Below are 72,089 nucleotides of genomic sequence, written 5' to 3'. Positions count from 1 at the left end.
GTTAGGCAATTTTAAATCGATTTGCGAAAAGTTTTTGATACGTTCATTAATTTCTCAAACAGTAAAATTCCAGATTAACAAATAATGGTTCAAATGAAAGCCATTATTGGGGGCTAATTGTTGTATCACTTTGAAAGGCCTGACACTAATATAAACATTTGTTTCGGTGACCCAAGTTCATGGTCATTTCTGCTCACGCCCTTTTTACAGATGGCCGGGAATTTCATATTTCGGTTTCAGCGATTGCCCGAAAAAAGGTGGTATGTTTTTGAAAAGCGTTTCCGCTTGGAATGTAGATAGTTATTGTTGCTATTACTCTTCGCGATTTTCTTTTATGCACTCTTTAGCCGACAATTTTCAATGCATTTCACACACTAGAAATGTCGCTTGCATAAATACCGATATTTTTAACAGTATCGTTTTTGTTAACCAAAATACCATCCACATTAATTAGTTCCCAAGACTCTGATGAAGCCATAGATACCAAATCGGGTTGCAGGTGATGAACAGATTTTAAACTAGAATCAAAAGAACCAGCGTAGGCCCTCTCAAAATGTACTTTTTTAATATATCGCGTTGTGATAAAAAGGACTGCTTTTTCCTTCTTTTTTATAACAAGGAAAAGTTTTACTTACCCCAAACTTCTCACGTAGTGTTGTCTCAATGTCCGTTGCTGGTTGGTGTTATTCCGATTAAGCGATTTTCATGATTTAGGCCTACTTAGCCTACATTTGACCAAATATTTGCCCACACAATGTACGAATATATTCCAAAAATGGCGCTGCATTCGGTGTCACATTAACGACAAGGTTATACTAAGATGTGTGAGACTTTCTGACACTATATTCACGGTTTTTCTACTAGCTATTCAAACCTATGACAAATTTGGCTGTCACATCGGGGTGAAAAATGGCATAGGTAACCTCAAACTTGCCCCTCGATAAAGGTTGGCAATTGAAGCAGGCGTTAGTTTAGCGAACTTTGCCTGTTTAATGCGAGTGCAAGCGAAGCCCGGACTGTGAAGGTTTCCGCATACCGTATATGGGTTTAGGTTAGGCCTATATCATCACCTCTAGGCCCTATGATTTAATTTTCGAAAAGAAAGCCTAATCCCGGAGCTTAATCAATTGAGAAGGGAATGGATTTTGTCTTAATAATATCAAAATTAATACTTGTCGTCCATAACAAGAAGGAATGCCTCACGGTTTTTTGATATGCAGCTATAGTATTTTAATTGATTACACTGAACATGAAGCTATATCCCTAGCTTCATGTACTGAACATATGCAGACCCGGCCTTCTACACGTACCACATTAGATTGTGTTTACAAGAAATGATAAGCGCCGCCTCCATAAAGTTTCCTATGCCTTTGATGATAAAATATTATCTACAACCACCACCTGTGTGATTGAAGGTGTTTCTTTTATCTATTGACCTCAAAGAAAGAGTTGAAATTATCATATTGCCGTCCCTGACCTGTTTCCACACATTATTAATGAGTCGCTAAGGGACCGTGCCTATTGTTATGTTTCAGTGAATACGTATGACCACTACACAGTTCAATGGCCTTATGGCGGGCGTTTTAAAAGGACCGTCCCTGAGCACAACATGATGCGTGCATGGGAATATTTCCGGGCAAGGAACAATAGAGACAAATTGCCTGGCAATGACGTCACATGTAATCACAGTCTAGAGTGTGGTCATTTATAGTACGATCAGTACGAAAAGTCCAATTGATGCGATTTTTAATGTATTTTCTAAAATTAAAAGAACCCCTTTTTAGCGGGAATTTTTGTAAGTTACACAGCTAAAGTTGTGAAAGGGTTGAAAGACTACAATATTACGGCATAAACAAGAATATGTTTGTTTGGTCTTTATTAAGGGTAGAGGTATTGTTAGTCGAAGCAGGCAAAAATTATCTAAATAAATGTATTATTGGAAAAAAACACAAAAAACTGCATTCTACAAATTATATACTTTGAAAACTTTTATTGTTGTTAAGTTTTACAAAAGTGTTGTTGTTTCAGCCCTCTTTACAACACCACTCAAGAACCACAGAACCTACAAAAGTATTATCTGTGATATTTGAATTCTTCTATACGCTCGCTATGAAATGTTCCAGGCCCGTATTTTTTTTTTTTGGGGGGTGCTGATTTTGAAAAAGTGGACCTTTTTGTTTTAAAATTTTGACCTTTTTGGACTGGGGGCGGATTTGGACATTTTTGGACCAAACAGGGATTTAAAAAAACTTCTATTTTTTTGCTAGCTACGCTCGCAAATGGGACTTTTTGGGTCAAAAGGGGGGACTTTTTGTACCTTTGGCATTGGGGGGGGGGGGGGGGCGTCGCAACCCCTGGCTCCGGGCCTAAAATGTTCTATACAATTTTTGCCAAAGCTCACTACCATTCGCAAGATGCTGTGAACTACCAAATCGCAACAGTTTATCATGAATAGTTGCTAACCTTAATGTATTATATAGCAAACTATATTTAATTGCTGTCGCTAAAGGAAGCTGTAGAAAGTTGATTCTCTTTATAAATCCGTTTTGGGGTCATTAAGCCTATCACATGCACATAATATATCGTTTAGCTCTTTTGGGTGACATCCAACAACCTACACATGTAGGCCCTATGTACACCCTTGTTATTCAGTTTGTGGTCTAGTCACATTTGCGTGTGCTCGGAGAAATACTTGCTCTGCATGCCAGAGGCTTCTTGTTACAACTTCTAGGTTTTCATAAGGACATTCATCAGGTTAGCCTGTGAGAAATGTTATGTGTGAGATATGACAAGGATCACCACATGTCATTATGTTATTTGTTTACGAATTCTTCGTATTTGGTCAGATGTTAGGTCAATGTAGTGAAAACTCGGTATTTTTATGTCTCATGGTGGGCAATTCTTCCCAAGAATATGCAGATTAGATCCGCATTTCGTTTAAGTCACTCTTTTGGTGTATTTTAGTTGAAACCAAAGTAAAATTGCATTCATGCAGTGTGTAAACCAAAACACCATTTTTTCAGTAAGTTGCAATTTGTCACTAATTGGATGACAAACAACGGCTTGTGGACTCTTTAATATAAAAGTTCGTAAACAAAATAACATAGGCTATGTCATTATATTGAACCAGGGCATTTCTCACACATGATAGTTCATGTTTACTGTTCAACAGGGGCTAACCCCGGGGGGCTAACCTGGAAAAAAGTCGCTATGGCCCCTTAAAGTAACCATAATAATATTGTTTTTGTTTAATTTACAGTAATTAGATTTATCATTCACTGAGCATCATGAATCTCTTGGTCTGGAGTGTAGCCTTCCTTTCTATCCTGTCAGCTGGTAAGTAATACAAGATGTAATTACGTTGTCTCCGCCTTCAACAGAGTTTTCATTTTCACCTCATTTCATGAGCTGTCTGAGGTTTTTTTTTTTATTACTGAGGTGGCCATGCACATATATAACAGATTGTCTTATTATCATGATTATCTATTTTGTTATTGCTGTGCGTTTCATGCCAATTATATGACCGAATAATTTGGCTATTTGATTTTTCCCTAACAATCATGAGTTAGCCTTAAAAGTAGTATAGAGGGTTGAGTAGCCGGTGTTTCGTCCATATATTTGATGTCTAAACTTTGGTTTTGATGATCGGTGCTTGGGCGCTGTCTTTTGCCTCTGTCACAAATAGACGGACCGGTCAACGTATACATCGCCGTATCCGGTGGCGAAATCACCAGTCCGGCATAAGATTTGGGGTGGTGGCCTCACATGAACGTATTTGTAACGAATATAGCCGTTTCGTCCGATTTCTGTTCGTTTCGCTATCCCAGTTCGCTATTCGTTGTGGCCGGTAACTGCAGGCGTCCTATGTCTGTCCAATACGTATTCGTTCAACGTCCAGCAAATGACCCGGGGCAAAAGACCGGCGAATCCGTCCCATATTAGCCAGTAATGCATCCGTCGGCAAACCAGCTTATTTTTGTTAGTTTGGGTACATGCTGAACTCGAATCTGTTGTCTGCCAAGCAATATTTTAAGACCATGGCCCTCAAAAAGACCAAAGGATCCCATAGGGGGCAAAATTTATTTTTTTATTCCAAGAACGCTTTCAAATTATTCGTCTGGCCCCACGGATCCCAGAAATGTAATGTTTGTGCGTGTAAGACCTATGCGATAAGACGTTAGTCCTATATGGGGCACAAAAGGTCACAGATCGAGTTGATTGTTGTGTATGGGTCAAAAGTCAAAGTTGCTCAAATTTAAGTAAAAGTTGAGGCAAATTGTTCTCCAAGCTAAGAGGTTTCAGAAAAAGAATAGTTTGCACTATCTGCGATGTCTAGTTAGCATATTACATAGCAAAGAGGGACTTTTGCACACTGACAACCATTTACCAAAACAAAATATACAAAACATCGTTCCAGTCCCAAACTCTCGGCGCATGCAGGCTTCAAACCCCAACACTCAACCATCTACTGCTTGTAAAGAAAAACGCAAATGGACCCAAATATGTGGTGGGATCAAGCAAAATCAGTCTGAAGTCGGGCACATTCAATTTTCAACTTTTTTATGATTGTATGAAGCATTTTCAAAGCTACATTTTGCAGATAACCCCATTGAAATTGAACATTTAGTTCCAAAATATTCGACTTCCGACTGATTTTTCTCATGATCAGTCATGTCTACGTCTGTCATGAAATATACAACAACTACCTATTGCATGTTTGAAACGTTTCTTGAGCTCGATATGTTTATTAGGGTGCACACCAGTAAATAGTCCCCATTGACTTTCTGTACAAACACGGTCCGGGAAAACATCATTTTCTTGACTTCAGAGCGACTCAATTCTTCAGAATTTACACTTTCTGCAAGTTGTAGGTCAGATAAAGACATCCAGTGAAGAGTAATATACGGAGTCCAGTGACTTTTTCCAGAAAAATGCCGACTAGATATATAGCCCATACAAATAGCTTAGTGTTTCTGAAATGTAACACATTTTGAAAGTTTAGCCAAATCGTCATAAAAAGTCGGATCCTGCTCATGTTTCACAGACAATCTATATATTTCCCAGGCCTATAAATAAGGATTAAATAGGAATCAGGACCTATATAATAGTTGGGTTTTAAGCCTTTTCTAATGTATTACATTAAGTCATATGGCACTTTCTCACTTTTCGAAACACTGATTTCTCAGGGTGTAGGAGACTTGTATTTACTGGTTTGCACTCTGTAGGCCAACATACCATAGGCATGATAGGAGCTGAAATCATTTATTAGGGCTGTACCAAAGCCATATTCTTGATAGAAAGCGACCTCTCATACTCTTATAGTTTTTTTATCGCTTTCTGTTCCTCTTTCATTGCATTTTGTCTCTTCAGCAGGATTAGTAGAAGCACAGATACAGATGTGTTACTACTGTGGGTATGTCACTGGTGTAGAGGACACCTGTACAGATGAAAACTTGAATTCAACTTCTGCACTCGATGATGCAATCGAATGTACAAATGGTGGCAAATGCTTTGTAAGTATCCGTTATTTGGGCACGTTCACACACCGACATCGCCTGGCTAATAATTACTTTGTCAGCAGAGATACTAAAATAAATACCCGGGATCGATACACGTGGATTTGCTATGCACGAGTTTGATATGAGAAGAAAATCTTTGGATACCGGTGTAGAAAATGATGAATATCTCCCGTAAATGATTTCGTATAAAGAAACCAGATGTGGTTCCTTGCACATGAATATATATTTTGAACAGATATGATAGTCGTTAGCTTGCGCTTTGAGACAGTAGCTTGTGTCTTGAGTCAAAAACTGACAATAATTCCGCAATAATTCTGATTTATATGTGCCGAATTATATAGCGCAGTGTATAGGCCAATCGTGAAGGTTGTCTAAAAGAATATGACCTATGGCATACCATGCTTGACTGACACACAGCGAGGTCAGTCACCGAGGCAATTGTCAGTAGCCTTAGTCAGATGTCCTTTGGCCTATAAACTATTAAACAGGTCGATATGTATAATGGCCATGTGTGGCGGTGGATTCAATCTACCATGGCGATTTCTGCCATGAAGATATCGGGGCGATGTCACTGTGGTTCATGTATATGGATTCGAGGGAGAGGGGTCGCAGTGCATTCGCTTCTGGTACATGGGCGGGAGGGGAGGCAACAGTGAGCTGTTTTACACGACAAGCAATTTGAGACAATTTTGTTGAAATCGAAGCATTTTTAATTTTGGCCCCTGTGTGCCCCCCCTAAAAAAAAAAAAAAGACCACCCCATGATTTGACCTTTTTGCTTATAACTCAATAACGGTATGTCGCAGGTAGTTTAAACTTTTTCTGAATCCTTGAAATGGGAGGAATAATATGGTGTGCCTTTTAACAATTATTCGAGCAACTTTGAAATTTGAATACTGTGTTGACCTTTGACCTTGAATATGGCCGGAGTGCCAGGAATTATTTTGGCAACATCTTAAATGTGTTATAGGATCATAAAAGGAAGCTAAAACCAAGTGTGGTTGAGTCCTGCGGAGATGTACATTAAACCCTGGTATATCCGGAACTAAATGGTCAAGGTTTTGAACCGTGAAAAGAGAGAAATCAGAAAACACATTCCAGCGCTCAACCGTGATCAAGGACTTGAGCTCTCTCTAGTCTTAATTATATAATGCCCTGATCCGATCAATAGAAAAGACACCAACGGTCGACAGCAGTAGTAGTAGTTTAAAAGGTCAGGGCAAGTAGGCCTATATGGGTAACGGGTGTTGGGTAATTAGAGATAGTCACAAGAACCACCCAACCCGAGAACCGCGAAATCTAGTTTAAGATCACCATTATTCACCATGAAATATTCTTCTATAGGTATAAAAAAAGAGTATAATAGGCTTCATTTTGTAGTGGTAACCGATTTTGATAACGCATAGTTGACAGTAATATTTTGATGTAAATATTAACGACGTAACTTAATATTTGGATTTTTTTCTTGATGTATTGCTTTGTCGACAACTTGCCGACGTCGGATCTTAAGATTTGACGATTGTCGACAATGAAAATTCTACTCGACAACAGCCCTAGCAGCAACGCAAATTAACTTCCTCATTTCAGGTTCTCCATTTACGAACGATGCCAGCAAAAGACAGATGTTACAAAACAAATTTGGTATATAAACTCAGTGGCGTACCGTGGCCGCCCCAACCCCGGGGGGCTGAAGAAAATTCAATTTTGCCGCCCCTTCCTCAACAGCCCGAAAAGGTAGACCCAATTTTTTTCTCGGTCGTTTGAAAAAGTGAAGAGCAAAAAAAAAAAAAAAAAAAAGGGGTTTCAGGCGCAATCGCCCTAAAAGCACCACATTTTTCAAAATTTCCGCCCTTTTTAATTTACTATTTCTTTTTGCCGCCCCTTCGTTTTTGCCGCCCCTGTTTTTGCCGCCCCTTCTTCTTCCGCCGCCCCTTCATTTTGGCCGCCCCTGCTTTTACCCCGGGGCTGGCGCCCCTAAAGCCCCCCCCAAAAAAATACGCGCATGAAACTGATACAGCAAGCAATGGCGTAGATTTCTTTCTTTCTTTTTTTGCAATGGTGGGGGTTGGAACAAAATTCTTCAAGTAGGCCTAAAGTCATGATAGTGAATCCAGCTCCTTTTGGTGACGGAATATATTTATGGAAAATATTTCCATGTTCGAAAGATAAAATGGTGAAATATATAGTTGCTCAAGTAGAACAAATTTTGTGTTATGAGCGCAAAAGGTACTTTTTAGGCTACAGTGCCCAAATATGAGGTTAATAATGGTCAAAAACCATACACATAAAACTTTGATCAGCTCGTAATCGGCAGCTCTTATTATAAAATAACATCGCAGATTGATATCAAAATATTTGATTTTGAGAATTGTCTTGTGACATCTCGCCAGAAGCATCATCTTTCTTATACTTCGTCTACTCCTTTTTAACACACAAAATATAGATCAGATAGATCAACGAATATAACTCTTAACATGGTTCTACTTTTCGGCGAAGTGGTAAAAGCCTAACATATCCCGCCTATTACGAGCTGATCAAACTTTCGGCCTATGCCTACAGACTAGACGCCAACATGGGGGGGGATGGACCACCCCCTTCACCCATTATCAAAATATGGGGGGATTCAATGCCTATGACAGCAAGTGAAAAAGTGAGCAAAGTTGAATTAGTATTGCACTATAACTATAGTGCTCAAGGATCAACCTATAGTGCTCCAGGTGCAACCTATAGTGTTCCAGGATCAACCTATAGTGCTCCAGGATCTACCTATAGTGCTTCAAGAGCAACCTATAGTGCTCCAGAAACACTGTAATAGTTCTAGTACTCCTGGATCTTATTAGGCATGTATTACTCCTGGAACATAAAAATAGTAGGCTTATACTGTGTGTTAGGCTTACATGATACACTTTGACTGACTGGTGAAATCGTTTGTCATTATTGCTTTGTCAGATGCAAATTTAGCTTCGCATCAGTGTTACGGGTGTAATTACGTAGATGGTGTAACAGAAGATGTTTGCTCACCAGGATACTTTGACCCGAATGCAACTAGCATACATGTAGCCAAGACATCATGCGATGGTGAATGCTATGTGAGTACATAATTACCCCAGGGGGGGGGTATTTGAAAAAAAGTACTTTCTTGCAGTTGTTTACCTCTGATCATAATTGTTTTATAGAAGACAATAATTGAATCCAAACGGTTACATTTCAGCACGTCATATCAAAGCTGGGCACCCCATTCCTTTTTAAAGGATTTTCTTTTGAGATACATATTGTTGAAACTATCATTCTTTCTTGCAGTTGTTTACCTCTGATAAGGCGACCAGCAGGGGATGCGCTACTCAGCCACCTTCAGGAGTGACCGTTACTTGTGGTCAAGATGGTGTCCAGTGCTGCAAAGGTGACCTGTGCAACGGTGCAGACTTTGGTAGCAGTGGTGCTGCAATCATGATAGGAATACCTACTATGATAACTGCGTTGTTTCTGACCATAGTATTACTCTACTGAATTGTAATGCCTCATGTTTTGTTTCATTCTCAATTATCTTGAAAACGATGGTATTTTTTTTCCCTTTTTACGTATGAGGACTTCGATATTATAACGGTTTAAATATTGACAAAATTGCCAGCATCCGATACCATGTTCATAGTAGGCCTATTGTATTTTGAAATCTCTTGGCAGATGGGCTAGGCTTTAAATTACGACGGGAGTTCATAACAACAATTGTAAGTTTTTAGCGGGTTCGCCGCGCCGTCGGATAAGTTTAGAGCTGTCTAAACTTGTCCGACGGTAAACCCGCCAAAATTTACTCATTCTCTGGATGGCAGACTTATATAATATGGAGATAAGTCAGATTTAATACATTGTGCTTTTCCATTTGAACTCTAGTCCTAAGGAAAATCATGAAAATTGTGGCATCCCAACCAAAATCAGGTTTTAATAATTCCAAAATAATTTGATCCAAAAACAGTGGAAAAGTATGGAAGATTTTTACAATGTTTACATGTGAAGACAAAGTGTGTCAAATCCAACCGTATCTCAAATTGTGTCCGCAAAAATTAAATATTGTTTTGTTTAAGAGCTACTGCCTGTTTTTATTTTTTTTTGAAGATCGCTTATAAATCAGTAAATATAGGCCTATTGAAATAAAGGGACCTACCACCATTTAGCTGAAATATTAATCTTTCTTAGCATGTAAATTATTTCCGTCGACAACGAATGAAACACTTGCCTTGCCTTGAGTAAAACTAATTAAAAACAAAACATTATCAAAGAAATTTTTAGGGAGTAATTTTCCATACCACAATAGCTCTAAGCCATTGTGTGTGTCCAAGGCCATACTATTTTTGTATACACGATACAGTAGAATGGCTGCTCCTTTTACCATTTGTCTTCCCATGTTAATCCAGATAACAAAATGTTAATTTAAAGTCTTATTGCAAATGAATTTTTATTTTTAGGATTTAGCTTTGAGCAATGGTGACACATACCATGTTTACAGAAAAAAATGAAAATTCTATTCCAGACATCGTCAAAATGTCAAACTTTGTATTTTTTGTATTACATTTAAGTAATTAACTGCAGTTTCTTTATTCAACATCATAACAGGTTCATACTTGACAAATTTATGGTGAATGCATAGACTTTCATTAAATATTGAAAAAAAACCAAAATTACTCATACCTAATTTGCATAATAATATCATGAATACATAATTAGCTGTAATTAGCTAATTTGCATAATTAATTACTTTTTGTGTATTTTTTTATCAATTGAAATAACTTTGTATACATGGGCAATTCCAAGCGTTGCGGAATGATGCAAACTGCCTTTGTACGAATTTCTTTTTGATGCAGCAGCCAAATATGTATTAACAGCATAAGGTGAATAGCATAATGTTGAAGTATTTTTGGTTAGTGAATGATTAAGGTAGGAGAAACTTTTCCAAACCACCCTAATTTCCTAATTTGCATATGCAAAGTTCGCGTTGCGGAATGATGCGCACAGGACCAGTATTTTTGCACTAAAACATTTTAGACAAACTCTGTGAGTTTAGTAATCTGAGATATTAAATTTGCCACTTAATCTAAAGCTTAGGATGTAAACTGACAATTGTCAGTATTGATTTAAAAAAATTTGGGCATCGTCTCTTTATGCCAAATTTTCCGACACTAGGTCACGCTATGGAATGATGCTGTGTGTAAAATCCCATAGAAAATGAAAAGCAGTCCATGTTTGAAAATAAAAATAAATAGATCAATAAATTTGAGTAAATTGTGTTTTATATACTTGGCTACTTATGTTAGCTGACAAATATCAATATTTATCAAAAAGATATTCATCACCGATTTTTTTAAATCAGATAACTTGTGTTGCATGGTCACATTTTGAAACTAAAATTATGTCAACATTTTGCTAGTCTAAAATTCTTGGAAGTGAAATTTAGCACTGGGTGTTAGCCATATGATGTAACATAACAACTATCACCATCTATCAAGAAATAATCATCACTGTTTTTATTTTATCGTAAATTTAAAGAAAAATCCTTGCAATCCATGAATCCTTATGGCGTTATGGAATGATGCAGGGGTTTTGTGGAGTTATGTCACTTACAATGGTTCAGGCAATGCTGAAACATCAATTACTGTAAAGATAATTCTGTGCAATGCATTTCAGAAAGTTCTAACCCAAAATTGTGAATATTTTTTTCCAAACGGGCACATTATGAATTATGCATCATTCCGCAACGTTGCGGAATGATGCAACTTTAATTGGTCGTTACTGCCGCAAACTAGACTTTTTGAAAATTATTTTTGGGTCATTGGATAGGGATGAATAAATTTGCTTTGCATTCTAGTTTCAATGAAAATCAACCTTATTTTAAAATTGCAGTGGTAATAAATGATACTTTTATGCTATGGAATGATGCTTTTAATCGTAAAATTGGTACTCAAACAATGCTGACGGTTACACGTTATAAAATTTGAAAATTTCTGGTGTTTATATTTTGAGCTACTTATAAACTTTATATTCACATGCATAATTTGTTTCCAAAATTTTACAGTACAGAGCAGTTGCTGTGTTTTTAGTTTTGCTGCTTTTACCAGTCAAGAATATGCAAATTTATGCAAATTAGGATGTTTTTCTAACAATGGACACCATTTCCTCCTAAAAAGTATGTTTTCAGAAAATATAGCTTTTTAGCTACAATATGAGACCAAAATCACATACTTGACTTGATTTTTAAATTTTGACAATTTGGGCGAGGTTGCTTGGAATTGACCACATATGTGTGCAAAAAAACCGCACCCTGATATCATGTACGGTTTTCTATTGGCATCAATTTTGCATATTAATTAGCTGAACTTAGTCATTTTTTCACCTTTAATTTGTCTGCAGATTGGCTGAATGATAGATTTTTAAATTTTGTTTTCTTTAACGAAGTACGGAAAGATAGGCATTTAACCTGTGATAACTTTTCAAGCAAGGGTCCAAATAAACACTTTGTTACATTGGGCCACATTTTGTGACACTTTGTTACATTGGGCCACATTTTGTGATACTTTGTAACATTGGGCCACATTTTATGATACTTTGTAATATTGGGCCACATTTTGTGATACTTTGTTACATTGGGCCACATTTTATGACACTTTGTAATATTGGGCCACATTTTGTGACACTTTGTAACATTGGGCCACATTTTGTGACACTTTGTTACATTGGGCCACATTTTGTGATACTTTGTAACATTAGGCCACATTTTATGATACTTTGTTACATTGGGCCACATTTTATGACACTTTGTTACATTGGGCCACATTTTATGATACTTTGTTACATTGGGCCACATTTTGTGGTACTTTGTTACATTGGGCCACATTTTATAATACTTTGTTACATTGGGCCACATTTTGTAACACTTTGTAATATTGGGCCACACTTTGTGACACTTTGTTACATTGGGACACATTTTATGATACTTTGTTACATCTTGTGACACTTTGCTACATTGGGCCACATTTTGTGATACTTTGTAATATTGGGCCACATTTTATGACACTTTTGTTACATTGGGCCACATTTTATGATACTTTGTTACATTGGGCCACATTTTGTGATACTTTGTTACATTGGGCCACATTTTGTGATACTTTGTAATATTGGGCCACATTTTATGATACTTTGTTACATTGGGCCACATTTTGTGATACTTTGTAATATTGGGCCACATTTTATGATACTTTGTTACATTGGGCCACATTTTATGACACTTTGTTACATTGGGCCACATTTTATGACACTTTGTTACATTGGGACACATTTTATGACACTTTGTAATATTGGGCCACATTTTATGATACTTTGTTACATTGGGCCACATTTTGTGATACTTTGTAATAATGGGCCACATTTTATGATACTTTGTTACATTGGGCCACATTTTATGACACTTTGTAATATTGGGCCACATTTTATGACACTTTGTAATATTGGGCCACATTTTGTGACACTTTGTAATATTGGACCACATTTTGTGATACTTTGTAATATTGTGCCACATGTGACTTTGTTATATTGGGCCATATTTTATGACACTTTGTTACATTGGGCCACATTTTATGACACTTTGTTACATTGGGCCACATTTTATGATACTTTGTTACATTGGGCCACATTTTATGATGCTTTGTTACATTTAGCCACATTTTATGACACTTTGTAATATTGGGCCACATTTTATGATACTTTGTTACATTGGGCCACATTTTATGATACTTTGTAATATTGGGCCACATTTTATGATACTTTGTTACATTGGGCCACATTTTGTGACACTTTGTAACATTGGGCCACATTTTGTGACACTTTGTTACATTGGGCCACATTTTATGATACTTTGTTACATTGGGCCACATTTTGTGACACTTTGTTACATTGGGCCACATTTTATGATACTTTGTAATATTGGGCCACATTTTGTGACACTTTGTAATAATATTGTGCCACATGTGACTTTGTAATATTGGGCCACATTTTATGATACTTTGTTACATTGGGCCACATCTTGTGACACTTTGTAAAATTGGGCCACATTTTGTGACACTTTGTAACATTGGGCCACATCTTGTGACACTTTTTAAAATTGTGCACTTTGTAATTATTTGGATACATTTTGTGACAATTTGTATAAGCCCAATCGCCATTGTAACTTCTGGTTTGAGAGCACTTATGGGACACTTTGACCTGACATATCAGGGAAATAGCTCTAATTTATTTATTATAGAGGCATTGCATGTGACGTATCATCCCGTAAATATGGCAGACTACTCAAATGCATTCAACAAAAGCATGATTGCAATCTACCGTGACAGTTCGTCTCACACACATAACCCTGCACTACGATCAAATAGGTTGATGACAACATTTGATTGAATGGACTGTACTCCGCCATAACTACGGTGAAGGACACCGGTTCAAATTCTTTGTTTGGAGCCAATCAATAATTTCATGCAGGGCCTCTATTGTAATGTTATCATTAACAATATTCTAAATAACTAATCTATATCATATTCATATTTTTTAAACAATTTTATTCTAGTAAAACGTTTTAAAGGTGCACATAAAAATAACAGATGTGGAAATAGGAGTATAAACTGACCAGTAGATACCAGTTGTAGTCCTACTAATTCATGGCATATGGGATGGCCTAGGGGGAAATTAGCCCATATTTGCAAGACTATCATTGCCTTCAAGGTGAAAGAAACCTACTCGTGCAGTCAAGATTAATAGGTAAATTTTCACGGGAAAATTTTCTGACCAATGCGTATCAATGTGAGTGTAACCTCGAGCCTGATCCCCGACCCCCGGCGATGACCTCACTATTCAAGTCTTAGTTATTTTGAATTGGAGTAGTATTTTTGACCGCAATTTTGATAGTAATTAGTGCATAGCAAAATTATTAAATATTATGCAATCTTAATTTCTTCACAATATCATCAAAACGTAATTTCAAAAATATTTATCTACGGAAAAAAATATTTATCTATGGAAACTCTTGCCATAACATTATTAACTTGCGACAAGTAACTTATTTTGCATCCAAGGAGGAATTCTTCCTATTCAATTTCAAATACATTGGTAAACCACCCGCTGTGCATGGGGTCACATTCCATAATGCTAATATGTCTGCGCCCATGGGTGTCACATGTCCAGAAAATTTTCCAGTGAAAATTTACCTATTAATCTTGACTGTCATGTTACCCTCTGGCCATGGTCTGGCCTGCTGTCAGATCTTTCCCAGGGAAACTGATATTCCAATATTTATATTCTGTATGCAAAAAAAACAATTTTCCCGATAGGTCAGAGGGCAAAGTGTCCCAAAACTGCTAAAAAAATGCAAAAACTGTCCCACAATGCATTACAAAATTTCAATGCCGATTTGGCTTAATATTGGGCCACATTTTGTGACACTCTGTAAAATTGTGCCACATTTTGTGACACTTGGTGAATTTGGGCCAAATTTTGCAAACGGACAATTTGCAAATGCATCACCATAATAACCTGAAACTGCCAGAAATTTCAAGATGAATTGAACATGGTGAGCAAATGGAATTAAAGTCAACAATGTATATCGGTCAAATTTTAATTTTGTTATTCTTTTCCAAAAATGATTACATAATATTAAGTAACAACTGTCAAGAGAGTTTTCTGATCATTTTAAATCGAAACAATGTGGTAAAATGAAAGAAAATCACTTCGCTGTAGAACCTTGAGGGAATTGGTGAATAAAATAACATTTTACTGTAATTAAAGCACTCCAGGCTTAGTGTTTTTAGTACATCCTTGGGCATTACAACCACACAAAAAGTAGAAATTCAAGAAAAAATTCAGATGTCGCTGTGGAGCAAATCACACATTATGGCTTTAAAAAAGTAGTGTAATCTTTACAAGTCATTTTGTAAGAAATTCTATTACTCTGTCAATGAATATGTTAATATTAATTAGCTTTGAGCTACATGTTTATTACTCAGTATCTTACAAATATTCATATCTTTTAAATTCTAAATTTGTTCCAAAATACATTATGCTTACAGAGTGGACCAAAAGATTAATGATGTCCAACCAACACCGTAGTTTTGCTCCGGAAAGATAATAAAAAGGTGTGATTACGTTCCTAAAGAGGATACAATTTTGATGTAAAAAATGCTGAATTTTTAACATTTCAGCTTTTGTTTTCAGCTGGGAGGAAGAAATAAGACTTCAAAATTTTTTAACAAAACTAGTTTTGTTAATAGAACATCATCTGTATTTTGGTTTGATCCCATACTAAATTTACTCAGGTGTTTAATCTCTACCGTTATTACAGGTTGGTCAATCATATTGGTTATTTTTATTATGTTATCCTTTTTTCTCCAATTTCCAGCAAAGCGTGAACATTGCAAATTTTACAACTCGTGAATAATTTAAGTCCGTATTTTTTTCATGACCAAGATATAAAATTTCAGATCAACCAAGTTCAGGAAATGCATAAGCACACCCCATTTTTCTCACAACTTACAAATCTGGAAAGCTTGAATGGCTTGTGCCATCTAGCAATGCTTATTATTGTTCTTTTTACAAGATATTTGGCCTCTAAGTCCAACACTGAATTCCTTTTGTTGACTTCCTTCCTGAATTCCTTTTTGTTTTTGTTGACTGTTATCCGTAATTTCCAGACCCAGACCAAAATGTATATGTGCAGCAACTTTCCCAACTCATACTTTTACTCATACCCTTGACTTGTCAACTTTTGAAAATGTTTATAATTATGGGAATTTGAAATTCAATATTAAACTTAGAGGCCAAATATCTTGTAAAGAGAACAATTAAGCATTAATTAATTAATAAATTAATTATGACACCATCACCAATGTCAAATGAAATATTTTTTGTTATTTGTGATTAGTATGACATATCTTTCACAAACACTATCATTTAGTGGATGGATAAATTTCACTAATAATTATAAGTTTTCAATTCACCAATGACTATTGATTCACAGGGAAAACTGTTTTTGAACATAAGGCTAATGAAGTTGATTGTGAGTGTCTCCTGTACATGTCACCTTATTTATGACCCGTCAGAAAGTTTATTTGCAGAAATAATAATTTTATTGAAAACTTGAATATTTCTGTTGTTTTTTTAGTTTTGATAGTCTCTTGTGTAAACAAATACCTTTAGCATAGAGGTCAATATACTAAATACGCTATAGTATACGGCATATTGATCCGTCGTTTTCACGCCTTCGATGGCTTACTAGTGTAATACAAAGCCTGATATGTGTTACATAATGAATGGTCAAAAACTAATGAATCACCACATCACTTAATAAAAATGTGACAGTAAACTCACAATCAGCATTCATTAGCCTGAAAACAGTTTTTGAAATAGAGTAATTTTATTCATTTCTGTATAATTGTCACTCACTTGTAAGTAACTTTGTGGCTTTTCAGTAATTGCACTGTTGCTCCTTGTTAAAAACATTTCAAGATTAATTTGATCCCCAACCAGTATGAATGTTTAAGTAACATTTTATTAACATTTGGTGCAATTCTGTAAGTCGCAACCACTAACAAATCATTTACCACATTTATCTGTACAATAAAATAGCTTCATTGAAATGTTTAGTCTAGTGTCATTTTGTTTGTGTACTCCCAAGGTACTTGCCATTTTTCTAAAAATGGCATTATAAATAATGTAACTTCATTACGATAACAAAATTGCATTGCATTGCTTTATACAAGTCAAAACCTCTTTCTGCTTTTGACCTTTGAATTGAACCCTATTGGCCCTACTGCTTTTCTTACAGTGCTCCCGATTGGTAAATTACATGATATAATCATTGAGTAACCAATCAAAATAAAGCTTTTAGGACTCTTATCCAATTTTAAGCTTAATCCCCTTCAGCCCTACTGACTAGTCTTACCACATCTCTGATTGGCTCAATACATGATATACAGTAAGCCAAAAAAATAAGGTACCAGTTGTGTTCACCACTGTATATCCTAAATAAAAACAATTATGTCAAAATTAAAACAAGTAGCCACTACCTGGACTCTTTAGCTGATTTAAGACCTTACTCGCCGACATTGGTTGAGAATTAAAGAAACGGTGATCTAAAATCTAATGAAGAAACAAAATCAAAAGTTGCACTTTTGTGTTCTAATCAATGAAAGCACGACGCTAGTTTTCACGTGTTAATCAATGGAAGCACGGCGCTAGTTCTCTTGTTCGCAAGCGCTTTGTGTACAAATCAATTGAGCATGCGATGGAGCAAACTGCAACTTTTAAATTGGCATCTTCCTTGGGTTTTTGGATTGCCATGTTTTTATTTCTAGAACAATTTCAACATATGAGGTCTTAAATTCGAGGTAAAGGATGCAGCTATTGGCTGTTGGTTCCAATTATGATATACCTGTCTTTGTTTAGGATATACAGGGGGTGAACATAACTGGTACCTTAATTTTTTGGCTTACTGTAGTGCTCTTTCTAAGCAAAATTGTATCAAAATGGTTCTTAGAGGTGGTAGAATCTTTTGGGTGGTAGAATCAAGTTACGAACTATGGTAACACAAACTCTAATTATGCATGTTATGACAGGCTTCAGTTTCTTTTCTCCCTTTTTAATTCACGAAAGACTTTTTCCAAGTTTAGAGAATAAGACTTGTATATAGGCATTTTAAAATAAAATCTGTTTTGAGCATAAATTTTTTAGGTCCGATGACATCACATTACATAGAATCATAACATTTATAGATTTCTATTATATCACTTTTGTTTTTGCAATAATTCTTGGTAACACAGGGTTCTGCAAACTTGACATAAACTTGTTGCAAACAGTTACCTACTTCAGTAGCAGTATGTTTGTTTGTTTTTTCACACAATAAATTTGCTTTCCGCATATAAGTCCATTTTGTGATAACAGAGTTTCATCTTTTCCAGTTGTGTAATGTAATAGTTGATTGGTAAATATGTGAGCTGTTGCCAGATTTACTTATTTGGGTAAGCTTCAACGATGCTTGCGTGTCCCTGTTAAGAGAAAGAGAAAGAAGAACGTGTTACTATAATTTTGAATCCAATTTGAAGTGTGAGAAAACATTGGATCCAAAAGAGGATAATAGGCGCAAGCAACCTAAAGACAAAATGTTTTAGGTATAATTCCATTTGTTTCACAATTCTTATACATTTTTGACGATTTTTCCGCCCTTTTTTCTTTAATAATTCTTTCTGCCACCACTTTGTTTTTGCCACCCGATGCAATTTTTTACAATGTAAACATATGCTAATATTATAAGAACATCACCAAAATAAGGTTTTCGCTAAAAAATTGCTACGCACATTTTTCAAAGTAAATCGAACCCTGTGCCTTTACCACCCAATATAGGCACATGCAATACATATGTGCCGTCTTGTTATTCCACTTAAAATAATGCTATCTCCCGTGTTTATAACGGAGGATAGAGACACGGCTGGGTCTCAAAACAACACTTTTATTTTCTAATTTATGCATAATATCATGCCTGCAAAATATATATATTTCCCACAGTGAGATGAAATAAGATATTGAAAATCAATCTTATAGTTTCTCAAAAGTCCTCTGTCTCATTTTACTTAGGCTAAAAAAAATTGTTATGTCTCAAAGCCCACATGCACGTTCGTTTTTCTTCACATGTCCATGTCAGCTGAAATGGCAAATTCATTTTTTATTTTTTTTATATATTTCTTTAATAGTTTTTTGCTGTAAAATCAAATCTTGAAAAAATCTTGAAAAAAATAAATAAAAATCTTTAAAAAAACCCTCATTCTGCATTCGTTTTTGAAACTGTCATGGGCTTTGAGACATAGCATTTCTTTTTTAGCCTTACTTATGCAACTGATTCAACAATATATATTTATTATTTGAAGCATATAAAATCTACTTACATGTCCTCCTGCAGCACAAGCAGCAATTAGGGCATACTGTCCGCCTTCTTTCTGCAATCTATTAGCAGCTGTAGTCACCAATCTGACACCTGTTGCACCAAATGGATGACCTAATGATACTGAGCCTCCCCATAAGTTAATCTTCTCCATTGGTGGTGCACCAGGCTGTGAATTAAATATGGAGTGCAGTGTCTATTATTAGGCTTGCATAATTAAAGCATAACCTTTTAAAAACCTGATTATACGGCATATTGTTTATGCGCCAACATACACCTGAAGGGAATCAGCCAAATTTGATGGCTGTCAGGTCAACAGAGCAATTTTGACATAACATTGTATTTAGACATTAAATCCCCCATAGAATTGCACATTAAACAGCCAGATTTGCTACCAATTTATGGAGCGAAGTATTCCACATAGTGCTCTATACATTTTGAACTTCCTGAAGTATATCCAGGCAGTAGCGTAGCTAGGAGCTGCCTCCTTTGAAACACCTTGTTCCCCTTGCCCCCCCCCAAATGGCTGTGATATTTTAGATTTTTATAACTTTTTTGACAAGTTTTATGTACCCCCTCCCCCAAATGTCACTTTCCCTCTTTAATCTTCCTGGGAAAAAAATTGGGCTGCACCGCTGTGTCCAAGACATCAGGCAGTAGATCTATAGTATGTCCACACAAAGGCTGGGTTAAAAGTCAAATTGCATGATTGCCAACTGATGGTAGAACATACTTTTGTGTTAGAGATTATTCAGAGAAAGATGGAGCATGACTTTGGACAGTGTGCAAGAGATAACAAAGGTTAATGGATGGGGTCATGTTCCACCTTAAACTGGACAAACTTCAGCAGTGGATTTTTTCATTATTTTCCTCATACAACAAATGACTTACCTTAGCTTTGAGTCCCATGTAAGTCTTTGCGAAGTAGTCTGAATCCAGAGCCTTCATGTTGGCCAAGATCTGTCCAGCGAATGCTTCGTGGTACTCAAAGACATCAATATCGTTCAGGGTCAGACCAGCTTTGGCCAAGATTTCAGGGGTACCGTAAGCAGGTCTGTTGTACATGAGACAAATGTAAAAAAAAACATCATTATCCTTAAATCAAAATATATCTTTTTTTAAATGGCTCTTGATAGCAAGATGTTGAAGTCTTAAAATAACTGGCAGATTTCCCATCACTAGAAACTCACTTACGGCCTGCCACTTCCATTCTCGCTATTTTAAAATTTATTCTGAATACTATGACACATCTAAGTTAAAACTTTAAAAAACAAAAATACTGAGCAAATGATTCACGGCACCTGGCAAGATTGAAAATGATTCTGCATTTTTATTTACATTTTTAATGTATTTAGGAAGCTGTTTGTTTTTATTAAATCATGAGTTGGGTGAACACACTGTATATACTTTACGATCCAGTGGTTCGAAAATGTGTTAGGTTTAAGGGCAGGTCTTCCATTTAGCCCTGTGTTTGATTCCTGGACAGGACCACTTCTCCTGCTCGCTCTTTGACAAATATGTTATGACAGCAAACTGTTGAATCCTAACTGGAATTTGTCAGGCTTTTGTTTTATTAACATACAAAATTGACAAGATGGTGGATTAAGACAGATATCACTGATAAGATATAGTTCTACTCGTATTATCTGGTATAAATGGAAGATGCTAGTTAAGTTCTAATACATTTAGGGTAGGGGGATAGATCACAAAATCATGAAAATGGAGCTAGTGTCAGTCTCTGCTACAAGGGGGTTATCTACATCCTCTGTGCAAGTTTCATAGTGTAATAAAGTGATAGAGCATTGAAACAACTGCATGGACAAAACCACCTCCTTGCATTGAAACTACATGCCCATAACAACCTTCTTTGCTGTTTATCTCTAAGTGCACTCAGTGTGATTTAACCCCCTTTTAGAACTAGCATCCTCAAATGTAACCTAAAAGCAGATCTTACCCAAGAAGTAGTTGATCCTTAGGGTCCTGTGCCACATATGTGAAGTCCCTGAGGTAAGCCTTGGGTTTGAATCCCATGGCAAGGGCCTTCTCTTCTGTCATTATAAGACATGCTGAAGCACCATCAGTCTGAAATGGAAAAGTAGGAGTAGATTTATGAATGAATACAACCACCCCTAATGCTGGTTTCATACTTTCTGCTGCCTGCCGCTGCACTTGTCTGCAAGCTGAGTGGCACACCGATGAGTGGCAGTGACATGACTCTGAAAGCCACTGTTGCTGCTAAGCACCGCTCCAGAATCGTATTTTGTTCTCCCGAGTTGACTTGAATTCTACTCCCAGTGGTGCTGCCGCTTGGGCAAAGCGGTGGAGTGATCGATATATCGGCTTGCCGCTGATCACCGCTAGTGTTTCTGGTGCGACTGCGCAGTGACTCAAAATCATCTTCAGAGCAGCAAAGGGCAAACGGCAGGAAAGTATGAAACCAGCATTAGGATCAGAAATTCTGCTGCTACCTCTAACGATTACGATAAGGGTGTGATTATAGGATTAGGAAAAAGGTTAGGTTTGGGGTAAGAGTGAGAACTATACTTAGTTTGGCTTATAATTGGCAACCACATTTAACATTGTGGAATGATATAGAATCATACAATGGTGCGCACCTGAGCCAGCATCATCTATACTACTTGCGCTTAACTTTATATTGACAAAAACCAATTAATTACAAGCCACACAAAGATAAGACATCAAAATATATATAAATATATATAAACATTTCCCTATGAAGATCACACAGCTGGATAACACCAAGATTTGTATATGAGGTTCGGATAGGGAGGTTGGAAAATAAAAATAAAAAGCAAATAATTATTACAGATCTCTCTGAGCAGAAAAGATATTTTACCCTTCCCAGAATCCTTTGCAACATGATATATCACCCTATTTCATTAAATGACATGCCCATTACTTGGGTAACATGTTTCTTTTGATTTCATATTGAGAAAAGACTAATTAAACATGGGTAGTCATGAAATAAACAAATTTTGCAAGATCTGGATGTGCTCTGTACACCGAGGTACATTTTGTCACTATCAACCCGTGTTACACTAAACAGCAAATCGGTAAAGGAAATTAAAATAAAAGAAATGCATTATGGGAAGTGTAAGATATCTTCTCTGCTCTTCGACTATTTTTACATTACAATCTTATTATAGTTTTCAGCACAGTACTTCAGCGGTCTGCCAATTTGGCGCAGTTTATAGCGTATATGGATTTAGTTAATTGAATCACATCATCATCACATCGACACCTCATTCGCTGTTCAAGCTGCATAGCAACGTGTGACTTTTACGTGATAATCAGACAGAGCAGATGCATACAGCTGAAGTAATTTGCTAAATCTATAAAAAACAAAGTCATCAAAGAAGGATGCGCTTACCAGAAATGATGCATTAGCAGCAGTAATGGTGCCATGTGGTTTAATAAAAGCTGGTTTGAGAGATGACAATTTCTCCATTGATCCTACCCTTATACCGTTATCTCTTTGTACTACGGTTGTTGTGTTGGGTACATGGTAATCTATTCTGTCTGTAAGCAGTCCTTCCTTAGTCGCTTTCTCAGCCAAGGTGTGTGAACGCAGGGCAAACTCATCCTGTGGGTGGATAAGATGTTCTTGTTACTTCATGGTATTTCATGGCTTCCAGGCCTAGTTAAAAGAATACTACACAACTGCTGTTCATACAATGGTGCACATTCAAAATGTCCTGCTTTTTTCATGTGGGGTTTTCTATCTTATGTGAACACTTATCACCAAAACATTCTTCTTTTGTTTTGTTTTAGTTCTTCTTAACCTGGGACACTCAATCAGTTGAAAACACAAATAATCATCTGTTCTTCCTTGAGGCCTAAGATTCATTGATCACAAATTTAGTATTTAATCCAGTTTACTCACTACAAATCGAGATGGTTTGGCCAAACCGAGACATTTAAGTCCGTATTCATAAAACAAGCCTAACTTTAGACCTGGTCTCACCATGGAGATATAGTCATATGGAGAAGGAACTCTTTGGTATTTACATACCTTATTCTATAATATTATAGAACCTCTTAACTGCAAATACATGTTAGATGGCTGCAGTTCAACTTTTGGACTTTGCTAGGACTAAAGCAAGAAAAAAAGAGTAAAAGTATCTCTCTCTATAAAGCCTAACCTCCATATTTAGACCAGGTCTAATGTTAGACCCAAAATGCTGAAATCACAACAATATATTGTCAATTATTATCTCACCTGTTCCCTTCTGGTGACTCCAAATGCAGCACACAACCTGTCAGCAGAATGACCCATAACTTCATTGGTAGAGAACTCAGATACAGCTGGCAACTGAAATGTAACAATCAATCAAGATACAAGGCCAAATAAAAAAATAAACATGTTTCACGTCCCCTCCCGCTTCCTTTTTTGAGGTTTCTTCAATTTTATTTTTATTTTTTGAAATTTATTTATAACTTTTCAAAAAATATGTCTAGGAAGTAGAGATGCTTTCTATAGCCTTGATAATATACAAGAAACACTTTTATAAGGTTTTGTGATAGTTAAAGGGGGCCTATCTATCAGAACAACAAATAAAAAGAGGCCTCCTCCTTTTTCTAGGCATCATTGTATACGCTGGAACAGCTCTAATTATGGGTATTTACACCGATTTTGCGATAAAAAATAAAAAGCCCCCTCTTCCTCCTTTTTTTTCAAAAACCCGGACGTGAAACATGTTTTTTATTTTACTTGGCCTAAAGCAATCAATCAACAAAAGATTAATGAACCACTGCAAGCTGCACACACAAATGCGTATGTGTTTGCCGGCAAACATGGACATTTTTATGAAACATGGACATTCCTACATTCGGGGACCGTCCCTGTTTACCGCAAAATACGTGTGAAGGTATGTGTGTTAAATAATTTTTATCAACTGTGCACTGTCAACTTACCTCTGGTGCAAGGGCACCAAGGGATAAATATTTCCCTGCAAGTCCAAGCTTAGCTCCTATGGATTTAGCCTGCATGAAACAAAACAAGGACAAGTGATAACATTAGTCCCTATGAGCAATGACCCAAACAAATCATTTCTCAGAATCATGAAACATTAAGAGACTTTTAACTACGACCTGGTGATAGACAACTATTTTGTCCTCAAAACCTCAAAAACAGGAAAATAATTTCCATAAAAAAAGTAAATTTCACTATTTTCTAGACACATCACTTCATTGGTTGATTACCATTTGATTTTTTAACATAAATTATGCAGCTTGATAGTTTTGATCATCCCAACAACACTTATGTTACACAATACATAACAAGACTCAACGCCTTGGTCAGACACCCATGCGCGTTGTATACATGCAGGGAAGAAACTACTCCTTCGTGCAATTTGCTTGTGTTAGTTCATGGAATAGCCGATTATGTTATGGTAGATTTCAATAAAATGAATTAAGAACCAGCAGTACTTATTAAATATTAATATTCCTGAAATGTTATTGAATTATCTACGACTGATATTCAACAAATATTTAAATTTGTGCAATGGTCAAAATAAAATAACTCTGTGAAAGATGTATTGTTCCATTCCATCGTGCACCTTGTGATTATATTTTGACCGTATACTTGTATGCCGAATAGTTGACTGCCGAAATGAAAGCTTGAATCTTGCCAATTCTGACACCCTCTTTACCTTCTGTTGTCTTATCATGAATTTCCTCATCTGCCTGCTGAATCTGATTGGTACATCTGACATTGTCTCCACTCCACCAGCTATCACAGCATCCGCATTACCACTTGCAATCATACCAATAGCTGAATGTGTACAGCAACAGAAATGGTTAGGATTCACACGAATATCCACATGCTTAAAGAATTTAAGAGTCTTTAATACTGAAATGCCAATGCACAAGAATGGGTCCGGACTGGAATACTCAATCTTTACTGGGTTGAGAATCTGTGTATAGCATTGGTAAATCTTTGGTTGCTTGGTCGATCCTTATAATTTATGAAATATTAATTGATATATAATGAGAACAGTGTTGTGGTCCGTGTGCAGTTTGCTCAAGCATATCGATATACCAGTCCCTTTGATGATAAACATTGAGGTCAACTCATCTATGTATAACTTGTCACTAGCAATAAACTAAACTAACTTGCTATACCATTTTTCACCCCGATGTGGCAGTGATGTCAACCCGTTGAGGATGTTTCGCGCGCTCATCTTTGCGGTATCCTCAATTGTCTGCATGCTTACGCTAGCGCTTTTAGCGAACGCTAGCTGCAACCAAGAAAATGTGCACTGATGTCACTGCCACATCAGGGTGCAAAATGGTATAGCAAAGATAAAGATTTGGTAATGATATACCAAAGTCAGAAATTTTTCAGAAAATTGAGTTACTATCATTACTAACTTGCTCAGTACCTACATGTACACGTACTGATTTTGAAGCCACATGTCTCTTGAATACTTGGTTGCAAAGTTATGAACCTTTTATATGTCCATTATCTTGTGTTTTTTATGGGGATTTTTTCTCCTCACTTTTTGCCTATATCTCAGTTTCATTATTGCTGACTTTAGCCCGATTGGATCAGATCTGGTCATATTTTATCATTTATTTTCCTGAGTGGTGTAAACCTTTTGAATCTTAAGATCCATACAAAGTGATGGACGGCTGCACCCAGTTTTAGCCTGTTTTCTAGCCTTTGTCATTCTTACCTGATGTTATTGCTACATTTGATGATATGCATGCCATGGTGACTGTGTGACAGGGAATTTTATTGGACAATCCAGCTCCTAAAGCTGCCTATAAACAACAAAATGAAAACAACAACAAAAGACATTACAACAAATTAAGAATCAACTTCATTAAAGGGTTCATACCACAAAATAGCTTTCCACAGACTTTGTGTACAAATTAGAGTCACGTTTCTGGCCAGATGTTACCCCTCGTTTTCATATCAGAACAGAATGCTGCGTAACTGATCTGAAATTGGCACCACATTGTAAGTCTATAATGATATTATTGAAAAGCCTGTCTCTAGTGTGTTTACACCCGACTGCTAACTCTAATTTGACCTTGTGTGTTCACGTGCATATAATCATAAACATCACTCAAATTTTCGCATTTTATTTTCAAATTTGTAGAGATTACATTCACAAGTTGTAGTATATGAAACCTTTTTATGTAAAGTTAGCACTGCAGGCGAGATAAACTATCCCGGAAACCGCTTCACATGTGAATTTGGTGGTATGAACCCTAAAAGTTATGATTGTAATACAATTGGCTGTGAATCTACAGTATATGACAAGGAAATATGGAGGTCTTATGAATGATGTATGAAATTGTGACCAAAAAAATGGGCTACTTTGTAAACTCTATTGCAAACTTTATTTTGATTTAGTTTAGAATCAATGAGATAACATGGTTCCAAGATTTAAACACCAAACAACTAAGCAAAGATACACACATCCATGCACCCACTCACCCCACATACAGGGGTGGAAGGGGTTGGTAGCTGTTCACCTGTTGAACATCTTGCTACCTTGCCCTCCCCCTCTGCCCTTTGGGATGCTGGCCACCATCATATTTTAGAATTTTTGTGACAATTTTTGACAAGTCACCTTGCCCCCTGTGCCACTTTACATACCTCTCTTGCGACATTGCTAGTTTTGACTTCCATGATGACTGTTCCTACAATAATTGCATCTACCGCATCTGTGACAATTCAAACAAAATGGTGTTTCTCAATATTATTAAGGTTTGCATATTTATTTTATTTTATTTCATTCTTATTTAACCTGGGTTAACCTTTCAATGCACTGGCATTGTTCTCCCAAGGTGCCCATATAAAGACCCCCTTATTTCTATGTGCTGTCCTCAAAGACTCTGGTATATTTTTCCTATTTGCCCCTCAAAAACTCCCTTTTCTAAAACAAAATCCTCACCACCAGACCCCCTTTCCCCCCCAAAGACACTGTTTTCCCCAAATTTCCCTGGTAGACCCCCAATTTTAGGGGTCAGCATTTAGCCTAACTCTAGTGTACATACAATGTTGACCCGAAATTGCGGCCACACATGCATGTCATTATTATTTGAGTGCTTCCCCATTCTTGATGGTTCAACTGACTACTTGTGTGTATCAATTGTATCATTTAATATGACATGCAGCAGCTGGGACTTTGAATTATACAACAGCTGGTACATTAAAAGGACAATCAGTGATTTGCTCATTCAGAAAATCAAAAAATTCAGTTCTTTGAACCTTTGTTAGCAGCATAGATGTGCTAACATAGCATGCTAGTGGTTAAGTCCAAAGCTGTGTATTAAAGACAAAATTTGACACTTTAGGCCAAAAAAAAAAAAAATTCATGGTATTTTGAGAAAAAAGTCTGATTTTCGCCGATTTTTTCTGGAAAAAACTAAACAAATTTGTTTTTGAAATAAAAAAAATTTCCGCATTTGGTCATGTTTTTTGAGGTGGGACCCAATTGTGTCACATCTTGCAATTTGTCAAAAATCAACTCCTTTTTTGTATTTCTGATTATATTTCAAAAAGTTTTCACCCAAACTAGTAAAAGTATACATTTTTAGAAAGAATATATTGTCATGATTGCAAATCTGTAAAGTATGAGTGGATATACAGGGTGTACCAAAAAATATACAGGGTGATTCCATTGAAAATAACTGAAAAAATTAAATTTCTTTACCGCTCCAATATTTCTACAAAGTATATTAAATTGGAAAATGAACTTGATATTTGGAATGTACACAGTTAGTCCTTTCATTAAATGTATAGTTTGCACTATTTTGTTAAGCCCATTGTGTTATACAAAAAAAAAAAAAGTTGTAAATTAATTTTTTAATTTATGTAAAATTTCCTAAGTGCCATTAAATTTGGAAGATATATTCAAAATAGTTTACAGAATTGCTATATCAAATTTAAATATCCAATTCCTATATAGGGTGTTCCAAAAATCAATATTCAGTGAATAATTAGTAACAAAGGTACATGTACAATACATGTACAGTTAGCCTACATCAATAAACTATTTAACAATAACCAGAGATCAATATGGCATCAGATTAAATCCTTTGACTGTAATAATCTCCTTTTAGAAGATTTATTTCATATTTCAAAGATAAAACAATATTGAAATTTATTTCATATGCATGCATGTAAAATTAAAGCCCATTGTGTTGCATGACCCACATTCCACTGCATTAATTAAAAGCTTGTTAAATCCTTAATTACTAAGTTCATTAAGATTAACTAGGCAATTATAGTTATAGAAAATGCATTTTTACTTCCATTGGAATTACACAGAGCTCCTCCGCTTCCGGCTCCTCCACTTCCGGCACCACCCCTGACTAATTAACTTAATTAAGCTGTTGTAATTAATTAATACATTTGTTTAATTGTATTTGTTATTAATTCATTAGATTAATAATTTATCTTCAAAATAAGACCAAAACCATTTGATCATGATGAATTTTAGCAAAAATATAGGAATAAGTAGACAAAATGATTTAGCAAAATGTGACAGCATCACCTTTTTTAGGGTCCCAGTATAAAAAACATGACCATTTGTTTTTTGTCAAATCGTGGGATTTTACAAACACGCGCGCAAGCTTTGAGCCAAACCTTTTTTTTTTTGGCCTTACATGAAATTGCAAAAAAATTGTGGTGGAAATATTAGCTGCATGTATTTGAATGGGGCTCCCAATTTTGCCAATACTGCTGTTTTCCTCATTTTTTTCTCCAAATTTTTCATTGCAAAAATACCTATGACAATTTTATTAACTTATCCTTCAATTTTTATTTATTTATTTTATTTATTCACAATTGTAATTTAATTTACATTTTCACTGGGATCAGTGAATGGGCCCATAAGGGACAATCAATTACTGAACCAAAAGAGATATACCCAAAGAGTGCCAACTCAAAATTGCCCTGTACATAACAGTAACGCTGTGGTAAATCCATCATTTTGGGTTGTCGCTTGTGAATGGTAAATAATGCACCTCCTGTAAATGTTATATCATGTAAGTAAACTCATCTATATGTATTGGTGTGATAATTGTATCATCGCTTGAGCTAAAGTTGTTAGTTATCGTAGTTACCTTTTGGTAAATTTGTTTTTGCCAGCAAGCCCCTGTGAATAGAAAGATAGAAAGAAAATATAAAGACAAAGGTCAAACAATGTGAAAGTAGTTTTTTTTAACATACCCCAAAATGAATGCTACATATTGTATATAGGCTATCTGGTGACTATCATTAGGTTATAGGTGCATGTGTTCCAAAATGTAGGTCAAATAAACTTTCAAGGATGTTAAGTGGGTTACTATATGTTGACTTGCTGCAAAACCACTTACATCCACAAAAGCAGTTTTTGGCTGGATGCTTGGGTAGGATGAGCATCCCGCCAAAAACTGCTTTTGTTGAAAACCCACTTATATCAGTGATTTTTTGAAGTGTTCTCAAAATTGGACAAGTGGATGTAAGGGGTTTTGCAACAAAGCTCTTCATCTGTAATATCATTCTGGTGGTCTAGATTTTAGAATACCTTGACTCTTGTTTCCTCTAATAAGTGCTCACTGCATGCAGCTTCTGCTGTTTCTTCAAATATTCTGCATTGCAGAATATTTGAAGAAACATCTGTCTGTGTCCCCTTACTAATGCTACTGTATGTCTAAATTATGTCAAGTGTCGAAATAAAATTATCATCTTCGAAACCTTCCTGCTTATGATTATTTTGACTTTTATTAAGTGCCCCCTCCCCAAAAGTAACAGGTCCCAGGGTGCTAATCAGGGCAAACATGGTATATGATTATTAGTAATGTAATTTATACAGGAAGCACAAAAAGTAAGGCCTGCACATTTTGATTTACTTACTGGAATGCTCCACGTTGTAGATCATGTGGCATGAGATCTGCATAACTATAATAAAGAGAATAGACAAAATGTTGTAGTATCCTTTTTATGCAAAGTTAGCACTATAGGCGAGATAAACTATCCCGGAAACTGCTTCACATATGAATTTGGTGATATGAACCCTAGAAGTTATGATTGTAATACAATTGGCTGTGCTTGCTTGCTTATTTCGGGTGGTTTTCCCGAACCACGACAGCTCTCCATATCCTCCTGTCCTGCATCGCCGTTCCCAAGTCAGATGCTTCCAGTCCGGTGTCTTGCTTGAGTACATCTACATATGTAAGGGGTGGTCTACTGTTAGATAAAAAGTGTTTTAAAATCCACAATTCTAAGTTTTCTTACAAAGGTGTTCCGACTCCCTCTGCCAATACTGTATTCATGATATTCTTAACACCTTGCTTGGCTATCAATGAATACTCACTCTGTACCAGACTGTAGGAATGGTGTTCTGACTCCCTCTACCAATACTACATTCTTAACACCTTGCTTGGCTATCATTGAATACTCACTCTGTACCAGACTGTAGGAATGGTGTTCTGACTCCCTCTACCAATACTACATTCTTAACACCTTGCTTGGCTATCAATGAATACTCACTCTGTACCAGACTGTAGGAATGGTGTTCTGACTCCCTCTACCAATACTACATTCTTAACACCTTGCTTGGCTAGCAATGAATACTCACTCTGTACCAGACTGTAGGAATGGTGTTCTGACTCCCTCTACCAATACTATATTCTTAACACCTTGATTGGCTATCATTGAATACTCACTCTGTACCAGACTGTAGGAATGGTGTTCTGACTCCCTCTACCAATACTACATTCTTAACACCTTGATTGGCTATCATTGAATACTCACTCTGTACCAGACTGTAGGAATGGTGTTCTGACTCCCTCTACCAATACTACATTCTTAAAGGGACCATTGAAAGAAAATATGATTTGGTATCAAAATAAAGCCCATAAAATATAGAATCAATATCTAAAACAATTGAAGAACTAACTATTTTAGAAATAAAAATACAATGAAAACAACGACTCGATTTACCCCCTTCCGACGCTATATCGCGCGTCATTTATCAAAAGTAGAAAATTGGGCGCTTTCCTGATGACGTCATTGTGGTTACGCGTTTGTGTTGCGTTGACATTTTTGCCGGGATAATTTGACAACAGCGATCGCGATCTAAATATCAGATGCAATAATCATGGTAATACAACCACTTATAATTACTTAAAGGTCAAGTAAAAACAAAATTCCAGTTGATTGTCCACATGAAAAAGAGGAAGTGGAGGGCCTTTTTATTTATCATTTATTATTTTTTTACAATGCAAATGGATCATTTAGGCCTATGTATTATTCTCGGACATTATTACTAAGTTGTGTAATTTGTAGAGGAGAGTGATAGGATCGAGGCTCTTATTATTTGATGGTTCTCTGAGAGGATGATTAAAACAAAGCCTCTAAATTGAAATGCTTATTGGACAGAAGCAAATCTAAACTATTGACAATATTATTAGCTTTTGAAACATTTAAAAAAAGAAGTTTTCCTTATAATAAAGAAAATAGCATTAAACATTTCAGACTAACTCAGTGGCAATGCCATGCTGAAAGGAAGCGGGGGGACGATCAATTGTTTTTTTATCATCATCAAGCATGCAGCTTCCTATTTTACTTGTTCATAATTCAACCCCGGTCAACATGACCATGATTCCGATGACTTGTAGGCCCTACATGGCATATATATAAAGCCATAAAACTAATTATGAGTATGCCTATAGGCCTATAATATAGTGGCGATGTTGAGGGAATATCGCCAAGATTTGTCGCAACACATTAATGGCAGATGATGTGCCGCCTGCGCGAGCACCTCCCATGGGTAATAGTATTATAGGCCTAGGCCTATGTATTTTTTCCGTAGGACCTACTTTAAAAAAATATTCAAGAGATGATTATTTTTTCACAAACCTGACAATTGGTATAAAAAAGCTTTTTCTTCGATAAGTTTAAAGTTAACTTTCAAAAGTGCTTATTTTCATACCCCAAACAATGCAAAGTAGGCCTAGGCCCATTTATTTTGCAAATTTATTCCCCTATCATGCTAATAGGCCTACCACGTGTTATACGGGAGACTTGCCAATATTATTTGAGCCGTTGGCACTGGGGCAGTATAGCTGAACGGCAAATGACGAAATTGGTTCAGAAGAACATGACATGCAAGATGTTCTTGAAATAAATACGAGGAGCGCCTATAAACATAGCCTACATAGGCCTTTAAAAAGCTATATGCTACAAACATCAAATGGGAAATACTATAGGCCTACACTTATTTTAATCCATGGATGGTTTATAGGACGGGGTAGGCCTAGGCTATGCGAAATTGATGTCAGTCATTTCTAAAAACGAAATATCCAGCCAGGCGTGCTGTATTTTACAAGATTTACCCAATCAACATAAACGTTGTAACTGTAGGCCTACCTTTGATAAAACGCTCGGACACTTTGCACTTTCAAGTATCAGTGGGAGTTGAGATTGGATTAGGCCTATAAGCATTTCGATAACGTAAACTAAAGGCTGACAGTAAATGTTGTTCATATGATTGTTTGGAGTGGCCTTTTTATGTTCCTCTCGTGGTTCTTTATCTTCAAATTTGTTTCTCATTTTTCATAGGCTTTTAAAAATAAATAAAAATAAATTTCGGCTTTTATATAATAATGCCTTTTCCCAGATCTCGGAGGGTTCAAAGCGCTGTAATTTCGCTGCCATGGTACTTATCACAATCAGATCAAGCATCATCTAGGCTAGATGCTGCCGAACCTGTCGCAAATCTAGCCGCACTTGGATTGTAACATCCACCAATTATCTTTTCAGCTCCCCAAATTTCATTGGGTGAAGGAAGTTTTTGATAACCAAACAACTAATCACCGATTTTTGAGAAGCAGGAGGAAACTGGAGATCCCGAAGAAAACCTGCGGGATCAAGATAAGCCAAGTTCACATGAGTCTTTGGGCCGCGCGCCAGGGGCATGAAGTCGAACCCGGGACCTCAGTTAGTGGTGCAAGGCGAGGAAACAACCGCGCCAACTCGCTCTCCCGAGCCTGACCTTTGTTTTGAACCTGGTCCCATGTGTCTCTACACGGAGCGACCGTTTAGAAATAAGCAACACACTTTAATCACTCGCAATTCAGCTTCCACACTTGAGTCAGGATCGGCTTTGTTTTAGGCCTGGCGGTTAAGGCCGTATAAAACTAATGTTTTGGTTCTCGTCCCCTCCCTCCACAATTTCTGGGATTTGTCAATTTTTTTTTAGATTTTTCAATTATTTTAGACTTTGGAATGATTTATGAATTTTTCATACATAGGCCTATAAATAAGTTTATCAGAGAACAAGGACCACTTCCAAGTCTTTTTGTGGTAGGGCCTACTCTAGGGGGTTTATCCCTAGTCTCACATTTGAAAAAAAAGTGCGGCCTCGTTTCCCCGAGCACTGTTGGAAAAGACCGAAAACTGCAGACAATGCTGATTTTACACTGAAAACCCCACCTCCCTCCCTCATCATTGACATCAATTCATGAAAATCCTCTGGACGAGAACCAAAATATTAATTTTATACGGCCTAACCTAGGCCGCACGCCCGGGAGGTAGGCTAATTAGGCCTAAAGAAATTAAGTCGCATGTCATGAGCTAACCCGAAACATCATGCCTTCTCTTTCCTATCCTCACCAGATATTTCAGAGGAAATAAAAGTAAAGAGTTAATGGTATATCAGAATGCCTCAGTCAAAACAAATGATACGGTACTCTCTTGCAAGCGCCGAGCAGCTAGCACTGACAGCTTTGACTTTGTCAATATGAAGGCCTAGGCCTAACTTACTTACAAATGTTTCCCCGTTGTTGGCCAATTTTGTAGGCCTAGCTAGAATTTATATATAGACCTATCATAGAAGTCATTGTAGCTTTGTAATTTATATTATAATATTCTTTTTAATATACTTGTTAGGCCTAAAAGGCACATAAAAGTTCATTGCTGTAAGTAAACACGCTCATGCGTTGGTTTAGGACCAAATCTGGACTATGCAGTGTTGCCATGCAGCGGAAAGGATAACCACTTTGACGTCACAGGGGTTGCCACGTGTCTCTGAACATATGAATTGGGCGGAACGACGCGACATTGGGCGCTTTGTCTTTATTTGCTGATTTGGGGGGTAAAATAAAGGAAAATTGCGTTTATCATTTTAGAAATGGATTCTATATGTTATTAGCTTTATTTTGACACCAAATATGTTTTTCTTTCAATGGTCCCTTTAACACCTTGCTTGGCTATCAATGAATACTCACTCTGTACCAGACTGTAGGAATGGTGTTCTGACTCCCTCTACCAATACTACATTCTTAACACCTTGATTGGCTATCATTGAATACTCACTCTGTACCAGACTGTAGGAATGGTGTTCTGACTCCCTCTACCAATACTACATTCTTAACACCTTGCTTGGCTATCAATGAATACTCACTCTGTACCAGACTGTAGGAATGGTGTTCTGACTCCCTCTACCAATACTCCATTCTTAACACCTTGATTGGCTATCATTGAATACTCACTCTGTACCAGACTGTAGGAATGGTGTTCTGACTCCCTCTACCAATACTACATTCTTAACACCTTGCTTGGCTAGCATTGAATACTCGAGCTGTACCAGACTGTAGGAATGGTGTTCTGACTCCCTCTACCAATACTACATTCTTAACACCTTGCTTGGCTAGTATTGAACACTCACTCTGTACCAGACTGTATGAATGGTGTTCTGACTCCCTCTACCAATACTATATTCTTAACGCCTTGATTGGCTATCATTGAACACTCACTCTGTACCAGACTGTAGGAATGGTGTTCTGACTCCCTCTACCAATACTACATTCTTAACGCCTTGATTGGCTATCATTGATTATTATATAATATGAAGCTTCCATCTATACCACTCATTTTTAGTACTGAATGACGTTTAAATCAAACTGTTCAGTATTTTTACAAAACTGTTCAATATATCTTGATACCCGCACGCTCATCACAATACCCAGAAGGCACGCATCACATAAACGCAGTATTCACGTAGAGCGTTCACAAACAGTGATTGAGACTAATTTTGGTACTGCACGACTCCCTCTGATGTGTGCAGCAAGTCATGTTGTCCTGCGAAGCACACAAAACTGCAGCTAAAATACGGCGATTTCATCGGGTATCTAAGTTAATCAGGATCAGTATCTTAATATTGACGGTGCACAGAGAACATGGTTACTCGTTTCACGGCGGTATTGCAGTATTTAGGCCTACAACATTTTCACGGTAAGCTTACTCAATTGTCTGCGTGGTGCGTGCGTGTGCATTCAATCAACACAATAGCAAGGCCAGGCCTAGGCCTGTGTCTATAAAAAGCCGTTCGTTTTTGATGCATGAATGTTTTCATTTATGAGTTTCAGTCAGCTTCATATTATATAATAATAATAATATTGGATGGCTTTATTTCGGATTGTATGTGAATATACTGCACTTGCCATGAATGATATTCAACTCGCCGTACCGGCTCGTTGAATATCATTCATGGCGCGTGCAGTATATTCTCATACAACCCTCAATGCCATCCAATATTATATAAATACTCACTCTGTACCAGACTGTAGGAATGGTGTTCTGACTCCCTCTACCAATACTACATTCTTAACACCTTGATTGGCTATCATTGAATACTCACTCTGTACCAGACTGTAGGAATGGTGTTCTGACTCCCTCTACCAATACTACATTCTTAACACCTTGCTTGGCTAACATTGAATACTCACTCTGTACCAGACTGTAGGAATGGTGTTCTGACTCCCTCTACCAATACTACATTCTTAACACCTTGCTTGGCTAGCATTGAATACTCACTCTGTACCAGACTGTAGGAATGGTGTTCTGACTCCCTCTACCAATACTATATTCTTAACACCTTGCTTGGCTAGTATTGAACACTCACTCTGTACCCGGCTCTGTACCAGACAGTAGGAATGTTCCGATTCCCTCTACCAATACTATATTCTTAACACCTTGCTTGGCTAACATTAAATACTCACTCTGTGCCAGACTGGTGTTCTGACTGCCTCTACCAATACTACATTCTTAACGCCTTGCTTGGCTATCAATGAATACTCACTCTGTACCAGACTGTAGGAATGGTGTTCTGACTCCCTCTACCAATACTATATTCTTAACACCTTGCTTAGCCAGGGTCTTCTTGGATTTGGTGGCAGCACCTGCAGCTCTGTCATGTCTGAAGGATGTGCTGAGAGCTCTTACACCAGCTGGTAACAGGAAGACAAAACAAAAAAAGTTAAGGCTTAGTTCAATATGCTTATACTATGATCAGCTTGTAATAGGCGAAAATTATTCGGTTTTTTGTTACTGCATGCGTAAATAAAGTCCCAAATTATGCCTGCGTACATTCACAAAAGCAGTTGTGTCACGTTGTTCGCGTAGGTGGTACGCCAACCCACAATTACTAGCTGATCCGAGTATAGCGATACATGCTGCACATGTAACACACTACCATGCACTGTATCTGATAGCAAATTCCTTCAATCTGTAGTGTTAAAATAAATAACTTTTGTAAATTATGTATAATAACATGCTGTACAGGTGTAGGTTTGGTAATTGAGCAAAGTGACACAATCTGGCTCATGGAAGGCAAAGGAAGCATTTTTGAAAATTGAGTTACTATTACTAGGGATGCCCACTGTCAATACAGTTTCCACTAGAACGATTTTTCATTTACTGTGTGCGTGCACTCACACACGTATTGTCTATGGAGAAACTGATCGATACAAGAAATCCCAGGCCTGTTAAATGGCGTACATACTTGTTTTTGATCCAAATGTAGGCCTATCAGGGTGTTTCAAGAAATTCCTGATTCCACCGGAAAACATTAACCAAACTTTTTCCTGATTGGTCAGTAAATAGAGAGGACCTTCCTCCATGCAGAGATCAACTTTTTTTAATGAAAAATTTAATGAGATGAGAACTACAACCGGTTGAAGTGACACCATTCCGTGCATCAGGTGTTCAAACGCAATTATTTCCGAATTTGGAGTGAATCAGACAAGCAAACTTACATAGTTATAAAATGTAACTATTTTTGAAGACAAAATGTACAGGATGTTAAGAAATTTAAGAATGTTTAAGCCTACGCGCCCATCTCAAATCATGCACTTCTCACTACCATGTCCATTTCATATGCTCTCCATCATGGCTTCCATGCACACACAGTGTATTGCTCAATGTATTAAAGATAACCTTTGAGTTGGAGCAAATTTCTCAAAATTGGTAGTGATTAATATTACCAAACTTATGCCATGATGAAATATAGTAATTTTTGAAGATAAAATGTGCTGACCGTAAAAGATTGAACAATGTTTAAGACTACCGCCATTCATTTGAAATAATGCACTTATTGTTCATCTCCTCTATGGAGATATTTTCCATGTATGCCATCTATGATCATGCTTGCGGTTTCACCAAACAAACCATGGGTTTTGAGGTCTTATATTTTTTGTTGTATGTCAACAAAATCGATTACATTTTCAGGATGATCTTATTTTCATGTTGTTATAAGCAAATATAATGTTCCAGATAACGCTAGTTAATAAATACATTAAGAAAAAGTACCTTAAAATTGCACTTTCTGTTAGTAATCCTTTTTGGACTTTAACTTTTTAACATGTTCTAGCAGCCCTATATAAAACCGTAACACTCAAAAGGCCATATCTCTGGAATGAAACGTCCGATTAAGATTATTTAAACGCCAAAATGTTTCTTTCATCAATTCCCAGCCAATAAGTTAGGTCTGAATCAATTTAAAAGTACTTCAATTTTTAGTGGACATGCCTACTATTACATGTTACCTTATAACCATTCTAGGCTATAATACTTAAAACCATTAAGGTGGTACTATACCGCCCTGGCCAATTTTGTGCCTATTTTTGCATTTTTCTCAAAAATTATAGCGCACTGGTGACAAGTAAGATATATATTATAGGGGCAAGGACTACAACTACTGCACTGAAAATTTTATTTCAGCACATACAACAGTTGTGGAGTTACAGTCAAAAATGAGGGAAAACCAATATTTTATCAATAAGTCAATAACTACTTGTCTTGAGTCACTGAAATTCCAGTGTAGTAACTGGATTCCTTGCCCCTATAATATACGGTACATGTCAATTATAACTTTTGTAGTACCAGTGTTTTATTAGTTTTTGAGAAAAATGCAAAAATAGTCACACATTTTTCAAGGAGGTGTAGTACCACCTTAAGTTTTGTTATGTCTATTTTCTTATGTATTTTATTGTTTTACCCAATATTTTTGCCTTTATCTCAATTTCAAATTTGCCACCTTTGGCCTTCATGGACCAGATCACGTTAACATACGCAACATGTAAAAGATCTGATATAGTGTATAAACTATAGATTTTCTAAAGAGTAGCTAATTCAAGGTGTAAATTCAGGGTTACACCAGGTGTAAATGCGAAGGTAATCTGCCATGGTGGTACACCGTGAATGAGAATCTGGATGTGTATGAATCAAGCTATTATATTTTACTTCCTTCTATAAAGTACCGATACTGAAATTTCCTATTTCACATATTGTTTCAATATTTTGGGAGAGATCATCAGCCAAAATTCTAAATCTGGCCCATTTCAGAAATTTATACTTTTTTATAATGTTTTTTTAAAAACAGGTTAAAAGTCCTTAAAAGGACTTTTAACCTACTCAATAGAAAACAACTGATCAAAATGAAAATAATCTAAAATTAAATAAATTAGCTCCCACTGCATGCTAAAAAACTATGCTAACTTGAGTGTCATTTTGGTCCATCACATGTGACATTTGTTTTGTACATTTATGCAATTTATGCATGAAAAGAACTGATTATATTTTAGTTACTTGGACACACACAAAATTACATGTGAGGTTATTAAGGGGGTACTACACCCCCTTAAAGGGCAATAAATGAGACAATGTCTATCAACGGCAAGAAATCTTGATTCAAAATAATCCTTTTGTAATATTACACCCATATAAAAGTTTCCAAATTCTAGTTTAATGTCAAGCAGGGACTAGAAATAACACAGAGGAAAATGCAATCGGTGTTTGTGTTTTCCAAAAAGCAAAAACAAAATTGATTTTCTTTTTTACAAAAATTAAAAAAAACAAGAAGTTTTATAGACCCTAAATACTGTGACTATGACTTAAAATTTTTTTTTTAAAGAGACAAAAAAAAGGTTTTTCAAAGCTGGAAAATGTTGTATGTTTACCACAGAATTAAAGACAGAGAATCAGGACTCGACCGCCATCTTGATACAGGCATGGAGCAAAAATTGGGGGTATTCGGTTTCCCTCGGAATGCACTCGAGGCATTCGCTGTCGTTCAAGTGCGACATGGATAAAGGGCACATTTGACTAGACGCACTGGATGCGACCTGCACGTGAGTACCAACTTGCTTCAGATGAGACGCAGAATTGTATTCGTTCATTCGTTCCGAATACCCACAATTTTCTCCCCATATACATAGCTAACGGCGCGATTGTATGTGGCGGTATAGGGAGTCCCGGTTCTCCTTCTCTAATTCTGTGATGTTTACTTACTATTGCTGTAAACAGCCAGAGATACATTGAATTAGCATGCAAATTTGTTTAAATTTAATTTTACAATTTTTTTTTTTAAAATCAGGGTGCGTTTTTTCATAGACCATCCACCAAAATCCAAATCCTCCAACTATACAAATATTACTAGCGGGAGCAAATCTCGAGCAATAATGTCTACGGTACGGTACCTCTCTGTTTGTAAACAGCCAAGGATATCAAAATTGTCATCCTCACTGAATAGGAACAGGAACAAAAGGCAGTCCCTGGCGAGGCCAGGGCTGTGACACTCGTATTCAATCCCTGTATATTTTATTTCAAAGTGAAGTCACTTCTTGGCAGTTTAATCGACACATTGGCAGTTTGAGTGACAGTTGCTAGGAAGTTTGGTACTGTAGTAGCCTAAAATTTACGTACGTGTGCATGACATTGACAACATGCGTACTAGACTACCACTGGTACTTCAATAGTGAAGCACATTATCCCGTAATTTTGATTGACAGTTGCTGGGGAGTTTGGTACTGTACCGGTACCGGTACCCAAAATTTTCCAAGATGGCGCACATCGACTGCCAATTATTCGGGCCCTTTCCGCAAAAATACAGCTTATTTAGCGAAGTCGACATAGGGGCATGGGTTTCAATATTTTCCTAGCATATTTTGAGTTATTACTCCTCAGCTACTTGGTTTTTCACAATGACGACAATATGATAGTAATGGAAAGAAATGACAAAATGTTTGTTGTTTTTCATCATTTAATTTTTTTTTAAAGACTACATTTAAAACATGCATGATACCTCTGCACACAGGTCAGTCTTACACCTATAGAATGTGTGTCATCAGCCCTCAGACTGTAGGAACCCATGAATTCGATCCATGTAGGTCAGTCTCTTATCAGCATGATCAGACAGAGGCAGAGCATGCCATCACAATTCACATGCACGATCGCGCATTGAGTGTCGGACGACGGACATGAGCATGATGAGTGCGTGACCGACTTCATTTGCACAAACGTGTGGCTTATCCTATAGTATATTATTACTTGAGAAACCTTGGCGAGGCGAGGCCAACGAGGTTGCACTATCTATCCAAATCGAGCACAAAATTTAATTACACCGCCACCGGCCCGGCGGCGGTGCACGTGCCTGAAGTTGGAAAAAGCGTGCTACCTCATTGACCAAATACCAATCGCTCATTGTTGCTCAACGATGGAGTATAAAGACAGCCTAAGTCACTTACATGCAATTCATGGCATTCAGACATAGTGTACACGCTTACATTCATGCAGTTTACACGGTTTCCGAATTCAACAACCATTGCAACCATTAACAAAAATGCAAACACATACTGCTCTAGGACAAACTTACTCATTGATATTGTGTTTCCTGTAGCTGATAACAAGCCAGGTAATTTATTGAGGTGTAATAATTGGCTAGCCATCTTGTTATTTGGTAAAAGGATTCTAAATACCGGTAATAAATAAATAAAGATTTTTTTTCTGGCCGCGATTACACTTCGCTGCAACCGGTGTTATAATGGCCTTTAATACAGGGTCACGTGGGTCAAACGAGATTTAATAAGTTTTACTATAATATCAATTTCTATATCCCTGTATTTCATCTGAAACTGTGTAAATATATCTCATCTACACTTATAAGACCAAATAGATCGAACACATGGACTAAAAAGTGTAAAAATTGCTTAAAAACATGAACGAGATTTCGCGAGAATGAAAAGGTTATTGTGACGTGAGGTCATCATCTGACAAGGGCAAGCATGGCTACCGTACGGGCATTTGGAGCGCTGAGAACCTTTTCTCATTGCAAATTTACTCATGTTAAAGGTATCGTTTAAATTCTCTCTTGCACCATTTGTTAATTTAAGTGTTAGATTAAAAAAAAAAAAAAATAGAGCTCTGAGGTTATTTAAGAACTTCAATTTGAGCCAGTAAAGTTAGACCGGATTTCTTAATTATTTTTAAGCTTACATACAAACCCTGCAGAATTCTGCAGTCTGGACTCAGAAATGACCTTTGTCACTTTAATCCAAAGATGTTTTACTTTTTGTAAAACAAGATGCGCTGATCTGTATACCGATGCATGGCCGCAAATGTAACCGTCTCGGCTGAAACATGCATGTAAATGAATCTAAAAAGCTAAGCCTAAAGTGCGGCAAGAATTGTTCACACCACGTTACATACGATGATACGGAGTCGTACGTCGTCGTCGAAGAAGACTCGACGTCAAAGTTCACTTTCCATTTCCAATATGCAATCTCATGATCTGTAGTTAGGTCATAGATAACAAAAACAACTGGTAAGCAAGTCTACTAAATTACCTCAAAATCTGAAGAAAAAAATGGCGGACAAATCGTCAAACCTTTTCCTGAATTTAAAATGCAGCATATTTAGCCATTGTCAACATGGGGTCATCGTCAGGAATATTTTCCTTATCAATAAACTAACACCTCCGCTATATGGTATTTCATGATATAACATTAATTGGAAAGAAAAGTGCAAATGTTTTTTGTGTTTTGATTTTTATACCTTTTTTTGTAGAGTATAATTTGCAATCACTTTTGGAGCAACGATTTCTTAGTACCGACGTCGGAGCCGGGAGTTTCAATTATTGGAACTGGCACGGACCAGGCTGATTGGTGGCAATACGGGTACCCGCCCATAAATTTAGGGTACCTGAGGCTGAGCACACAATTACCCGGGCAATTACCTCATAAGTCACACCCCTAAACCCGACGCACAAATTCATGCAATTTTGTTCGAAAAATTTAAGTAAGATTAAGTTGGTTAGTGAAATTATTTTTTACTAATTCAAAGTTGCCTTTGTGATTGTGTCCCATTCTACAGGATGTTACAACATGCATGGCAACACATAGGTATTTATCCGCTTCTTCTGCACTAGAAGGTAAGTCTCAGCAAGTGCTTAAAGCCATATTGTATTTAGTATTATAATTAGTATTTCTTTTCCATAAAATGTTAGCTTTTGCTGTCAGATATGCCCCTTTTAATTTTGAGCCGAACAGGTGAGGTAAAGCAAAGAAAATTGGAATTTACTACTACAACTAGGGTCAATTGATGCGTGTTACTCCAGCGGCAGGTGTACACACCAGGGTTGTTAATTAAATCACCGATTTAAATCGCGATTTAAATCACTTGATTTTTTTTTTTTTTAATCACTGATTTAAATCAACTTTTTTCATTTTTTACTTTTGATCAATGTAAGTTAATTTCTTTCTTAAATTGACTGTTTTACTGCATTCCCAATGTTTCTACAACTTTTGGATACAATTAAAATACCTATGGGCCATTCTTCAGAAAATGAAACTAATTTGAAAAAAATCAAATTGTAGGTATCATTTATTTTAAAACTTTTTTGTGACAAGTACAGTTCAAAGTTTTAAGAACTGTAATTTTCATGAAAAATTAATCGCCGAACACCCTAATTTGCATAAATTAACATAATTGTTAGTTTTGGGTCTGAAAGTAAGGTTTTTGGGCCATTTTAACACTTACTGCAGTTTTAACTTGTTATTACCGTATTCGTCCGAGTCAGGGTTCGATTTAGAAAATAAAATTTACATGCACAACTCTGATTTTTTCCTCAAAATGGGCTGAATAACACAAAATTTTGCATGCACAGGCAAAATTCTACATGCACAGAGCCAAAGTTACATGCATTTGTGCATGTAAAACCTCTAAATCGAACCCTGGTCCGAGTATAGTCCCACGCTCGAGTATAGTCCCCACCCCCATTTTTGAAAAATTCCAGAAATTGTAAAAAAAAAAATTTAAATTTTTTTTTTTTTAAAGTTTTTTTTTTCGGTTTTGTAATGTCCTGGACCTAGACCTAGATGCTAGGATCATTCATGGTTGACCTAAAAAAATAAAAAAAATTCAAGACATTTTGTATTTTTAATATGAAAATTGATATTTTGTATTCAGGTCATACTCTATTAATGATATCAAGATGCATTCAAATTTAATGCATTTTGATATCTTTAGTAGAGTATGACATGAATACAAAATATCAATTTTCATATTAAAAATACAAAACATCTTGAAATTTTTTTTTTTTTTTTTTTACCATGAATGATCCTAGCATCTAGGTCAGGTCCAGGCTACTCTGACAACCGAAAAAAAATTAAAATTTTTTTTTTTTGTTGTTGAAATTGAGTATAATCCCACCCCCAATTGTGACAAATTTTCACCTAAAAACGGGTGGGACTATACTCGGACCAATACAGTATTATGTTTTTTTAATTTCCTGAAAAATATGCTGTTATGACGCCACTAAAACAAATCAGAACTGTTGAAAAATTTTTCAAACCACAACAATCGCGTAATTAACGAAACAAATTAATTGTTGTTTTATGTCACACACGTGACCAAAAACATGCAATTGTTTTTACCATCAGAAAAGATTTTATTAACTGAACGTAGACTGATTATACCCTCCATTCCAGCTTCCTAAATGGAAATTATTATTCTTAGTTTTTACGTAATTCATGATTATTAACAAGTCACACACGTGACCGGGGTCACGTGTGTGACAAGTTTGGTAACGTGTGACGTACAAACTCCGCCATGGAATTCCATTAAGAGCACCCTATGATGTTGAATTTGGTATCAATGTATAGCTATGGGTCTCCTCTATCCACTGACACCAAAATAAGTACCAACATTCTTGATACCTTGCTGCTATGGTATCATTTTGTGGTTGTGTCCTCACAAATGTGATAAAACCTTGATAATGATTGTACACACAAATAGGCTAAAAATGGACTTTATGGAAGAAAAAAATCCAAACATGTAATTTTTACCCGATTTGTAGTTGCCATATAAAGTAAATCACAAAATGAACCTAAACACAAGATTTTAGCTCAACATCACCTGAAATATTCTTAAAAAGAGCAAAAACTGACCCATGTTTTACCCCTACCCCTAAGAATATGGATTTCTGTGTCACCATCCGTTATTTCAGTTTTAATGGAAGGTTTGTATGAAGTGATTGTTGACATGACACCACTGTTTTTCCCTAAATAATACATTTAGTTGGTTATAGGGCATATAATAAATAAATTTGGAAACAAATTTGCTTTTATAAAATACTTTAATTGTTCACCCAAAAGTTTGGTAACGTGTGTGACATTCAGACGAACAAAACCAAATGTCACACACGTTACCAAACGTTTAGTATCAAACCCCCAATTAACACAGCTAGGCATGAATGTTTCTTGTCAATGTTGGTGTCATTGTAATTGTAAGATATCAATGCTTTACTACATTTGGTATGAATATGTAGGTCCTTGTACATTCACAGAAATTTAGAAATGAATTTTAAAATCCAAAAACTTGCATCCGCTCTGATGTCACACACGTGACCTAATCTTTGTTGACCCCTGACACGTAAAATAACACAACGTAAAAAAAAAATTAAAATATTTTTGAAGAGTATAGACATTAATGTAACTATCATGCAAAATATATGGTGTTATCTGTTTTATTTATAAAGCAGGCACAGGAGCATTAGTGTGAAATACCCCCAGTTATGTCACACACATGACCGAAGAATGGCCCCTATGATGTCACTTTATCTATTGCTGAAAATTCATCTTCAAGGTGCAGAATTCAACAGGCTTTTTCCCATGATTTTACCAATTTTTTTCTTTGAAATTTTCACGTGCAAAATCATTTTTTTGTAAATACTTGGTAGGATTGTGCATATGACTAGCATTACACTGGTACTCTTTTGACTTTATCATGGGGTATAGTATAGCAGTAAGTCTTGTGATAAAAAAATTAAAAAAATCGATTTAAATAAAAGAAAATCTGATTTAAATAAAAAAAATCAACAACCCCTGCTGAGGGTAAAAATATAGTCCTTGGACTTACTGGCTCTTCTGTTGTTGAAATCGGATGCGGATCATGCGGGAGCTTTGAGACAAGGCTTACTTACTTGATACAACCATTAGAAATGTTTTGATGATTTCATTGCTTTGCTTATTTGATTTTCTGTCTTGTTGTTGTTTTTAGCACGGAGCCACATAAACTATGATGTCAAGGACGATGTTGCCGTAGTGCGCATGAATTCACCAAATAGCAAGGTATGATAATTAACAAATCTTTCATCCAACTTGTTATTTATGACTTGGAATCAAAAGAGGCTAGACAAAGAGAGTGTGGACTCTGTATAGGTGTATGCATAGCATCATAGGAAATCTGCCATTTTGGATTGTCACAGAGGGACCAGAATTAGTCTGTACCTCTGCAATACTTTTATGCTTGCCAAAAGTGATGATTAATTGCATCAATGAGCGCAAAAAGAGCATAGAGCAAATAATCAGCACAATGCATGACACACACAATGTATTGCAAACAAGTACGACCAAGAGTCAAAGTTTGCTTGCTGTTGGTAGCAAAACAATCTGGGTTGCACTATGCACTATTATTTGTTTTCTATGCACTAATGTTTGTTTTAACTGGGAGATACAAAACCCAAGTTGGGGGATGGAGGAATTCCCCGTGGCTCATTCCTCCCCTAACAGTGTGCAGCTGCTAATGTCTGCCTGGTGTCCTTGTAAAAATATAATCATCTCAAAATAGTAATGAAGTCTCAAGAGCATCTCAAAAGATCCAATGTTCATTTAAAATAAACTCACTTTCTAATTTTGTAGGTCAATGCCTTATCCATGGAATTCAACGCTGAGATCAAGGAGGTGATGGAAGAGTTATGGACAAATGATGCAGTCAAAAGTGTGGTTCTTATATCAGGCAAGCCAGGCTGCTTCATTGCTGGTGCAGATATCAAGTAAGTCATCGCACAGTATGGGCATACATGTGCAAGTGTGCATAGGTGTAAAAGGGGTTGGGGTCCTCATATGTTATTGTTCGCATATAGAAAATTTCAGTTTTAAATGCTTTGTGAACGTAATACTTGAATCAACTATAATTTGGTTCACCTCAAGTTTGGTAGTGACGTAGGTGCGCATTTTGCTCGCCGCAGTATCGAATCATGCGCGTAAAGTTAAACGCGCTGACTGTCCACACACGCGTACAGGGGCGACTAGTCGGCACGCTTGTGGCCCAACCGCGGAAAGCATTGACGTCACTAACGAACTTGAGGTGAACCAAAATATAGCAGGGGTGTGATTTTTCCGGATTTCCGGATTTTTGGGATTAAAAAAATTCGATTTTCAAAAAAAAAAAAAAAAATTTTTTTTTTTTTTTTTTTTTTTTTTTTTTTTTAAATTTTAAAAAATTTTTTTTTTTGTCGCTTTTGGAGTGGCCCTGGACCAAGAGCTAAATGCTTAACAGAGATGTCACATTTCGAATTTTCAGTTTCCAGATATGAGAAAATCTCCAATTTTAAAATGAAAATTCCTTAGAACCCTGACTGGATGATTTATAGACACACTGTACTGTGCAAAAATGGTGATGCAATTTCTCATGTGTATGTGAATGATATGATACTGGAAGTATGTATTCACAGGTAATAAATGTTTTCTCATTTTTGCATTTTACCCCATGAAATTGCATCTCCAGTCGTGCTCAAGTGTGTAAAACCCCTCTGGCTTTGGGGGGCTTCGCCCCCTCAACCCCCACCGGGGCGTTGCCCCTGGACCCCACCAGGGGCCCTTAAGCGGGCCCCTGGATCCCTGGCCGCAACAGGCGAGAGCTCCGCTCGCTTCGGCTCGCTCCGCTCGCAATTTCATTGCCTTGGGGTTTTTTCAAAAGCTCCAATCACACCCCTGATATAGTGAGAATCAAAGTCAAGTGGTGGGTTTGCTCATGTTCTCACCCTAGCCCTGGAACAGGCATGAAAGTTTTCAGGTTTTAGCTTGAATTCGGGCTATTTTATCAAAATAACCACATTGGTATTTTTATTAGCCTGTTTTGTTTGGACCTTAAGTCTGAATTCACACGCTTGCAAGCTATTTAAAAAAATGACTGACTTGGAAGTATTGAGGGCTTGCACAAAATGAGATGCTACAAATATTTACCTTGATTAAAGACCACAATAATAATCATCCCAATAATTCTACTTGGATCAGTTTCTAGTTTGTTTGATTTGAGGTTATGTAGTTTCAGTTTCTGACATTCATCCATTCTTTTTTTTCATGTACTTCTCCTGTAGCATGTTAGCAGCCTGCAAAACAGCCGAAGAAGTAAGTAGTTCATAATGAAAACATGAATGTTCAGAAAATAAACGATATGAATTTTTGTTTTTACTATCCTCTACCATGTGATAGACGACATGCAGATACAATATATTGGACCTGTCTGTTGTATCACACTTCGGTAGAGGATAGTAAAAACAAAAATTCATATTGTTATTCTCATTCTTAGTCGGATAAATATTATTGTAAATGTAATAACTAAAACTAGTTTTATTTAGGAAAAGGTTACCGTCATGAAAACTCCCATTATTCTTTTTCTGACTCCCTGAAGCTAGACAAACAATGTGGGTCAAGCTTTTTAAAATATGAAAATTGTAACAACTTCAATTTTTGACTCTTGTACAAATTGAAAAATCCATTTTGGCATAAGACCCCGGTGCTTAATCTCGCCGATTACCTCTGCGTCGTCTCGGAGCATTTCGATGGCTCTCCTGCGGCTTGCACTTTCAAGCCGCAGCCCGCCGATGAATTAATATAGTGTGGCCATATCCCTGGCTGCGAATTCGCGAGCAGTTATGGGCATCGAGTTCGCAACATCTTGCCATCTTCTTGCTCTGCGGTTTGCCATTCATTACTCAAAACCTTTATATTAATGTTTATTGTAGTACTTACTTGAGTTTACTCACCGTGAGCAATTTTTGCGGATCAGTCGATATAATCCGCAAAGAATCAACGCACTCAAGGACACTAATTTGTAAGGGTATTGTTGTCAAGTGTTATAAGCCGGTTGCGAGAAATGTAGGAGTTGGGCCGATCAAGCCAATGAACGGGTGACTGAACACATACCTTTTTTTCATCTAGCACATATTATAAATGCATGGAAAACCAATGCATGTATAATATTGTGATAGATGAAGTGGTAAACATTAGTTAGTGGTTTCCATATTAAAGATAACAAACTGTAATTTATTTGTAATTTTTTTCAAATTTTTTTCAAATTAACTGTGAATGATCCTAGCACTTCAGAATATGTCTAGTGGTTCTCCAAAGTCAACAAAAAATTTGACATGTTGTTTTTAAATGTTTTTTTTTTCTGAATTTTTAACTTTGTATTGTGCATCATATCAGTGTCCTATCAGTCACGTAGGCCTTATTATAAAGCCAAAAAAATCGCTTCAACGAATGATCGTTATGTACAAAAGTATAGGAAACTGCATTTTTAAAAGCACATTTTCTATGTCAAGGAAGCATATTTTTCAAACTTGTAAAAACAGGTCCCAGAATGTCTTTTCACATTTTTTCAAAGGTTGTAGTCATCAATATGTGTTGAAATTGTTGCTAGATATGGAGTATAAATCCCTCCTCAAAGTGTATAAAGCCTATAGGGCTTCATTTTCACCTTGTTCTTTATTGTTTTTCTATAAAATGTGTCTCCTGTGAACGGGCTTATAAGGGTTTTTATAAAACCCTCTAGCTTTGGGGGGCTTTGCCCCCTCAACCCCCACCGGGGCTTTGCCCCTGGACCCCACCAGGGGCCCTTAAGTGGGCCCCTGGACCCCCGCCGAAGAGGCGATACTACAGGCGCTTTGCCCCACGTTCGCCATGTACTCTGTTTTCTAGGTTTTCAATGTTGGCAGGTATGTGAACATGGCTTTTCATCGGGCAAACACACATTTTGTTAGTGCATATCGCAACAGTATTTTATTTCTCAGCATAGGCGTATCGGCGTGGGTCTGCGGCTTTGGTTCCGGGCACGCCGCAGAGTTAATCGGCGAGATTAAGCACCCAGGCCTAACTCCATAAGAACAGATCGTACACGAACAAACTTCATATTATTATGATCCTTATGACTAGACGGATTCTTTGATATATGTTTCTTATGAAATTGGATCGTGTTTATTATTGGAGCCGTGTTTAACCCTATTTTATTGTCAAGGTCTAAACATTGATTATTATTTCTGATATCCATGATATTTGGATTCAGCATGCCCAATTTGACTAAAAAAGTCATAGGTTCTGTACTGCTTTTCCCCACCAGTGGCAGTACACCTAGATGGCTTATCCAGGCCCCTTTTCCAGAAATCTATCTATATTGTAAATCCACTTACGTCAGACAAACAATTTAACAATTTAACAAAAGTATTACTAGTGCAGTTGGATAGTGTCAAATAAATTACAGTTTTGAATGTGTTATCCCAATATCCCAATGTCCTTTTCTATTATTCACAGATTGAAACTTTGGCAAGAGACGGTCATGAGTTGTTAATGAAGGTAGAGCAAAGCAGCAAACCAGTGGTAGCTGCCATCATGGGAACCTGTATGGGTGGTGGTCTAGAAGTAAGTATCATAACATAGATGGTGATATATGTGACGTGTCATGTCAAAAGGAGACACTTTTGGGCAGGTTATAAATTTTGAGGTTTTAACATATCTTAATAAAGAGATATTTTGCTCCACAACGCCGTTTTCCCCAATGAAATCGGACATTCCTAAGCAAAGATATTGAGTTCAGTAAGTTATGGTATTATAAAATTGGAAATTGAGATATCGGCCTTTCAAAATATTATTGACAATGTTGAGAGTAGGAATTACCTTGAAAAACGATCCTGCCCAAAAGTGTCTCCTTTTGACATGACACGTCACATATAGGCAGGTAATTTTCACCATTGTTTAAAATGCCAACTTATCAGTTTCATGAAACCACTCCTCTGAAAGTTATATTGTGAGTATCACTCTCAGTATATCTCTCTCATTCTCTCTCTTACCCTCATCTCACAATCCCTCTCTAGCACTCCCTCTCCTTCCCTTTCTCTATTTTTGAAAGTTCTGAAGTTCTCAATTTAATTTGACTAGGTAAGTGGTAAATCAGGCTATTCCAGTTGAAATCCACACTACCCCTGTGGAAGATTTTGGGAATATCTTCCACAGAGGGAGTATGTTTTTCAAATGTGGTTAGTCAGGGTTATTCATCCCATACTCCCCCTGTATTATGGCTTTACCTATATCTTCCACAACTGGAATGAGTATTTCAAATGGAAGTTAATTGCCCAATTGTCTATTCTATTCAAAACTTATACTCCCTCTGTGGAAGACTTTAGCTAAATCTTCCACAGGGGGAGTGTGGATTTTATGTGGAATAGCCCATTGCACAACCTTGTATCATTCCTTTCTCTCTTTAGTTTGTACTATGCTCCCCTGTGTCATTTGCTGCATCTATTTGTTTTTCACACTACAGGTTGCTCTCAGCTGCCAATACCGAATTGCCACTGCTGATAGTAAGACTGTCCTCAGTACCCCTGAGGTGTTACTAGGTATCCTACCAGGAGCAGGTGGTACCCAGAGGTTACCTAGACTGGTGAGTTGTCGTCTCATACATGCCTGATATAGCAATACTATTTGTTTCGCCATTGCAGGTTGCGCTGAGCTGTCACTACAGAATTGCCGTTAGTGATAGTAATACTGTCCTTTATGCCCCCGAGGTCTTAATAGGTATGCTACCGGGAATGAGCGGGACCCAGAGGTTACCTAGACTGGTAAGTCTGCGATCAGGGGGTACTGAAGAGTAACCTTCCACAGAAGTGTAACGTCACTATAGTTCCTTAAAATCATAAAATTTGGGTCAAATGTGCACATATTTCATCTAAAATGTTTGTGTCACCATTTTAGGATCTTGTTGAGCATAAGTGTGAAATAAAATCACTTGCATTTTGCTGGATGATGTGTATGCTGATCCACAATGAAATGTGTTGAGTATCCGATTTTGACAGGTGGAAAGCTTGAAAAATACCGGTTGAGTTAAAAAAAATCAAATTTGTGAAAAACTGACACTGTCAACCTATGTTCTAAAATAGAATTATTAAAACACTAGAAGGATGATTACTTCAGCACCAAATAGCATAATAGTCCCATTAGTTACACAGATTTGGTAATAACTTGTTGAAATAAGATTCATACACTCTTAGATAGCAAGAACCAAGCACTTGCACTGAGATGTTGATGCGTCTAATGCACAAGCCTTGTAGGGGAGCATCAACATGTATACGCTACAGTTAAGGGCTACTTGAAGATATATGATTGCGAGAGGTGCTGAAAACAGTCCCACATCTTGCTTAAAATGTGGTTTCTTTTGCAGCTGTCAGTTTTTGTGTCAATATAGCTTGGTCATTTTCCAGGGTTTCAGCCCTTTTACACAACAGCATAAACGTATTGTTGTTTTTTGTTACATTAAGTGTTACATTTCTTCATAGTCCTAATTATACATCTTTGTTTGAACCGATACAGATTGGTTTAACAGAAGCATTGCCTCTTATACTCACCGGCAAGAATGTTCCTGCACAAAAAGCCAAGAAGATAGGTCTTGTTGATCAGACAGTCCCCCCTATAGGTAATGTATTATTTCTGGTAAACCTAACCCAAAATATCAGAAGAAAATAACATACAAAAACACAACTACCATATTTCCTCTATTAAATCTGGGGCATTGTATTTTTCAGAAAGGGGTAATTTTTACAACGATAAATTAAAAAAAAGTTAGGTAAGCTGAAAAATTACGACGAAATGGCGAGCTATGAACTTAGGATCAATGACTTCTGGTTGAACCAGTTCACTTCCGGGACTATGGTAAGCTTACTTACACAAGATAGCATGGAATTTTAAGCATTTTTTAAATATCTTGATTGCAAAACATGGTGGGAACATTTAATAGAAGGGCGACTGATTGAGGAAATATGGTTTTTAAATAGCTCAATTGAGGAATGATCATTCTGATTATTTGTTGTTTTCCTGACAGGTCCAGGGAACAAACCAGCACCAGAAGGAAATTTAGAATACCTAGAAGAAATAGCCATCAATGCTGCCAGGTGAGATAGACAGACGAACAAACACACAAACAAATATATTACAAAATGTAGGCCTGTTATCGACTGTCGAAAGTATCGATAGTCGGAAAATTCACAGACTTCTGACATGTCGGTACACTCAATGGTAGTATCGATACACAAACGACATGAACGATGTACTCTCTCCCAACATCAAAAGCCACTAGCCGCTGATAGCTTAAACACTTGAAATATAAATAGCACAAGACCAAAACAAACTAGCAGTAGGAAACTACCATTCATGCAAGAAAGCAATTTTTTGTATGGAAAATTACTAGGCCACACCCCCGGCATAGAGAGTTTAGCCACTCGTGCACTCATCTAGGGGCCAACTTGTGACACCTGACATGATTAAGTTTGTTGACCTTAAGTTCACACGGTCAACAAAAATTATACACCAAGACATACCCCCACAACCAAGAGCATAGAATTGAATTGATTGAATTCACAAATTACATGACATGCACAAGATATGTCATCACAGTGATGTGAATTTACCGTAATAAATGGACAAACAGATTTATGTAAATATCATATCAGTGACATGGGCACCTTCCAACCAATTACAGCTTTGGAATATCATGACATAATGTTCACTATTGTGCAGATCACGTGGGGTAGAGCAGTAATGCCACACAAACGATCTAGAGCATTTGTTTTGATGAATATTAGGTAAGCTTAATTGGAGATATTTCCCACGCTGTCAGGTTGTTGACTGTCGATACATGTCGATTGTCGAAAGTATTTTCTTCCGACATGGCGATACACAAAATCTCTATCGATAACACCACTAACAAAATGAGTCAATTGTACCATGAAAAGATATTATCGAGATTGTATGAATTTTTGCGACAATGATGCTCTGATATTTCCAAAAGGAGATTTTATGGTTGAAAGAAACCCCTATGGAAGACATTACCTTAATCTTCCACACAGGTAACATGAATTTCTAATGGGGGTTACACACAGGTAGCGTGAATTTCTAATGGGGTTACATGAATGGGTGTCTCCATTTGAAATTCACACTCCCTGTAAGGAAGTTTAAGGTCATGTCTTCCATGTAGGCGTATGGAGTTACCTGGCTTTGAATATGAAGAAATAATATTCAAGCAAAATTCTATTTATTCTAATTTCTAGTTAATAATTATCAAACAAACATGTCATATGTTGTGTCTAATAAGTGTATTTGTTGCTCACTTTGTATTTTCTCATTGCAGAGATTTGGCAGCTGGAAAAATCAAGAAAACTAAAAAGACGGGACTCGTGCAAAGTAAGCTTTTTTGAATGATTCTGTTTTCTGAATATATGTAATCAAGCCATAGACTTATAATATTTTTGACAGCAAAGCCTAGATCTTTAGCATTCTTGGGCAACGTGTGCATCGTCATTATTATTAAAAGCTTTTGTCAATGTTTTTCATTTATTTTATGTACAGAAATCACTGATATGGTTAAAGATACCCAACAGTTCAGGAACTTTGTTTACAAGACCGCACGCAAAGGTGTGATGGCTCAGACGCATGGATTGTACCCCGCACCTCTCAAAATTATTGATGTAAGTAAATGTCAGTGTGTGCTGACGAGGGGGAGGGGACAAGTTGCCTGCCCCCACCCTACCCACAACGTACACACGCAAAGGTGTGATAGCTCAGACGCATGGATTACACCCAGTACCTCTCAAAATTATTGATGTAAGTAATTGTCAGTGTGTACTGACCAGGGGGGAGAGGACAAGTTGCACAACCCGTCCCGGCTTACGCAACACATCGCACACACAAAAATCTAGGGAAAAAAACTGGCTAATTTCTTTGAGACAAATCCACACCACAAAAGTAATACGCGGCAGCTTTCAGCCAGACTATTTTTTTGGTCTAATCAGACAAAATGTTTGAAAAAACTGACAACATTGACAAGCTGATTCATCAGAGCTCCAGGGTATAGCCCTCTAGTACCTGGGGTAATAAGAGCCCCCCCCCAGTCATTTTCGGCCTCTCAGTCCAAATGCTCACTGATTTCTGATGTATAAGAACATACAGGTGCAATCTGTAACATCCAGCATTCAGACTGCCCTCACTATGGTGGTGAAACCACTTGCACTTTTAGATCCAGAATCACTGTACACAAAAGGGACCCCTCACTTGTTGGTGTCTGTATGCACCAATAAAAAACACTCAAAATGTGAACAATTCAGACTCTGATAGCAGCAGGTGGTTTAGAATAGAAAGATGCTGTAATGTAAGGAAGCTATATACCATTCAAGCCATATAACTAGATTTGAATAAGGACCATGGAAGACTTCATCTGTCATTGCCAGGCTTCTATCGGCCACTCATCAGGTCACATGATTCGTTTCTACTCCCTGAGTCACATGACCGGTCAACCAAAGTCTCCCAATAATAACTGAGGAGGTGACTCTAATGTTTGCATAATAAACTGTAACCATATTTATTTCTGTGTTTTTCTGCTTCCATTGCAGGTAGTAGCAGCAGGTCAAGACAATGGCATAGAGGCAGGTTATGAAGCAGAGATTAAAGCATTTGGTGAATTAGCTATGACACCTCACAGTAGGGCTCTCATGGGACTCTTCCATGGACAGGTAAATTTGACGGTTATATATATATAACGGTTATATATATATAAATAATCGTAAGAATTACAACTGGTTCCAAGCAAAAGCTCTGTGAACAAGGTTTTTTATTCCGTTCAAAAATATTGCCGATTACCAAGCAAAAAGGTGTGGAATTTTTTTCTTAAAAAAAAACCAATGTTGCCCTGGATCCCATATCCTTATTTCCCAAACTTGTTTGGTGGTACAAAAGTCATAGCCTGAAACTAAAGGGATTGTAGTTGTCCCTGTTTTAAGGTATCGCCTAATTGGTCTGCCTCATTGGGCTATTCTATCTAAAAATAACACCCCTTCCTCTTAGTTCACATAGGTCAACCTATTTTTAGATATAGTATAGTTGGATTCAGAAAACTCTGAATGTTGCGTCTGACGGCACATGTCAATCAATCTCTTCTAATTGGTTAGTAGTGCATAACTAGGGAGGTACTAACCAAATATATCATCCAGTGCCTTCATTGGAGAAAAGGATATCAGAAAATGGTGGTCAAAGTCGGAGCTTTTACAATGCAAAAACTATTTTAGATGGTTTGTATGTTTCAAGGTGCAAAACTATTATTTCTGCCGAGAAGTATAAAATGTTTCTTGTTTGATTGCAGGTGCATTGCAAGAAGAATCACTTTGGCACACCACAGAAACCAGTAGAAACAGTAAGCATCCTTGGCGCTGGCCTGATGGGAGCTGGCGTCGCCGAAGTCAGCATCCAAAAGATGAACGTTATACTCAAGGATATGAACCTGGCAGGGCTAGCAAGGGGTGAACAACAGGTGTACAAAGGGTGAGTGAATTGGACAGAATGGGCTATAATCCAATTGAAATCCATACACCCCCTTTGGAAGATATGACTTTAATCTTCCACACAGGGAGTGTGAATTTTAAATGGGATTACCTGAATGGGTGATTCCATTTGAAATCTGCACTCCTTGTGTGGAAGATTAAGGTCATATCTTCCATAGGGGGTGTATGGATTTTAACTGGAATAGCCCAATGATTGGTGTTACCCATTGTTGCTTTTCAGGCTTAATTAAAACACCAGAACCAGCATCTCCTGGTCCCTTGATATGCTCTTGAAATAGAGGACCATGCGATACAAAGCAATATAAAGTTGAATTGATGTGCTAAAGTAGGGCTCAAATCAATATGATGCGTAAAAAGAAATGAGCATTTTGTAAATATTAACTTGGTCAATTGCAATCAAACTATACAGAGCTGTATTTTAAAATTCACTCACTTTCTTGGCAGGGATCACACACAGTTACCCACCAAATGCAGTTCCCTTAGATAAGTTACAGGCTATTAGGACAATATGTTACCCATTCGACACCTAATGGTAGGGAAAATGAGGGTCCTTCCTTCCTGTAATACCCACAAGTACCCGCTAGTACTCTAGAAATTGGGCTCTTTCATTAGTGCTGTGAAGGATAAGATTAGAGTTAGCATTAGTGTTTAGGATTTAGGGTTTATCCTTAGTGTAAGAGAGCACAAAATACTAATAGGATTAACATTTAAGGGTACATGAGTAGAATAGACAACCAGATAAATGGATGGAAAAAAACCCAGTTTAAGTACAATGATCACACAGAAGAAATTTTGTTAAAGGTGAATTTGTTACAGGCTAGCATAAAACAGTGTCTACATTGATGACAACTTTTGTCTGGTTTGTTTTTTACCTTGTGTCAACAGCTTAGATAAACAAAGGAAAAGGAAGAAAATTACCAGGTAAGTTATCCATACATTTGTATAATGCTACTGTATAAAGTGCTGTTAGTTTTTCACAATTTTTATTGTTCTGAATAGTTTACGGTTTCTTTCATGGTTTTGGGTCAAAAATAGTTTCACTGGCTTTCAATTTTGCGGTTCTGAAATTATCTACTAAAAGCGTGAAAATGACATGAAAATTGCCCTCTTACAGTATTTGGATATGAGACCTTAGGGCAGTAAGAATCTATTTTGTCATCAAAAATTGAAAACTTTTTCCGTGTAAATATTTGTACTGTACAAGCTGTATCAAAACGATTGGTACTCATCAGTAATTATTGATAATGGATGAGTCTGATGCATCAAAATTCAACATAAGATCCAAATAATTTGTTGATCAATATACATTCTGGGCATTTCAAAAGTATCCAATGTTGCATTTGGAAGAAGCAGACTTTTCAATAAACATCAAAATTGATGGGTACCAACCATTTTGATACAGCATGTAAAATATCACACTTAATTGGCCTAACTACATCCAAATTCTGACATGATGTTCCTGTGTCTCTCCCATGCATTTAGCTTTGAACGTGACACCATTATGTCACGTATGAGCGGTCAGGTTGACTACACCAACTTTAAGGAGTGTGATATGGTGATCGAGGCTGTGTTTGAGGACATCAACATTAAGCATAAGGTCATCAAGGAGGTGGAAGCTGTAAGTGATTGTGACCCTTTGCACAAATCTGTCATATTGCTACCAAACAAGGTTCTCCCTACAAACGTGTGCGCCAAAAATGCCTTTTTGTTTTACACACTTTTCTATAGCAACATGTCAGATGGCTTTTGCAAAGCGTATGCTGCAATTAAACCATGCATATGAAAGGCGTGCACACATAACACACCCTTGGCATGTAGAACCTCATTAAATAAGATTGGGGGTATTTAAAAAAAAAATGCTAGAGTGAACAATAGCCCATGAGGAGTGACACAGGCACTATAAAATACAACCACATGGGCCAATCTGTGGTTCACAGCAGCTTAGGGACATAAGAGTGAAGGGGTACAGTATTAAAGCATCAGACACAAGAAATGAGATGTTTATGCACTCTGCTCTTGAAGGATGATTTATCAGAGCAAGGGCGTTGGTAAGGAACAATATGGTATTCTGTTTCATCCTGTATGATTAAATTAATCCCTAATGTGTTTCTTTATTTCTGGTTCATGTCCTATTGTCCTACTTCAAGATGCAAACTTTAAATCAAAACTCTGGAATACCAATATCAAGTACTTGCCTTGTATAGTGCAGGGGTGTGAAATCTCCTCTTTTTTAAAAGCTGAATTCCTCTTTTTAGAAATTTTAGCTTTTTCTTTCATTTTCAGCCCATTTTGAGCATATTTCAGTGCTTTTCCTCTTTTTTCCTCTTTTTTGAACACAGTTCCTCTTTTTTCAATAGAGGGGGGAACATTTGAATGTAAAATACATGGTGTATCACTTTTTCATTGAAAAAAATTATAGGGGGGGGGGGGGCATTGATAACAGAAATCAAAAATCAAGCAGTTACCTTGTATTATTGGTGCCTGTTTGTTTGGTGGGGAACTTAGGAGGGAGGACACAATATGTAAAATACATTGTGTATCAATTTGTTGTTTTACGTTGCTGTCATCTTTACACATAATGTTACTTTGATTATTTTCAGGTGATTCCAGACCATTGTATATTTGCATCAAACACATCAGCTATTCCCATCACAGAAATAGCCAAAGCCAGCAAGAGACCAGAGAAGGTAAGGCATATATGTGACCCATCACATCGACACTGAAGTTGTCATCAAAAATGGACCTCTAGATTGCATCACCAAGTTAGAGGACTGCTTTTATGCTTTAAAATGACACCTTGTTCATTGATGTTGCATGTAGAATGGTGATTTTATTTGACAAATAGAGTTCAAATTCCTTATTATTTTCTTTGTTTTTTAATACCTATTTGCACCTTTATCTTTAAATATGGGCTTCCGACAATTGCTGTTTTTTGATGTGATGGGTTTTGTCATTAAAAACTCTGAAAACTTGTAAATTCAAAATCATCACTTGGTGAAAGATGTTACTTTCCTGCCAGCTTGTGATGTGAAACAATCCATCTTTCATCCTGTGATTGTTTTCGTAGACGGTTTATAATGTTCTATACTAAACTCGGTATCATAGATGTTCAGAGCTCCGAGACGTTCTGTGATCACAATTGCATGCCCCGAGCGAGATTGTACATACACTGTACACAACACAGCCGTACATGACTCATAAGAAACCGTGTTACATGAAAATGCCGCAGACAATCACGTACATGCTCAGTACACTCAACTCACAGTAAAAAACTCTGACCATTATGTTTACTTTAGAGATACACTATTTTGGTGTCCATGCATGGCACTCCAGGATGGTATATTTTCTATGATTATAAGTAAAGGGCTTCTGTCATCCTCCTATGGTCTTTAGTAGCAATAAAATTGATGCCGGGGGGACGGGCAACATCAAATTTTTATACAGTGCAAGCTACTTGGAAGCTGGGGAAATTGGGTAAAGCACTTCGCATATTATATAAGGATGGTTTAGTATCTGATATTTTTCAGTATACATCACAGTGATATACACATTCCAAAAAGTAATTACCTCCTTATTACGAAACAATAACTCAAAACCTATGCATTATGATTCATTTGGGTTTATTTGAGAGAGACAGTGTATTTGTGAGACATTTGGGTGTATTTGTATAGGAGCGGTATTTATTAATCTGGTATCTGTGAGTATGTAGAAATTACAGCAACATGAATTTGGCTGTTTCTTCTTTTTCTTCAGGTCATCGGTATGCATTACTTCTCACCCGTAGACAAGATGCAACTCCTTGAGATCATCACCACAGACAAGACATCCAAAGACACAGCAGCATCAGCAGTAGATGTAGGCCTCAGACAAGGCAAGCTGTGCATTGTAGTCAAGGATGGCCCTGGCTTCTATACAACAAGGATATTGGGCCCAATGATGTCAGAGGCTATTAGAGTGCTACAGGTATTTAGTTGTTTATGTGTTTATTTAGTTTTTTTTATATTTCTTAAGTGATATCAAATAGTTTTGCCTTTAGCCAAGCTAGTGATCCAAAATCAAAGTTGTTAACATAACTGAGGAGGATTTAAGCTCTTTTCAACTCCCTTTCCATAAACTTAGCTCAATGTTGTAAGCCAACAACCCAAGGTTGCTTGCACACTGCAAAGTTTTGAATTCAGGAATAGCCCATTAGTCCAAAGGGTCATTTGTCTGGAAAGAGGTCAAGTTAGAGTTTAGGGCATTTAATGTTAGGATTAGGGTTTGGGATGAGGTTAGGGTTAGCATGAGGGGAAATGTTAGGAATTATAGGAGTAAGTGTTAGGATTAGAGTTATGGTTAGGATTTGGGTTAGAGTTATATTTAGGATTAGGGCTTAGGTTAGAGAAAGGGTTAGGGTTTTTAAGTTATTACACTTTCAGACTATAATGACCCTTTGGACTATCGACCTGTAGCATAAACCTTGATTTGACTTTGTTTCAAGTTCGTTTCTGTCTGCATGCACATTTTCTAACATTTACTGACTGAACTATTCAATCTCAACCTTTCATGCTATTTCCAGGAGGGATATGGACCCAAAGAACTTGACAAGGCTGCCACATCCTTTGGCTGGCCAGTAGGTGTAGTGACCCTGGTGGATGAAGTAGGTATCGATGTAGCTGTCCATGTACAAGATTTCTTAGGCAAAGCATTTGGTGAGAGGTTTGCTGGTGGTAATCCAGAAGTGCTTCGTGACATGGTAGCAGCTGGTTTCATGGGTAAGTTGTCATCAGTGCATGATTTATTAACTCCATGGACATTACAAGCTGATTTGTGATGCGATCAAGCAATGAGTCGGATGTCGGGAATATTGATTTTGAGATATAATCAATAATAGTATTCAACTTCCTTTGTATTTTATTGTTCTGAGCAACACTAAAATGGCCATATCTTTGAAACCATAAGTCTAATTATGATGGGGTTTTCAGCAAAATAAAGCTATGAGAATGGCTCATATAATGAGATTGAAAACTGAATTTTGATTTTGTTCGACATCGGACTCATTTTGCTTGATCGCATCATATTTGGCCTCAATTGTTGTTATTTTACTAAGTGTATAACCAATCACACATGGTAGGAATAGTAGGGCTGAATGGGATTATTTGGATAAGAGGTCTAACAACTCTAATTTAATTGGTTACTCAGATAATTATAATTTATATATATATCATGTAATTGACCGATCAGGGATGCTGTAAGAAAGCTAGTAGTGCCAAAGTGTCACATCATTTTGGTTCATTTTGACGCAATAACATGGATTTTTTGAAGAAGCAAAATTAAGCCCTGTGTTTTGGAAACACATCTGGTTTTATCTAGTGTTAACTGTTGCACAGTAGATCCTGAATAATTATGACTTTGAATTTATTGCAATATCCACTTGGATAATTCAGAATTGTGTGTAATATTGTTGGGATAAAAATGTTTGGTACGAAAAAAAAAATCGAAATGTGTAGTTTTTGGTGGGGAGAGGGGGCAACCAGAAAATGTCCCCGCTTGAGTTGCTGTTGACAGTAAAATAAATTATTGCACTTAATACGAACTGACAGTGTTACAAATGAACTGAAATATAGTATAAAGGGAATTGGGCTATTCCATTTGAAGTCCACACTACCCCAGCCTGTGGAAGATTTAGCTAAATCTTCTGCAGTGGGAGTATGAGTTTCAAATAGAATAGACAGTTGGGTAACTTCTATTTGAAATACTCACTCCATCTGTGGAAGATAAAGGTAAAGCCATAATGCAGAGGGAGTATGGGTTTCAAAATGATTAACCCAGACCAATTACATTTGAAAAACATACTCCCCCTGTGGAAGATATTTCCAAAATCTTCCACAGGGGTAGTGTGGATTTTAAATGGAATATAGCCCATTCCTGGCAATCACATCAAATTTACATTGGCTGTCTATGGAAGATATTGGATTATTTTACCCCCTTTGATGTCACATGTATTGACACATGTGCAATTGCAACAACCTTTTGCGAAAATATTGAAAGGACTTGCTTCTTATTTGGTTAAGAGCGTGTGGGCTTGAGGTGGCTTGGTTTGGGGCGTTGAACATAGTGTGATAAGCCATTGATATTTATTTTCATTTCTTCCATACCAGGTCGCAAGGCAGGCAAAGGTTGCTTTGTGTACGAAGGTGGCAAGAGCAAGAACAGGGAAGTGAACACTGCCGCTGTAGAACTCCTTAAAAAGTATGCCTTGGAACCTAAAGGTGCTGACTCTGTGAGCGATATCCAGATGCGTTTGGCATCCAGATTCATCAATGAGGCTGTGTATTGTCTGCAAGATGGTATCTTGAGGGACCCGGTAAGCAGACGGTTGTAATGTTGTTTGTTAAAACTGGTGTGTGTGCTTGTATCGTGATATCTTGTTTTGTCAGTATGTTTTATCTGCGATATAAGATCAAGGAGTTTAACTGTTAGACAGGATCAAAGAAAATAGAATTGAAAGAGTTTGAACTACGAAAAGCCTCTGTGTAACGCTATGGTAAATCCGTCATATTTGATAGTCACACATGAAAGCCAAATAGTATAACTCTATTATTTAACAGCAAAAGCCCAAATTCCAAGAATACTTTAAGCCAAACATTTGGTGTTACAAAGGCAAGTGCATGTAACACTTTGTGTTATTTAATTTTGTAAATTAAATCTAATACTGGAACTAAAATTTGCAATTTACTTTGTTACGTTGCATCAGAAAACATCAGACTTCATCAGGCACCTGATTGATGATCATCTGTGTTGGTTTAAACACGCTTGTAGGGATTGTTTATTTTCACCCACATAGGAGTCACCACAAGTAATACCGTACACTAGGTTGCACTGTTTATCTCTGGGGAGTTTATCCTTATCCTGGGGGGGGAGGGATTGACCTTTACCCCCCCCCCTTCCCTTGTCATCACCAATGAGCTCTCTTGCATCAATGATGTCACTACCAATAAAGAATTGAGGCCAAGTTAATATTTTTGTATTTATTTCCACTGTAATAAGCCCAATTTTAGCATTAAAATTGCAAATTTTCACCCTGGTTAAGTCATTTGAGGATAATTATGTTGCCATGCCAAAGAAGCCAGCAACAGATAAATTTATCCTGGATATCAAGGATCTCATGTCATTCATCATCCGTTTTATTTCTCTTTCATCCTGACAGGTTGAAGGTGACATGGGCGCCGTGTTCGGTCTTGGCTTCCCACCATTCCACGGTGGCCCCTTCCGTTTCGTCGACACATACGGCGCAGACAAATTAGTCGCAGATATGCAGAGATTCCAGGAGATCTATGGGCCAGAATTTGCCCCATGTCAACTACTACAGGACCATGCTAAATCAACAAAGAAATTCCACCCTGCTAAGTGAGGGGAGTCATTTGTCAGTGTGCCCCCACACACACCTAGATGAACTTTATAAGTTGGGTTCACTTCTTCTAAAAAGTACAGTATATAATTTTTATGTGTGCCTGTGTGTTTTGACTTGGATGAGTCACACAGTTATGACTTGGCAAACATAGCTCTTTATAAAAGTCATACTTTCAAAGCATTTTGATGCCCATAACATGTACACAGAATGTGTTAACTCTATCTGAAGTAAAGTATATTGATGATGGATGAACACATTTTGATTCAACCTGAAATAGTTAAACTGCTATCAGCAAATTTCTGACCGCTGATATTATACACACTACTTCTATGGCAGTTTGTATGCTTAAAAATGTATACTGTACTTTTTGAGAGTCAAGAACTGAAGGTAACAAAATATGTGCAAGCAATGCAAAAGTTGTGTATGCTCTTTCTAACGGGGAAAATGAAAAATAACAATAAGTGGGAGTAATATTTGATGTGAAATCGTAAGAAAGAAGTTTCTTATTGCAATTATTGCAAACATGGTGAACAAAAACATTTTTGAAACATTTCATGCAATATAATGCATGTTGTATTCAGGTGTTATCTTTGATTATAGAAAATTGCTAAAAACAATTTACAAGTAATGTGCAATTGCTGAAAACGTCGTTCAATACAACATGTATATTGCTTTCAAATATGATCCCTGATGGTTGAAAATGATCAATAATTTACAAATAAAATGTATGAAATATTTAGTATATTGTGTGGCAAATTATCAAAAACAAAATGCAAAGTTTCTTAGGGTAGCAGTGGATGTACTATGCAGGACTGCAGTTGACGTCACAATGTATTGTCCCTCTACTGAGTGAATGGACTTTAATAAAGCCATATATTCATCTGCAGAGTACATCCAATCCACCTGTCAACTGAAATTTGCTAATATTATTAATAAGCGAGTGTGTTTATTTAAATTTTGCATTAGAACTTTTGATACATGCCTCAGTGACACCAGTAGGTGGCTGGTTTTGAGAATTGGTGGTAGTTATTTTTTAGGGGGGGATTAGGCTCATAATACTTGATCTGAAATAGGATCAAGCAGCCATCTTGCAGCCTAAAACCACTGATTAAAAAATGAATGCTTCAAACAAAAAGAAAAGATCAAGCAAATTCAGTCGGAACTCGGAAATATTGATTTTGAGATATAGCCAAACAAAGGGAATATTTCCTGTTGTTTTGGAAATTCCTTTAATTGCTCATATCTTTGAAAATAGTTGTTCAATTTCAATGGGGTTTTCTACAAAATCCAGCTTTGTAAGAAACTGAAACTTTAATATTTCTGAGTTCCGACTGATTTTGCTTGATCGCATCACATATAATGTAAAACAAGTAACTTAATGTTTAACTATTTCTACTCCTCACAATAACTAACTTAAGTCTCTACTGACTGCAGAGGCTGACCATATCAAATCATTTTGCAGTGCAAAGCTATGTTTACCATAATTGTTGCCCACATTTGGTAAATTATGTAACATGCATCACAATTAAAGGGATGGTTTATAGGGTACTTGCAGATGAGGTCATAAGGCTAACTGCCTTAAGAACAATGCAGAGAACAATACATCACAGATAGGAATTCTGTAGCTAGCCCCAGCCGGGGCCCATTTCGCAATTGATATAATAGGAGTTTATATGGTTTATCAAGCATAAGAACGATCTTAAGGCTTTGTGAAATAGGGCCTCATGTGTAGCAGGTGAATTTGTACTGTACTCCAGCGTTCTGGAGGAGGATTCCAATCTTGCCTCCAGTTGGTGATCTGATGAGGACATCGTGAATACTCCCTATGGTAATTTGGTGTTCTGTGGAAATCACTATTCAAATAGCAGAAGTATAACTTGTTCCAACATAAAGATATTAGTTTCAAACTTATTCTTTCCTTCAAATAGGGTAAAATCTCAATTTTGTTATATGGGACCAAGATACCTATTTTGGTTTGATGGGCACATGAAGCCAAAACTGACAACTGGTTTGCTTTGAATGATGGATTAATTTAAACATGAAATATTTATTTTTTGAGCAATAGTATTAGTAACGTTACGCATCAAATTCTATTTGCAATAGGTAGTTTTAGATTTATTTTATACAACACAAAGTAGACAATTTATTTAAATGTTTGCCACCATGTGGAAGAGTAATAGTTTTATGTCATCCGGAATTCAAATTGCATAATTATAATTTGTTATAATGATGATATTGGTAGATATAAAATCTTTATGTTCAAAGATTTGTAATGGAATATGAATGCTCAAAAATTAATCTAGACGCAGAGGTTCTCAAATAGGCGATCCATGGGACAGATCCTACCACTTTAGTTGGCCTTTGAACAGCTCTGAAATGTACAGTAAACATTGTAAATCAAGGTGAAAATATATACTGCGCCAAAAAAGTATCCTTACACTTGAAAAAAAACCCCAATTTTAAAACTAAACCAAATGTAATCATGCACTCTATGACACCCCATTGAATCAAATGTGACTTTAAGAAGCAAATAAACAAGCATTTGATTAAACAAAGGTCCAGTTTGATGAAACGAAGGTCCAGTTTTAAGTGACAAACTAGCCTATTGTGTAGGCCAGTTTGTCACTTTTAAAACCGGACCTTCTTGTAACTTTACTTCTTGAGGTCACATTGGAGTCAATGGGGTGCCATAATGGGCAGGATTAGATAGTGCATCTGTTAAAAAATAAATATGGTTCAGTTTTTTAAATTAGGTATTTTTTTCTTTGTGTAAGGATATCTTTTGGCAGTATATTTGCTCAAATATAGTTGAGAACCCTTGATCTAAAGTGTCAAGCAGGATTCCTGTTCAAAGATGTATGTGCTTGCTATCAACATTTGCTTGAGGGTCGGATGTGGGCATACTTTTCTTCTTGAGTGCCAACTTGTTGGGCTTATTGTTTTGAGAGCAGCCAATCATTGGTACTGCAAATTTGTACTGGATGGATTTTAAGGCGGACCAGATGCAGTGTCATCTTTACTTGTCTGAATATTGGAGTGCAAACACCACTCTGACTCGCCTTAAAATATGCAAATTTAGTATAAGGAATTCTGCTTTTAATTTTAGAGTGCAGATTTATTGGTGGTCTTTATTCAATCTGTTTAAAGCAATATAATGAAAATTGGTATCCCACATTCCCTAATAAAGAAGAGTGGCAATTTAGTCAAATTAATGACAAAGTCAATTTTTTTAAACACTTAATTGGTAGAGAAATACAGCCTAGAAGTTGAGTATGATGCATTTCATCAAATTGTATGAAAAGGCCAAGAAATGACACCAGTGTCACTAATTTTTTTGTTGAATCGTTATTGATTATGGTTATAAAAACCATTGTTAAATGTGAAAAGCGTATATTAATATTGTGAAACAATGGACATTAAGAAATGCAGAGGAAATTAAAATGAAAAATATTTAATTGAAATATGCATGGTTTTGTACTTATTTTGATGATATTGAACAGCAGAATCCAGATTAACTACCATAGCAATAGATGAATACAATTTTTGAATAGATCGCTCTGCACTACAGCATGTTGCACTCATCACCTGTCTTCAATCATATCATTATGAATTCGGCAGACGGCCGGATTCGGCTTTTGGTAAATTCATTTTTGGTATGCATTATTTTTGAATTAGAGAACAAGGGATCAATGCTTTACCTATAGAGGGCAGCATATCGATTTTTTAACGGTTATCGTCTTTGACCGTACTGTGAGTCACCGTTAGCTAACCCTGTATGCCGCCCTCTTTTGAATACTTACTATGCTGTTATCATCTGATCTCCATTAAAAAATTTATATGCTGCCCTCTATTATGTATAGCATTGATCCCTTATGTTCTCAAATTCAAAAGTAATGAATGCGTAAAATGAATTTCTGCCGAATTCATAACGATATAATAGAATGAATACAATACTGCTCTTTTCAAAGAGACTAATCTTACAGGTGCAAGTGATTAGCATTTCTTCGACATCTATCGTTCAATGCATCAGTACCGCATGAACGTTGTAATGCGGGGCGATATAGACAATTGTATTCATCTATTGCTATGGTAGTTAATCTGATTAACTACGTCACTTTGCCAGCGTATAGACAGGTGACAGATGCTGAAAGGGATACATCCATTCTTGAATTGAGATATTGGCAAATATAAGTCGTCAAATTTAAGGAACAGTAAGAAAATGTGTGCTGCTTTTGAACGTAGTTTCAAAGATGTATATTAGATTTTTTTAAGCAGGTTGTTAATTTAAAGCTAGTGTTTTAGGGCAGATGTTGGTGGCCTTAATGCAAAAACTTTGAGAATGGCGTACATGACCTTTTGCATCTGAACTCTGCATATGTGACCTGCGTAAAGTTTCAAAATTTCGAGACATCTTGGCTGCTGAATTGATTTTCTTTGTTTGCCGAGCATGTACCAGCCAGTAGTATGTCCTTCTTGAATGGCCCATATTGTGCCCCCATTTACAAAATACTATTGGCTTTAAGGTGCATGTGAAACAAAGAACACCAAAGTAGCAGCCAAAACTACCAACTTGCAACTTTACGCTGATTTTGTGGTAGCAGTCACATGTAAAAACTCGTCTATCGATAATGTTTGAGGGAAGAGCATGTGACCACTTCATTGTTCAATAGCTTTGTTGCCTTTCATCCAATTTGGCACAAGTTTTAAAAGCACACATCCTCTGCAAAAGATGATGATGCATGATTACCCTGGGAGGCTAAGCAATGACAACTGCTGGCCAAGATGTCGCATATCGTTATGAATTAGGCAGATGGCCAAATCCAGATTTTACTTTTTGTAATATTCATGGTACGTATGAATAATTTTGAATTGGCAAATAGGGGACCAGAGCTTTAGCTCAAGAGGGCAGCATTATCACTTTTTTAATGGTGATTGACGTCGACCTACTGCGCTGCATACTGAATACCGTTAAAAAATCGATATGCTGCCATCTAGAGCTAGAGCGCCTGATCCCTTGTTCTCTAATTCAAATAATTCATGCGTAACATGAATTTATTAAGACGAATCCAGATTAATTATCATAGCAATAGGATAAAAAAACAATTTTTGAATATATCGCGCTGCACTACAAGCAGGTTGCACTCACGACCTGTGTATGTCTGCAATCATAGATTGAATGCAATACCGCTCTTTTCAAAGGTACTAATCTTACAAGTGATCAGTATGATATGGTTCAATGCAGAGGTACCACATGAACTTACTAGTGAAGTGCGATATAATCAATAATTTCCCATATTTGCTATGGTAGTTAATCCAATTATTACATCATTTCACCAGCGAATTGACAAGAGTTACTTGGAACCTTCAAACCCTTTATTATAGAGGCTGTGTATTTGACGTAGATACCCGCATTTCTGCAATCCTGGCCAAATGCTCAACTTTGCTCAACAGAAGCATACCAATAACATCGCTAATAATACACAGTAGTTTATCCTATTGCAGGTTTGAGCACAGCTTGAAATTGGGTCATCCCCTGGGTTGGTCAATTAAAGTTTCACTAAAATTAGAACAAGGGATGATTCTTTAGATTTACTAATTTTGCTCACTTTTTTGGGCATTATAGTGCAGGGTCGGATTTACCATTGTGCCAGATAATTTGGGCCCCGACAATATTATCCTGTGCATCTTCCTTTTTAGCTCAAAAAACACCATGTTTTGGGCCAAAATAGGGTAAAATTGCAAAATCACCTTCATTTTAGGCCAAAATAGTCTGAAATTAAAAAATAAATTGCGCACAAATGTCTCAGTAAAATCGGAAAAAATATGCTCGTCTCCCTCTAAATTTTAATGCCTCTGTCACCACTGTTGATACATAAACATGGTGAGTTTAGAACTGGCCCATCCCCCTAAAAAATAAATCCGGTGCAGCGGTGCTGGCAGGGTTAAGACCAAATCACTTCAGTACTTGGAAACTTCAAAATGAATCAACATATCGAACAACACTCATTAGATTATTATTGCAATTTATTCCACACACAACTCTCATTTTTTTCCTTTCAATAGTGTTGACTATTTCTCAAATTCTGGTTGAGGTAACTAAATGGTAGACAAAAACTGCCCTATCCCTTAGTCACACAAGTTGATTCATGGCTTGTAATATGGGAAAACGCATGTGGTTGAGTGCAGTTAAAATCCCCACCAACTCTGTAATCAATTCATGATCATTTACCCATACATATCCCCTTCTTGGTTCAGAGCTCAGCACAGTGAGTTATTAGGTGGCCAGTCCACAGAGGACTTCAGAGCGCGTACCAGTCAGTCTCCGCCTCATCCGATAATGAGGGCCGATTGTTCCATGAAATGCGACAGGCGAGACTGCTACGCAATTACCGCGTATTTTCATGGTCTATTGCATAATCGCGAAAGCACGCAACACTCTAAGGCATGCAGCGCTGGCGTGATTGTTTGACACGGCACAGTCGAACAATCGGCCCTCATGAATATGCGACAACTGGTAGCATACAATACACAGGGACTTTGACTGGTGGTACTTTCTCTGTTTATCTCTTTCCTCTATGGGCCAGTCCCATTCCTTGTCCCAATACACCTTGCAGTTAACAAGCAATGGCCTAGTTTTGTAGGCCAGTTTTTGTCTTCCATTTGTGCTCATTCAGCCAGTCTTATAATTATATTCTTGTGATGTGTTAATGTAAAAAATATATGATAATTCTCACAATGATGCAAGTGACATAAATTGAACATACAAACACCTACATTGAATCAAATTTCAGCCGATATTGACATTAAACACACACTACATAACGCAACAGTCCATTGGAGGCCATTCCTACAATGCACTATGATTGGGAAATTTGATCAATATAACCTAATCTTAAAGGCAAAGTCCCCATTACCACACACACAAAATGGTAATTTTAAAATTGAAGCCAACAAGCTAATAGTTCAGACTTATCAAATTAAATTGGATTTTCTTATAGAAAACATTCTTAATGTCCCACTGCATTAATTTCATTCCTAAGTCTCAATGTTTTGAACGTTAAATAAAAGGATGAAAACACCAGATATTTGCACACAATCCCAATGCAAGATATGGTCAACTGTGCCACAACTGTTACTGTGTACAAAAGCCAGACATACCAAGGTCAGAAACCCCATTGGGTTATGGGAATGTCTTTATACATCCTCTGGCAGCAGTCATACCATATAAGTCTAGAAACTTAGAAAGCTCCCACAGTCACTTTTTTCTTGCAAAAGTAAAGATGAAGCTATCAAAATGGCTACTAGCAATACTAGCTTATGTGTGCAAAATAATACAAAAAGGAATGAAGGTGAGATGACCGAGTGGTTAAGGCGTTGCACTGCCGGCCGGGAGATATGATCAACGAGCCTTGGGCTTGCCTTAGGTGAAAATTCTCTTCCCTCCCAAAAAGTTCCTATATGATCGGGAATCCTTCAATGAAGTTCAGTTACATCACATAATTTAATTGTAGAATTTCTTCTCACTCCCATACACTGCTTAGCACGTGCAGATATATGTAGTGTATGTGCGACGTCCGTGATTCGGAAGTCACGTAAAGCTGTTGGTCCTGTGTACAGGAAGAGTCAAACCCTGTGCACGTTAAGTGTCAGAGCTGTTCGAAAAGAGAAGGGGGACCAATCCCCGGTTCTGGCATGATATCTGCAATCAATCCTAGGTTCCAGGATCGTGCATAGGTAAACCGTGCACGTTAAGCCTGTGCGACAATACTCAAATTGAGGTATGCACATATATAGGAAGAAGAATGGAAGCAATAAACAATTGCCATGTTTAAGGCAATGGGTCACTGGGCTATTCCAATTGAAATCCATACTCCACCTATGGAAGACACAACCTTTAGGGATCAAATCAAAACTCGATCGCCGGTTGCCGCCGGTTCGGGCGGTTCGTCCGGTTGGCAGAGGTCATTGGTATATGAATATTCAAGAATGCATGAGTAGTAACCGCCGGTTGGTTTAAGCACATAACCGGACAGATTAACAAAATATCGATATGTTTATTTCGCGATCACAATAGCGCATACTTGAAATTTCACGGTCTATTGTGACCGTGAAATTTCAAGTCATACTTTAAAGTACTACACAGTGATCGATTTTTCTTAGTCGCGTGTCTATTGACTTGTCACCAAAGCAAATTAA

The 72,089-nt window shown here is 36.9% G+C and overlaps 2 protein-coding genes and 1 long non-coding RNA gene across 4 annotated transcripts; 2 read left to right on the top strand and 1 right to left on the bottom strand.

The window, feature by feature from the left end:
• The first annotated feature begins 2,613 nt into the window (after positions 1 to 2,613).
• On the top strand, positions 2,614 to 5,509 carry LOC140165411 (uncharacterized). The gene is made up of 3 exons (XR_011860711.1): positions 2,614 to 2,754; positions 3,260 to 3,336; positions 5,371 to 5,509. It is a non-coding gene; the product is annotated as an uncharacterized lncRNA (long non-coding RNA).
• A 9,999-nt stretch (positions 5,510 to 15,508) lies between these two features.
• Positions 15,509 to 41,621, bottom strand: LOC140166383 (trifunctional enzyme subunit beta, mitochondrial-like). The gene is made up of 14 exons (XM_072189833.1): positions 41,438 to 41,621; positions 36,587 to 36,734; positions 30,358 to 30,402; positions 29,586 to 29,617; positions 27,112 to 27,179; positions 26,180 to 26,267; positions 25,154 to 25,275; positions 24,414 to 24,482; positions 23,719 to 23,811; positions 22,870 to 23,082; positions 21,433 to 21,560; positions 20,370 to 20,532; positions 19,483 to 19,647; positions 15,509 to 18,588 (listed from the first exon to the last, which is right to left on the bottom strand). The coding sequence occupies exons 1-14, from the start codon at positions 41,508 to 41,510 to the stop codon at positions 18,550 to 18,552; spliced, it is 1,446 nt and encodes a 481-aa protein (XP_072045934.1). The 5' UTR covers positions 41,511 to 41,621; the 3' UTR covers positions 15,509 to 18,549.
• A 212-nt stretch (positions 41,622 to 41,833) lies between these two features.
• On the top strand, positions 41,834 to 64,598 carry LOC140166382 (trifunctional enzyme subunit alpha, mitochondrial-like). 2 transcript variants are annotated; one of them, XM_072189832.1, is made up of 20 exons: positions 41,834 to 41,913; positions 42,934 to 42,991; positions 46,120 to 46,190; positions 46,761 to 46,894; positions 48,221 to 48,251; positions 50,433 to 50,540; positions 51,617 to 51,736; positions 52,485 to 52,587; positions 52,993 to 53,062; positions 54,298 to 54,350; positions 54,516 to 54,634; positions 55,556 to 55,675; positions 56,302 to 56,480; positions 57,386 to 57,421; positions 57,983 to 58,118; positions 59,101 to 59,187; positions 60,254 to 60,463; positions 61,059 to 61,254; positions 62,641 to 62,846; positions 63,690 to 64,598. In XM_072189832.1, exons 1-20 carry the CDS (start codon positions 41,905 to 41,907, stop codon positions 63,891 to 63,893), a joined length of 2,250 nt encoding a protein of 749 aa, XP_072045933.1. In that variant the 5' UTR covers positions 41,834 to 41,904; the 3' UTR covers positions 63,894 to 64,598. The 2 variants fall into 2 exon arrangements, with proteins under 2 accessions (XP_072045933.1, XP_072045932.1); XM_072189831.1 differs by lacking the exon at positions 51,617 to 51,736 and adding an exon at positions 51,439 to 51,558.
• The last annotated feature ends 7,491 nt before the right edge of the window (positions 64,599 to 72,089 follow it).

Source organism: Amphiura filiformis, chromosome 12, assembly GCF_039555335.1.
Source record: "Amphiura filiformis chromosome 12, Afil_fr2py, whole genome shotgun sequence".
Taxonomy (NCBI): domain Eukaryota; kingdom Metazoa; phylum Echinodermata; class Ophiuroidea; order Amphilepidida; family Amphiuridae; genus Amphiura; species Amphiura filiformis.
Note: the sequence above shows the minus strand (reverse complement) of the source record. Positions and strands in the feature narration are given on the sequence as shown.

What these genes read in the sequence shown, in the direction of transcription:
- LOC140166382 (XM_072189832.1), top strand. An exon ending in GTATGGGTGGTGGTCTAGAA is followed by an intron (nt 50,541 to 51,616) that starts GTAAGTATCATA and finishes TCGCCATTGCAG; the next exon opens with GTTGCGCTGAGCTGTCACTA. An exon ending in TCAGACAGTCCCCCCTATAG is followed by an intron (nt 52,588 to 52,992) that starts GTAATGTATTAT and finishes TTTTCCTGACAG; the next exon opens with GTCCAGGGAACAAACCAGCA.
- LOC140166383 (XM_072189833.1), bottom strand. Translation starts at nt 41,510, where the DNA reads ATGGCTAGCCAATTATTACACCTCAATAAATTACCTGGCTTGTTATCA. An exon ending in TTGGTGCCCTTGCACCAGAG is followed by an intron (nt 23,812 to 24,413) that starts GTAAGTTGACAG and finishes GTTACATTTCAG; the next exon opens with TTGCCAGCTGTATCTGAGTT. An exon ending in ACATGGGACTCAAAGCTAAG is followed by an intron (nt 19,648 to 20,369) that starts GTAAGTCATTTG and finishes TTTAATTCACAG; the next exon opens with CCTGGTGCACCACCAATGGA.